The sequence below is a fragment of the Carcharodon carcharias genome, chromosome 16, assembly GCF_017639515.1.
Source record: "Carcharodon carcharias isolate sCarCar2 chromosome 16, sCarCar2.pri, whole genome shotgun sequence".
Classification (NCBI taxonomy): Eukaryota; Metazoa; Chordata; class Chondrichthyes; order Lamniformes; family Lamnidae; genus Carcharodon; species Carcharodon carcharias.
In genome coordinates, this window is record NC_054482.1 from 35516246 (window position 1) to 35588334 (window position 72089).

Here is a 72089-nt window from a genome sequence, read left to right on the forward strand (position 1 = left end):
GGAGCGCCATCCGACTGATACAGAGAGTGCTACATGACTGATATAGAGAGTGCCTCACGACTGATAAGAAGAGTGCTACATGACTGATACAGAGATTGATACACGACTGATGCAGAGAGTGCCACATGACTGATGCAGACAATGCCACATGACTGATACCGAAAGAGACACAAGACTGACCCAGGTACTGCAAAGGACTAATGCAAAGAGAGCCATGCAACTGATAAGCAGAGTGCAACACGACTGATACAGAGAGTGCTACACAACTGATACAGAGAGTGCTACATGACTGATACATAGAGTGCTACCGGACTAATGCAGAGAGTGCTACACGACTGATACAGACAGTGCTACACAACTGATACAGAGAGTGCTACACAACTGATACAGAGAGTGCTACATGACTGATACATGGAGTGCCATATGACTGATACAGAGATTGCTACAGGACTAATGCAGAGAGTGCCACACGACTGATACAGAGAGTGCTACACGACAGATACAGAGATTGATACACGACTGATGCAGAGATTGCCTCACGACTGATATAGAGAGTGCCACATGACTGATACAGAGACTGCTACAGGACAAATGCAGAGAGCGCCTCACGACTGATATAGAGAGTGTCACATGACTGATACAGAGACTGCTACAGGACTAATGCAGAGACTGCCACATGCCTGATAAGCAGAGTGCTACACGACTGATACAGAGATTGATACACGACTGATGCAGAGAGTGCCACACGACTGATACAGACAATGCCATATGACTGATACCGAGAGAGTCACACGACTGAGCCAGATACTGCAAAGGACTAATGCAGAGAGAGCCATGCAACTGATAAGCAGAGTGCAACACGACTGATACAGAGAGTGCTACACAACTGATAAAGAGAGTGCAACATGACTGATACAGACAGTGCTACAGGACTAATGCAGAGAGTGCTACACGACTGATACAGAGAGTGCTACACAACTGATAAAGAGAGTGCTACTTGACTGATACAGAGAGTAATACATGATTGAATAAGAGTGCAACACGACTGATACAGAGAGTGCTACATGACTGATAAAGAGAGTGCTACGCCAAGGATGCTACATGACTGACACAGAGAGTGCTACGTGACCAATGCAGAGACTGCTCACCGACTGATACAGAGAGTGCCACACAATTGTTATGGAGAGCGCCACGCGACTGATATAGAGAGTGCTACATGCCTGATATAGAGAGTGCTACATGCCTGAAAGAGACAGTGCTACACTACTGATACAGAGAGTGCCTCAACACAGGTATAGAGAGTGCCACATGACTGATACAGAGACTGCTACAGGACTAATGCAGAGAGAGTCTCACGACTGATACAGAGAGTGAAACACGACTGATATAGAGAGTGTTACATGCCTGATATAGAGAGTGCTAAATGCCTGATAGAGAGAGTGCTACACGACTGATACAGAGATTGATACACGGCTGATGCAGAGAGTGCTACACAACTGAAACAGAGAGTGCTACATGACTGATACAGGGAGTGCCACACGACTGATACAGAGAGTGCTACAGGACTAATGTAGAGAGTGCCATACGACTGATACAGAGATTGCTGCAGGACTAATGCAGAGATTGCCACACGACTGATACAGAGAGTGCCACATGACTGATGCAGAGAGTGCTACACAACTGATACCGAGAGTGCTACATGACTGATACAGAAAGTACTACAGGACTAATGCAGAGAGTGTCACACAACTGATACAGAGAGTAATACATGATTGACAAAGAAAGTGCAACACAACTGATACAGAGAGTGCTACATGACTGATACAGAGAGTGCTACACCGAGAATCCTACATGACTGACACAGAGAGTGCTACATGCCCAATGCAGAGACTGCTACACGAATGATGCAGAGACTGCCACACGATTGAAACAGAGAGCGCCACACGAGTGATACAGAGAGTGCTACATGACTGATAGAGAGAGTGCCTCACGACTGATATAGAGAGTGCCACATGACTGATACAGAGAATGCTACATGACAAATATAGAGACTGCCACGCGACTGATAAACAGAGTGCTACACGACTGATCCAGAGATTGATACACGACTGATGCAGAGAGTGCCTCACGACTGATATAGAGAGTGCCACATGACTGATACAGAGACTGCTACAGGACAAATGCAGAGACTGCCACATGACTGATAAGCAGACTGCTACACAACTGATACAGAGATTGATACACGACTGATGCAGAGAGTGCCACACGACTGATACAGACAATGCCATATGACTGATACCGAGAGAGTCACACGACTGACCCAGATACTGCAAAGGACTAATGCAGAGAGAGCCACGCAACTGATAAGCAGAGTGCAACACGACTAATAGAGAGTGCTACACAACTGATAAAGAGAGTGCTACATGACTGATACAGACAGTGCTACAGGACTAATGCAGAGAGTGCTACACGACTGATACAGAGAGTGCTACACAACTGATACAGAGAGTGCTACTTGACTGATACAGAGAGTAATACATGATTGAACAAGAGTGCAACACGACTGATACAGAGAGAGCCACATGACTGATACAGAGAGTGCTACAGGGCTGATAAAGAGAGTGCCTCATGACTGATACAGAGAGTGCTACACGACTGATATAGAGAATGCTACAGAACTATTGCAGAGAGTGCCACACGACTGATACAGTCAGTAATACATGATTGATACAGAGAGTGCAAGACGACTGATACAGAGATTGCTACACTACTGATACATAGAGTGCTACACCGAGAATGCTACACGACTGACACAGAGAGTGCTAATTGACTAATGCGGAGAATGCTACACGACTTATACAGAGAGTGCTACATGACTGATCGAGAGAGTGTACACGACCGATTCAGAGAGGGACATACGACTGAAAAGGAGAGTGCCACATGACAGATATAGCAGATAAAGTGAGTGCTACACGACTGATACAAAGAATGCTACACGACTGATACAGAGAGTGACACATGACTGACACAGAGAGTGCCACACGACTGATACAGAGAGTGCTGCAGGGCTGATACAGAGAGTGCTACATGACTGATACAGAGAGTGCTACATGACTGATAAAGAAGGTGCCACACGACTGATTCAGAGAGGGATATACGACTGATACAGAGAGAGCCACATGACTGATACAGAGAGTGCCACACGACTGATACAGAGAGTGCTACATGCCTGATATAGAGAGTGCTACAGGACTGAAACAGAGAGTGCTACTTGACTAAAGCAGAGTGTGCCACACGACTGTTGGCGAGAGTGCAACTCCAATGATACAGAGAGTCCCTCACGATTGTTATAGAGATTGCTATGTGATTGATACAGAGACTGCGACATGACTCATACAGAGAGTGCTACATGACTGATATAGAGAGTGCTGCACGACTGATAGAGAGAGTGCTACAGGGCTGATACCGAGAGTTCTACATGACTGATAAAGAGAGTGCCACATGACTGATTCAGAGAGGGATATATGACTGATACAGAGATTGTCACATGACAGATACAGTGAGTGCCACATGACAGATACATATAATGCTACATGACTGATACAGAGAGTGCCACATGACAGATACAGAGAGTGCCACACGACTGAAACAGGGAGTGCTACATGACTGATATAGGGAGTGCTACATGACTGATACAGAGAGTGCCTCATGACTGATCTAGAGAGTGCCACATGACTGATACATGGACACCTACAGGACTAACGCAGAGACTGCAACGCGACTGATAAGCAGAGTGCTGCACGACTGATACAGAGAGTGATACATGACTGATGCAGAGAGTGCCACACGACTGATATCGACAATGCCACATGACTGATGCAGAGAGTGATAGATGACTGATAGAGAGAGTGCCACACAACTGATTCAGAGAGGGATATACGACTGCTACAGAGCGTGCCACATGACAGATACAGTGACTACCACACGATTGATACGGAGAGTGCTACAGGGCTGATAGAGAGAGTGCCACACGACTGATTCAGAGAGGGATATGCGACTGATACAGAGAATGCTACATGACTGATACAGAGAGTGCCACATGACTGGTACAGAGAGTGCCACATGACTGATACAGAGATTGCTGCACAACTGATTTAGAGAGTGCTACAGAACTGAAACAGAGAGTGCTACATGACTGATACAGAAAGTGCTACAGGACTAATGCAGAGAGTGTCACACAACTGATACAGAGAGTAATACATGATTGATAAAGAAAGTGCAACACAACTGATACAGAGAGTGCTACATGACTGATACAGAGAGTGCTACACCGAGAATCCTACATGACTGACACAGAGAGTGCTACATGCCCAATGCAGAGACTGCTACACGAATGATGCAGAGACTGCCACACAATTGAAACAGAGAGCGCCACACGAGTGATACAGAGAGTGCTACAGGGCTGATAGAGAGAGTGCCACACGACTGATTCAGAGAGGGATATGCGACTGATACAGAGAATGCTACATGACTGATACAGAGAGTGCCACATGACTGGTACAGAGAGTGCCACATGACTGATACAGAGATTGCTGCACAACTGATTTAGAGAGTGCTACAGAACTGAAACAGAGAGTGCTAATGACTGATACAGAAATTGCTACATGACTAATGCAGAGAGTGTCACACAACTGATACAGAGAGTAATACATGATTGATAAAGAAAGTGCAACACAACTGATACAGAGAGTGCCACATGACTGATGCAGAGAGTGCTACACAACTGATACAGAGAGTGCTACATGACTGATACAGAAAGTGCTACAGGACTAATGCAGAGAGTGTCACACAACTGATACAGAGAGTAATACATGATTGATAAAGAAAGTGCAACACAACTGATACAGAGAGTGCTACATGACTGATACAGAGAGTGCTACACCGAGAATCCTACATGACTGACACAGAGAGTGCTACATGCCCAATGCAGAGACTGCTACACGAATGATGCAGAGACTGCCACACAATTGAAACAGAGAGCGCCACACGAGTGATACAGAGAGTGCTACATGACTGATAGAGAGAGTGCCTCACGACTGATATAGAGAGTGCCACATGACTGATACAGAGAATGCTACATGACAAATATAGAGACTGCCACGCGACTGATAAACAGAGTGCTACACGACTGATCCAGAGATTGATACACGACTGATGCAGAGAGTGCCTCACGACTGATATAGAGAGTGCCACATGACTGATACAGAGACTGCTACAGAACTAATGCAGAGACTGCCACATGACTGATAAGCAGACTGCTACACAACTGATACAGAGATTGATACACGACTGATGCAGAGAGTGCCACACGACTGATACAGACAATGCCATATGACTGATACCGAGAGAGTCACACGACTGACCCAGATACTGCAAAGGACTAATGCAGAGAGAGCCACGCAACTGATAAGCAGAGTGCAACACGACTGATACAGAGAGTGCTACAGAACTGATAAAGAGAGTGCTACTTGACTGATACAGAGAGTAATACGTGATTGAATAAGAGTGCAACACGACTGATACAGAGAGTGCTACATGACTGATAAAGAGAGTGCTACACCAAGGATGCTACATGACTGACACAGAGAGTGCGATGTGACCAATGCAGAGACTGCTCACCGACTGATACAGAGCGTGCCACACAATTGATATGGAGAGCGCCACGCGACTGATATAGAGAGTGCTACATGCCTGATATAGAGAGTGCTACATGCCTGAAAGAGACAGTGCTACACTACTGATACAGAGAGTGCCTCAGCACAGATATAGAGAGTGCCACATGACTGATACAGAGACTGCTACAGGACTAATGCAGAGAGAGTCTCACGACTGATACAGAGAGTGAAACACGACTGATATAGAGAGTGCTACATGCCTGATATAGAGGGTGCTAAATGCCTGATAGAGAGAGTGCTACACGACTGATACAGAGATTGATACACGGCTGATGCAGAGAGTGCTACACAACTGAAACAGAGAGTGCTACATGACTGATACAGGGAGTGCCACACGACTGATACAGAGAGTGCTACAGGACTAATGTAGAGAGTGCCATACGACTGATACAGAGATTGCTGCAGGACTAATGCAGAGATTGCCACACGACTGATACAGAGAGTGCCACATGACTGATACAGAGAGTGCTACACAACTGATACCGAGAGTGCTACATGACTGATACAGAAAGTGCTACAGGACTAATGCAGAGAGTGTCACACAACTGATATAGAGAGTGCTACATGATTGATAAAGAAAGTGCAACACAACTGATACAGAGAGTGCTACATGACTGATACAGAGAGTGCTACACCGAGAATCCTACATGACTGACACAGAGAGTGCTACATGCCCAATGCAGAGACTGCTACACGAATGATGCAGAGACTGCCACACGATTGAAACAGAGAGCGCCACACGAGTGATACAGAGAGTGCTACATGACTGATAGAGAGAGTGCCTCACGACTGATATAGAGAGTGCCACATGACTGATACAGAGAATGCTACATGACAAATATAGAGACTGCCACGCGACTGATAAACAGAGTGCTACACGACTGATCCAGAGATTGATACACGACTGATGCAGAGAGTGCCTCACGACCGATATAGAGAGTGCCACATGACTGATACAGAGACTGCTACAGGACTAATGCAGAGAGAGTCTCACGACTGATACAGAGAGTGAAACACGACTGATATAGAGAGTGCTACATGCCTGATATAGAGTGCTACATGCCTGATAGAGAGAGTGCTACACTACTGATACAGAGAGTGCCTCAAGACTGATACAGAAAGTGCTACAGGACTAATGCAGAGAGTGTCACACAACTGATACAGAGAGTAATACATGATTGATAAAGAAAGTGCAACACAACTGATACAGAGAGTGCTACATGACTGATACAGAGAGTGCTACACCGAGAATCCTACATGACTGACACAGAGAGTGCTACATGCCCAATGCAGAGACTGCTACACGAATGATGCAGAGACTGCCACACGATTGAAACAGAGAGCGCCACACGAGTGATACAGAGAGTGCTACATGACTGATAGAGAGAGTGCCTCACGACTGATATAGAGAGTGCCACATGACTGATACAGAGAATGCTACATGACAAATATAGAGACTGCCACGCGACTGATAAACAGAGTGCTACACGACTGATTCAGAGATTGATACACGACTGATGCAGAGAGTGCCTCATGACTGATATAGAGAGTGCCACATGACTGATACAGAGACTGCTACAGAACTAATGCAGAGACTGCCACATGACTGATAAGCAGACTGCTACACAACTGATACAGAGATTGATACACGACTGATGCAGAGAGTGCCACACGACTGATACAGACAATGCCATATGACTGATACCGAGAGAGTCACACGACTGACCCAGATACTGCAAAGGATTAATGCAGAGAGAGCCACGCAACTGATAAGCAGAGTGCAACACTACTAATAGAGAGTGCTACACAACTGATAAAGAGAGTGCTACATGACTGATACAGAGAGTGCTACAGGACTAATGCAGAGAGTGCTACACGACTGATACAGAGAGTGCTACACAACTGATACAGAGAGTGCTACTTGACTGATACAGAGAGTAATACATGATTGAACAAGAGTGCAACACAACTGATACAGAGAGTGCCACATGACTGATACAGAGACTGCTACAGGACTAATGCAGAGAGAGTCTCACAACTGATACAGAGAGTGAAACACGACTGATATAGAGAGTGCTACATGCCTGATATAGAGAGTGCTACATGCCTGATAGAGAGAGTGCTACACTACTGATACAGAGAGTGCCTCAAGACTGATATAGAGAGTGCCACATGACTGATAAAGAGACTGCTACAGGACTAATGCAGAGACTGCCACACGACTGACAAGCAGAGTGCTACACGACTGATACAGAGATTGATACACGACTGATAACGAGAGAGCCACACGACTGAACCAGATACTGCAAAGGACTAATACAGAGAGAGCCACGCAACTGATAAGCAGAGTGCAACATGACTGATACAAAGAGAGCTACACAACTGATGCAGAGAGTGCTACATGACTGATAGAGAGAGTGCCTCACGACTGATATAGAGAGTGCCACATGACTGATACAGAGAATGCTACATGACAAATATAGAGACTGCCACGCGACTGATAAACAGAGTGCGACACGACTGATCCAGAGATTGATACACGACTGATGCAGAAAGTGCCTCACGACTGATATAGAGAGTGCCACATGACTGATACAGAGACTGCTACAGGACTAATGCAGAGAGTGCGTCACGACTGATATAGAAAGTGACACATGACTGATACAGAGACTGCTACAGGACTAATGCAGAGACTGCCACATGACTGATAAGCAGAGTGCTACACGACTGATACAGAGAGTGATACACGACTGATGCAGAGAGTGCCACACGACTGATACAGACAATGCCATATGACTGATACCGAGAGAGTCACACGACTGACCCAGATACTGCAAAGGACTAATGCAGAGAGAGCCACGCAACTGATAAGCAGAGTGCAACACGACTGATAGAGAGTGCTACACAACTGATAAAGAGAGTGCTACATGACTGATACAGAGAGTGCGACAGGACTAATGCAGAGAGTGCTACACGACTGATACAGAGAGTGCTACACAACTGATACAGAGAGTGCTACTTGACTGATACAGAGAGTAATACATGATTGAATAAGAGTGCAACACGACTGATACAGAGAGTGCTACATTAATGATAAAGAGAGTGCTCAACCAAGGATGCTACATGACTGACACAGAGAGTGCGACGTGACCAATGCAGAGACTGCTACACGACTGATAGAGAGAGTGCCACACAATTGATACGGAGAGCGCCACGCGACTGATATAGAGAGTGCTACATGCCTGTTATAGAGAGTGCTACATGCCTGATAGAGAGAGTGCTACACTACTGATATAGAGAGTGTCTCAAGACTGATATAGAGAGTGCCACATGATTGATACAGAGACTGCTACAGGACTAATGCAGAGAGAGTCTCACGACTGATACAGAGAGTGAAACACGACTGATATAGAGAGTGCTACATGCCTGATATAGAGAGTGCTACATGCCTGATAGAGAGAGGGCTACACTACTGATACAGAGAGTATCTCAAGACTGATATAGAGAGTGCCACCTGACTGATAAAGAGACTGCTACAGGACTAATGCAGAGACTGCCACGCGACTGATAAGCAGAGTGCTACACGACTGATACAGAGATTGATACACGACTGATGCAGAGAGTGCCACACGACTGATACAGACAATGCCATATGACTGATACCGAGAGCGCCACACGACTGAACCAGATACTGCAAAGGACTAATACAGAGAGAGCCACGCAACTGATAAGCAGAGTGCAACATGACTGATACAAAGAGAGCTACACAACTGATGCAGAGAGTGCTACATGACTGATACAGAGAGTGCTACATGACTAATGTAGAGAGTGCTACACAACTGATACAGAGAGTGCTACACAACTGATACAGAGAGTACTACACAACTGATACAGAGAGTGCTACTCGCCTGATACAGGGAGTGCCACATGACTGATACAGAGAGTGCTACAGGACTAATGCAAAGAGTGCCACACGACTGATACGTAGAGGGCTATACGACTGATGCAGAGAGTGCAACACGATTGATACGGAGATGGCCACGCGACTGATATAGAGAGTGCTACTTGCCTGATAGTGAGTCCTACATGTCTGATAGAGAGAGTGCTACACTACTGATACAGAGAGTATCTCAAGACTGATATAGAGAGTGCCACCTGACTGATAAAGAGACTGCTACAGGACTAATGCAGAGACTGCCACGCGACTGATAAGCAGAGTGCTACACGACTGATACAGAGATTGATACACGACTGATGCAGAGAGTGCCACACGACTGATACAGACAATGCCATATGACTGATACCGAGAGCGCCACACGACTGAACCAGATACTGCAAAGGACTAATACAGAGAGAGCCACGCAACTGATAAGCAGAGTGCAACATGACTGATACAAAGAGAGCTACACAACTGATACAGAGAGTGCTACATGACTAATGTAGAGAGTGCTACACAACTGATACAGAGAGTGCTACACAACTGATACAGAGAGTACTACACAACTGATACAGAGAGTGCTACTCGCCTGATACAGGGAGTGCCACATGACTGATACAGAGAGTGCTACAGGACTAATGCAAAGAGTGCCACACGACTGATACGTAGAGGGCTATATGACTGATGCAGAGAGTGCAACACGATTGATACGGAGATGGCCACGCGACTGATACAGAGAGTGCTACACAAGTGATACAGAGAATACTACACAACTGATACAGAGAGTGCTACATGACTGATATAGAGAGTGCCTCACGACTGAAATAGAGAGTGCCACATGACTGATACAGAGACTGGTACATGACTAATGCAGAGACTGCCACGCGACTGATAAGAAGAGTGCTACACGACTGATACAGAGATTGATACACGACTGATGCAGAGAGTGCCACACGACTGATGCAGACAATGCCACCTGAATGATACCGAAAGAGACACAAGACTGACCAAGGTACTGCAAAGGACTAATGCAGAGAGAGCCATGCAACTGATAAGCAGAGTGCAACACGACTGATACAGAGAGTGCTACACAACTGATACAGAGACTGCTACAGGACTAATGCAGAGACTGCCACGTGACTGATAAGCAGAGTGCTACACGACTGATACAGAGATTGATACACGACTGATGCAGAGAGTGCCCTATGAATGATACAGACAATGCCATATGACTGATACCGAGAGAGTCACACAACTGACCCAGATACTGCAAAGGACGAATGCAGAGAGAGCCACGCAACTGATAAGCAGAGTGCAACACGACTAATAGAGAGTGCTACACAACTGATAAAGAGAGTGCTACATGACTGATACAGAGAGTGCTACAGGACTGAAACAGAGAGTTATACATGATTGAATAAGAGTGCAACACGACTGATACAGAGAGTGCTACATGACTGATAAAGAGAGTGCTACACCAAGGATGCTACATGACTGACACAGAGAGTGCGACGTGACCAATGCAGAGACTGCTACACGACTGATACAGAGAGTGCCACACGATTGATACAGAGAGCGCCATGCGACTGATATAGAGAGTGCTACATGCCTGATATAGAGAGTCCTACATGCCTGATAGAGAGAGTGCTACACTACTGATACAGAGAGTGCCTCAGGACTGATATAGAGAGTGCCACATGACTGATACAGAGACTGCTACAGGACTAATGCAGAGAGAGTCTCACGACTGATACAGAGAGTGAAACACGACTGATATAGAGTGTGCTACATGCCTGATATAGAGGGTGCTACATGCCTGATAGAGAGAGTGCTACACTACTGATAAAGAGAGTGCCTCAAGACTGATATAGAGAGTGCCACATGACTGATAAAGAGACTGCTACAGGACTAATGCAGAGACTGCCACGCGACTGATAAGCAGAGTGCTACAGGACTGATACAGAGATTGATACACGACTGATAACGAGAGGGCCACCCGACTGAACCAGATACTGCAAAGGACTAATACAGAGAGAGCCACGGAACTGATAAGCAGAGTGCAACATGACTGATACAAAGAGAGCTACACAACTGATGCAGAGAGTGCTACATGACTGATACAGAGAGTGCTACAGGACTAATGCAGAGAGTGCTACACGACTGATACAGAGAGTGCTACACAACTGATACAGAGAGTACTACACAACTGATACAGAGAGTGCTACATGACTGATACAGGGAGTGCCACACGACTGATACAGAGAGTGCTACAGGACTAATGCAGAGAGTGCCACACGAATGATACAGAGAGTGCTACACAAGTGATACAGAGAGTACTACACAACTGATACAGAGAGTGCTACATGACTGATATAGAGAGTGCCTCACGACTGAAATAGAGAGTGCCACACGCCTGATACAGAGAGTGCTACATGACTGATACAGAGAGTGCTACATGACTGATATAGAGAGTGCCTCACGACTGAAATAGAGAGTGCCACATGACTAATACAGAGACTGGTACATGACTAATGCAGAGAATGCCACGCGACTGATAAGAAGAGTGCTACACGACTGATACTGAGATTGATACACGACTGATGCAGAGAGTGCCACACGACTGATGCAGACAATGCCACCTGACTGATACCGAAAGAGACATAAGACTGACCCAGGTACTGCAAAGGACTAATGCAGAGAGAGCCATGCAACTGATAAGCAGAGTGCAACACGACTGATACAGAGAGTGCTACACAACTGATACAGAGAGTGCTACCTGACTGATACATAGAGTGCTACCGGTCTAATGCAGAGAGTGCTACACGACTGATACAGACAGTGCTACACAACTAATACAGACAGTGATACACAACTGATACAGAGAGTGCTACATGACTGATACATGGAGTGCCATATGACTGATACAGAGATTGCTACAGGACTAATGCAGAGAGTGCCACACGACTGATACAGAGAGTGCTACACAACTGATGCAGAGAGTGCAACACGACTGATGCAGACATTGCCACATGACTGATGCGGATAGTGCTACATAACTGATTTAGACAGTGCTACACAACTGATACAGAGAGTGCTACATGACTGATACAGAGGACACTACAGGACGAATGCAGAGTGTGCCACACAACTGATACAGAGAGTAATACTTGATTGATAAAGAGAGTTCAACACGACTGATACAGAGAGTGCTACATGACTGATACAGAGAGTGCTACACCGAGAATGCTACACGACTGACTCAGAGAGTGCTACGTGACCAATGCAGAGACTGCTACACGACAGATACAGAGAATGCCACACGATTGATATGGAGAGCCCCACGTGACTGATAAAGAGAGTGCTACATGACTGATACAGAGAGTGCTACACCGAGAATGCTAAACGACTGACACAGAGAGTGCTATGTGACCAATGCAGAGACTGCTACACGACTGATACAGAGACTGCCACACGATTGATATGGAGAGCCCCACGTGACTGATACAGAGAGTGCTACATGACTGATACAGAGAGTGCTACACCGAGAATGCTAAACGACTGACACAGAGAGTGCTATGTGACCAATGCAGAGACTGCTACACGACTGATACAGAGACTGCCACACGATTGAAACAGAGAGTGCCACACGACTGATACAGAGACTGCTACAGGACTATTGCAGAGAGTGTCTCACGACTGATACAGAGAGGGCAACACGACTGATATAGAGAGTGCTACATGACTGATAGAGAGTGTGCTACATGACTGATCCAGAGAGTGCCTCACGACTGATATAGAGAGTGCCACATGACTGATACAGAGACTGCTACAGGACTAATGCAGAGACTGCCACATGACTGATAAGCAGAGTGCTACACAACTGATACAGAGATTGATACATGACTGATGCAGAGAGTGCCACACGACTGATACAGACAATGCCATATGACTGATACTGAGAGAGCCACACGACTGACCCTGATACTGTAAAGGACTAATGCAGAGAGAGCCACGCAACTGATAAGCAGAGTGCAACACGACTTTTACAGAGACGGCCTCACGACTGATATAGAGAGTGCCACATGACTGATAAAGAAACTGCTACAGGACTAATGCAGAGAATGTCTCACGACTGGTACAGAGAGTGAAACACGATTAATATAGAGAGTGCTACATCAGTAATAGAGAGAGTGCTACATGACTGATACAGAGAGTGCCTCACGACTGATGTAGAGAGTGCCACATGACTGATACAGAGACTGCTGCATGACTAATGTAGAGAAAGCCACGCGACTGATAAGCAGAGTGCTACACGACTGATACAGAGATTGATTCACGACTGATGCAGAGAGTGCCTCACGACTGATATAGAGAGTGCCACATGACTGATACAGAGACTGCTGCAGTACTAATGCAGAGACTGCCATGCGACTGATAAGCAGAGTGCTACACGAGTGATATAGAGATTGATTCATGACTGATGCAGAGAGTACCACAGGACTGATACAGACAATGCCACATGACTGATACAGATAATGCTACATGACTGATACAGAGAGTGCCTAACGACTGATATAGAGAGTGCCACATGACTGATACAGAGACTGCTACAGGACTAATGCAGAGAGTGTCTCATGACTGATACAGAGAGTGAAACACGACTGATATAGAGAGGTTACGTGACTGATAGAGAGAGTGCTACACGACTGATACAGAGATTGATACACGACTGATGCAGAGAGTGCCCCATGACTGATACAGACAATGCCATATGACTGATACCGAGAGAGCCACGAAACTGACCATGATACTGCTAAGGACTAATGCAGAGAGAGCCACGCAACTAATAAGTAGAGTGCAACACGACTGATACAGAGAGTGCTACACAACTGATGAAGAGAGTACTACATGACTGATATATAGAGTGCTACAGGACTAATGCAGAGAGTGCCACACGACTGATACAGAGAGTGCTACACAACTGATACAGAGAGTGCTACACAACTGATACAGAGAGTGCTACATGACTGATACAGGGAGTGCCATACGACTGATACAGAGATTGCTGCAGGACTAATGCAGAGAGTGCCACACGACTGATACAGAGAGTGCCACATGACTGATGCAGAGAGTGCTACACAACTGATTTAGAGAGTGCTACACAACTGATACAGAGAGTGCTACATGACTGATACCGAAAGTGCTACAGGACTAATGCAGAGAGTGTCACACAACTGATACAGAGAGTAATACATGATTGATAAAGAAAGTGCAACACAACTGATACAGAGAGTGCTACATGACTGATACAGAGAGTGCTACACCGAGAATGCTACACGACTGACACAGAGAGTGCTACGTGACCAATGCATAGACTGCTACATGACAGATACAGAGACTGCCACACTATTGATACAGAGAGCGCCACGCGACTGATACAGAGAGTGCTACATGACTGTTACAGAGAGTGCTACACCGAGAATGCTTCACGACTGACACAGAGAGTGCTACGTGACCAATGCAGAGACTGCTACACGAATGATGTAGAGACTGCCACACGATTGAAACAGAGAGCGCCACACGAGTGATACAGAGAGTGCTACATGACTGATAGAGAGAGTGCCTCACGACTGATATAGAGAGTGCCACATGACTGATACAGAAACTTCTGCAGGACTATTGCAGAGAGTGTCTCACGACTGATACAGAGAGTGAAACATGACTGATATAGAGAGTGCTACATGCCTGATAGAGAGAGTGCTACATGACTAATGCAGACACTGCCGCGCGACTGATAAGCAGAGTGTTACATGACTGATCCAGAGATTGATACACGACTGATGCAGCCATTGCCACACGACTGATACAGACAATGCCATATGACTGATACCGAGAGAGCCACACGATTGACCCAGACACTGCAAGGGACTAATGCAGAGAGAGCCACGCAACTGATAAGCAGAGTGTAACATGACTGATACAGAATGTGCTACACAACTGATACAGAGATTGCTACAGGACTAATGCAGAGAGTGCTACACGACTGATACATAGAAAGCTACACAACTGATACAGAGAGTGCTACACAACTGATAAAGAGAGTGCCACATGACTGATACAGAGAGTGCTACATGACTGATACAGAGAGTGCTACAGGACTAATGCAGAGAGTGCTACATGACTGATACAAAGAGTGCTACACAACTGATACAGAGAGTGCTAGACAACTGATACAGAGAGTGCTACATGACTGATACAGGGGGTGCCACATAACTGATACAGAGATTGCTACACGACTAAGGCAGAAAGTGCCACAAGACTGATACAGATAGTGCTACATGACTGATGCAGAGAGTGCAACACGAGTGATGCAGAGAGTGCCACATGACTGATACAGAGAGTGCTACACCGAGAAAGGTACACGACTGACACAGAGAGTGCTACATGACCAATGCAGAGACTGCTACACGACTGATAGAGAGACTGCCACATGATTGATACGGAGTGCGCCACGCGACTGCTACAGTGAGTGCTACATGACTGATACAGAGAGTGCTACACCGAGAGTACAGTCAATGCCATATGACTGATACCGAGAGAGTTACACGACTGACACAGAGAGTGCTACGTGACCAATGCAGAGACTGCTACACGACTGATACAGAGACTGCCACACGATTGAAATAGAGAGCGCCACACGACTGATACAGAGTGCTACAGGACTAATGCAGAGAGTGCCACACGACTGATACAGAGAGTAATACATGATTGAATAAGAGAGTGCAACACGACTGATACAGATAGTGCTACATGACTGATACAGAGAGTGCTACACCAAGGATGCTACACGACTGACACAGATAGTGCTACGTGACCAATGCAGACACTGCTACACAACTGATACAGAGACTGCCACATGATTGATACGGAGAGCGCCACACAACTGATACAGAGAGTGCTACATGACTGATATAGAGAGTGCCTCACGACTGATATGGAGAGTGCCAAAAGACTGATACAGAGACTGCTACATGACTAAGGTAGAGACTGCCAGGCGACTGATAAGCAGAGTGCTACACGACTGATACAGAGATTGATACTCGACTGATGCAGAGAGTGCCACACGTCTGATACAAACAATGACACATGAGTGATACCGAGAGAGCCACACGACTGACCCAGATACTGCAAAGGACTAATGCAGAGATTGCCATGCAACTGATAAGCAGAGTGCAACACGACTGATACAGAGAGTGCTACACAACTGATAAAGAGAGTGCTACGTGACTGATCCATAGAGTGCTACAGGACTAATGCAGAGAGTGCAACACGACTGATGCAGAGAGTGCTACACAACTGATACCGAGAGTGCTACACAACTGATACAGAGAGTGCTACACGACTGATGCAGAGAGTGCAACATGACTGATGCAGAGAGTGCTACACAACTGATTTAGAAAGTGCTAGACAACTGATTCAGAGAGTGCTACATGACTGATACAGAGAGTGCTAAAGGACTAATGTTGAGAGTGCCACACGACTGTTACAGAGAGTATTACACGAATGAATAAGAGAGTGTAACACGACTAATACAGAGGGTGCTAAATGACTGATACAGAGAGAGCTACAGCGAGAATGCTATACGACTGACACAAAGAGTGTTACGTGACCAATGCAGAGACTGCTACACGACTGATACAGAGAGTGACTCACGACTGATATAGAGAGTGCCACATGACTGATACAGAGACTGCCGCAGGACTAATGCAGAGAGTGTCTCACGACTGATACAGAGAGTGAAACACGACTGATATAGAGAATGCTACATGACTGATATAGAGAGTCCCACATGACTGATACAGAGACTGCTACAGGACTAATGCAGAGACTGCCACGCGACTGATAAGCAGAGTGCTACACGACTGATACGGAGATTGATACACGACTGATGCAGAGAGAGCCACACGACTGACCCAGATACTGCAAAGGATTAATGCAGAGAGAGCCACGCAACTGATAAGCAGAGTGCAACACGACTGATACAGAGAGTGCTACACAACTGATACAGAGAGTGCTACACAACTGATACAGAGTGCTACATGACTGATACATAGAGTGCTACAGGACTAATGCAGAGAGTGCTACATGACTGATACAGAGAGTGCTACACAACTGATACAGAGAGTGCTACATGACTGATGCAGAGATTGCAAGACGACTGATGCAGAGAGTGCCACATGACTGATGCAGAGAGTGCTACACAACTGATTTAGAAAGTGCTAGACAACTGATACAGAGAGTGCTACATGACTGATACAGAGAGTGCTAAAGGACTAATGTTGAGAGTGCCACACGACTGATACAGAGAGTATTACATGTTTGAATAAGAGAGTGTAACATGACTGATACAGAGAGTGCTAAATGACTGATACAGAGAGTGCTACACAACTGATTTAGAGAGTGCTACACAACTGATACAGAGAGTGCTACATGACTGATAAGGAAAGTGCTACAGGACTAATTCAGAGAGTGTCACACAACTGATACAGGGAGTAATACATGATTGATAAAGAAAGTGCAACACAACTGATACAGAGAGTGCTACATGACTGATACAGAGAGTGCTACACCGAGAATGCTACACGACTGACACAGAGAGTGCTACGTGACCAATGCAGAGACTGCTACATGACAGATACAGAGACTGCCACACTATTGATACAGAGAGCGCCACGCGACTGATACAGAGAGTGCTACATGACTGTTACAGGGAGTGCTACACCGAGAATGCTACACGACTGGCACAGAGAGTGCTACGTGACCAATGCAGAGACTGCTACACGAATGATGTAGAGACTGCCACACGATTGAAACAGAGAGTGCCACACGAGTGATACAGAGAGTGCTACATGACTGATAGAGAGAGTGCCTCACGACTGATATAGAGAGTGCCACATGACTGATACAGAAACTTCTGCAGGACTATTGCAGAGAGTGTCTCACGACTGATACAGAGAGTGAAACATGACTGATATAGAGAGTGCTACATGCCTGATAGAGAGAGTGCTACATGACTAATGCAGACACTGCCGCGCGACTGATAAGCAGAGTGTTACATGACTGATACAGAGATTGATACACGACTGATGCAGCCATTGCCACACGACTGATACAGACAATGCCATATGACTGATACCGAGAGAGCCACACGATTGACCCAGACACTGCAAGGGACTAATGCAGAGAGAGCCACGCAACTGATAAGCAGAGTGTAACATGACTGATACAGAATGTGCTACACAACTGATACAGAGATTGCTACAGGACTAATGGAGAGAGTGCTACACGACTGATAAATAGAAAGCTACACAACTGATACAGAGAGTGCTACACAACTGATAAAGAGAGTGCCACATGACTGATACAGAGAGTGCTACATGACTGATACAGAGAGTGCTACAGGACTAATGCAGAGAGTGCTACATGACTGATACAAAGAGTGCTACACAACTGATACAGAGAGTGCTAGACAACTGATACAGAGAGTGCTACATGACTGATACAGGGGGTGCCACATAACTGATACAGAGATTGCTACACGACTAAGGCAGAAAGTGCCACAAGACTGATACAGATAGTGCTACATGACTGATGCAGAGAGTGCAACACGAGTGATGCAGAGAGTGCCACATGACTGATACAGAGAGTGCTACACCGAGAAAGGTACACGACTGACACAGAGAGTGCTACATGACCAATGCAGAGACTGCTACACGACTGATAGAGAGACTGCCACATGATTGATACGGAGTGCGCCACGCGACTGCTACAGTGAGTGCTACATGACTGATACAGAGAGTGCTACACCGAGAATACAGACAATGCCATATGACTGATACCGAGAGAGCTACATGACTGACACAGAGAGTGCTACGTGACCAATGCAGAGACTGCTACACGACTGATACAGAGACTGCCACACGATTGAAATAGAGAGCGCCACACGACTGATACAGAGTGCTACAGGACTAATGCTGAGAGTGCCACACGACTGATACAGAGAGTAATACATGATTGAATAAGAGAGTGCAACACGACTGATACAGATAGTGCTACATGACTGATACAGAGAGTGCTACACCAAGGATGCTACACGACTGACACAGATAGTGCTACGTGACCAATGCAGACACTGCTACACAACTGATACAGAGACTGCCACATGATTGATACGGAGAGCGCCACACGACTGATACAGAGAGTGCTACATGACTGATATAGAGAGTGCCTCACGACTGATATGGAGAGTGCCAAAAGACTGATACAGAGACTGCTACATGACTAAGGTAGAGACTGCCAGGCGACTGATAAGCAGAGTGCTACACGACTGATACAGAGATTGATACTCGACTGATGCAGAGAGTGCCACACGTCTGATACAAACAATGACACATGACTGATACCGAGAGAGCCACACGACTGACCCAGATACTGCAAAGGACTAATGCAGAGAGTGCCATGCAACTGATAAGCAGAGTGCAACACGACTGATACAGAGAGTGCTACACAACTGATAAAGAGAGTGCTACATGACTGATCCATAGAGTGCTACAGGACTAAAGCAGAGAGTGCAACACGACTGATGCAGAGAGTGCTACACAACTGATACCGAGAGTGCTACACAACTGATACAGAGAGTGCTACACGACTGATGCAGAGAGTGCAACACGACTGATGCAGAGAGTGCCACATGACTGATGCAGAGAGTGCTACACAACTGATTTAGAAAGTGCTAGACAACTGATTCAGAGAGTGCTACATGACTGATACAGAGAGTGCTAAAGGACTAATGTTGAGAGTGCCACACGACTGTTACAGAGAGTATTACACGAATGAATAAGAGAGTGTAACACGACTAATACAGAGAGTGCTAAATGACTGATACAGAGAGAGCTACAGCGAGAATGCTATACGACTGACACAAAGAGTGTTACGTGACCAATGCAGAGACTGCTACACGACTGATACAGAGAGTGACTCACGACTGATATAGAGAGTGCCACATGACTGATACAGAGACTGCCGCAGGAATAATGCAGAGAGTGTCTCACGACTGATACAGAGAGTGAAACACGACTGATATAGAGAATGCTACATGACTGATATAGAGAGTCCCACATGACTGATACAGAGACTGCTACAGGACTAATGCAGAGACTGCCACACGACTGATAAGCAGAGTGCTACACGACTGATACGGAGATTGATACACGACTGATGCAGAGAGAGCCACACGACTGACCCAGATACTGCAAAGGATTAATGCAGAGAGAGCCACGCAACTGATAAGCAGAGTGCAACACGACTGATGCAGAGAGTGCTACACAACTGATACAGAGAGTGCTACATGACTGATGCAGAGATTGCTACACAACTGATACAGAGAGTGCTACATGACTGATGCAGAGATTGCAAGACGACTGATGCAGAGAGTGCCACATGACTGATGCAGAGAGTGCTACACAACTGATTTAGAAACTGCTAGACAACTGATACAGAGAGTGCTACATGACTGATACAGAGAGTGCTAAAGGACTAATGTTGAGAGTGCCACACGACTGATACAGAGAGTATTACACGATTGAATAAGAGAGTGTAACATGACTGATACAGAGAGTGCTAAATGACTGATACAGAGAGTGCTACACAACTGATACAGAGAGTGCTACGTCACTAATACAGAGAGTGCTACAGGACTAATGCAGAGAGTGCTACACGACTGATACAGAGAGTGCTACACAACTGATACAGAGAATGCTACGTGACTGAAACAGAGAGTGCTACAGGAAAAATGCAGAGAGTGCTACACGACTGATACAGAGAGTGCTACACAACTGATACAGAGAGTGCTACGCAACTGATACAGAGAGTGCTACATGACTGATACAGATAGTGCGACAGGACTAATGCAGAGAGTTCCACACGACGGATACAGAGAGTGCTACACGACTGATGCAGAGAGTGCAACACGACTGATGCAGAGAGTGCCAAATGACTGATGCAGAGAGTGCTACACAACTGATGTAGAGACTGCTACATGACTGATACAGAGAGTGCCTCACGACTGATATAGAGAGTGCCACATGACTGATACAGAGAATGCTACATGACAAATATAGAGACTGCCACGCGACTGATAAGCAGAGTGCTACACGACTGATCCAGAGATTGATACACGACTGATGCAGAAAGTGCCTCACGACTGATATAGAGAGTGCCACATGACTGATACAGAGACTGCTACAGGACTAATGCAGAGAGTGCCTCACGACTGATATAGAAAGTGACACATGACTGATACAGAGACTGCTACAGGATTAATGCAGAGACTGCCACATGACTGATAAGCAGAGTGCTACACGACTGATACAGAGATAGATACACGACTGATGCAGAGAGTGCCACACGACTGATACAGACAATGCCATATGACTGATACCGAGAGAGTCACACGACTGACCCAGATACTGCAAAGGACTAATGCAGAGAGAGCCACGCAACTGATAAGCAGAGTGCAACACGACTGATAGAGAGTGCTACACAACTGATAAAGAGAGTGCTACATGACTGATACAGAGAGTGCTACAGGACTAATGCAGAGAGTGCTACACGACTGATACAGAGAGTGCTACACAACTGATACAGAGAGTGCTACTTGACTGATACAGAGAGTAATACATGATTGAATAAGAGTGCAACACGACTGATACAGAGAGTGCTACATGACTGATAAAGAGAGTGCTACACCAAGGATGCTACATGACTGACACAGAGAGTGTGACGTGACCAATGCAGAGACTGCTACACGACTGATACAGAGAGTGCCACACGATTGATACAGAGAGCGCCACGCGACTGATATAGAGAGTGCTACATGCCTGATAAAGAGAGTGCTACATGCCTAATAGAGAGAGTGCTACACTACTGATACAGAGAGTGTCTCAAGACTGATATAGAGAGTGCCACATGACCGATACAGAGACTGCTACAGGACTAATGCAGAGAGAGTCTCACGACTGATACAGAGAGTGAAACACGACTGATATAGAGAGTGCTACATGCCTGATATAGAGAGTGCTACATGCCTGATAGAGAGAGTGCTACACTACTGATACAGAGAGTGCCTCAAGACTGATATAGAGAGTGCCACATGACTGATAAAGAGACTGCTACAGGACTAATGCAGAGACTGCCACGCGACTGATAAACAGAGTGCTACACGACTGATACAGAGATTGATACACGACTGATAACGAGAGAGCCACACGACTGAACCAGATACTGCAAAGGACTAATACAGAGAGAGCCACGCAACTGATAAGCAGAGTGCAACATGACTGATACAAAGAGAGCTACACAACTGATGTAGAGACTGCTACATGACTGATACAGAGAGTGCCTCACGACTGATATAGAGAGTGCCACATGACTGATACAGAGAATGCTACATGACAAATATAGAGACTGCCACGCGACTGATAAGCAGAGTGCTACACGACTGATCCAGAGATTGATACACGACTGATGCAGAAAGTGCCTCACGTCTGATATAGAGAGTGCCACATGACTGATACAGAGACTGCTACAGGACTAATGCAGAGAGTGCCTCACGACTGATATAGAAAGTGACACATGACTGATACAGAGACTGCTACAGGATTAATGCAGAGACTGCCACATGACTGATAAGCAGAGTGCTACACGACTGATACAGAGATAGATACACGACTGATGCAGAGAGTGCCACACGACTGATACAGACAATGCCATATGACTGATACCGAGAGAGTCACACGACTGACCCAGATACTGCAAAGGACTAATGCAGAGAGAGCCACGCAACTGATAAGCAGAGTGCAACACGACTGATAGAGAGTGCTACACAACTGATAAAGAGAGTGCTACATGACTGATACAGAGAGTGCTACAGGACTAATGCAGAGAGTGCTACACGACTGATACAGAGAGTGCTACACAACTGATACAGAGAGTGCTACTTGACTGATACAGAGAGTAATACATGATTGAATAAGAGTGCAACACGACTGATACAGAGAGTGCTACATGACTGATAAAGAGAGTGCTACACCAAGGATGCTACATGACTGACACAGAGAGTGTGACGTGACCAATGCAGAGACTGCTACACGACTGATACAGAGAGTGCCACACGATTGATACAGAGAGCGCCACGCGACTGATATAGAGAGTGCTACATGCCTGATATAGAGAGTGCTACATGCCTGATAGAGAGAGTGCTACACTACTGATACAGAGAGTGTCTCAAGACTGATATAGAGAGTGCCACATGACCGATACAGAGACTGCTACAGGACTAATGCAGAGAGAGTCTCACGACTGATACAGAGAGTGAAACACGACTGATATAGAGAGTGCTACATGCCTGATATAGAGAGTGCTACATGCCTGATAGAGAGAGTGCTACACTACTGATACAGAGAGTGCCTCAAGACTGATATAGAGAGTGCCACATGACTGATAAAGAGACTGCTACAGGACTAAGGCAGAGACTGCCACGCGACTGATAAGCAGAGTGCTACACGACTGATACAGAGATTGATACACGACTGATAACGAGAGAGCCACACGACTGAACCAGATACTGCAAAGGACTAATACAGAGAGAGCCACGCAACTGATAAGCAGAGTGCAACATGACTGATACAAAGAGAGCTACACAACTGATGCAGAGAGTGCTACATGACTGATACAGAGAGTGCTACACAACTGATACAGAGAACACTACACAACTGATACAGAGAATGCTACATGACTGATACAGGGAGTGCCACACGACTGATACAGAGAGTGCTACAGGACTAATGCAGAGAGTGCCACACAACTGATACATAGAGGGCTATACGACTGCTGCAGAGAGTGCCACACGACTGATACAGAGAGTGCTACACGACTGATGCAGAGAGTGCCACACGACTGATACAGAGAGTGCTACACGACTGATGCAGAGAGTGCACACGACTGATACAGAGAGTAATACATGATTGAATAAGAGAATTCAACACGACTGATACAGAGAGTGCTACACGACTGACACAGAGAGTGCTACGTGACCAATGCAGAGACTGCTACACGACTGATACAGAGACTCCCACACGATTGGTACAGGGAGCGCCATGCGACTGATACAGAGAGTGCTACATGACTGATACAGAGAGTGCTACATGACTGATATAGAGAGTGCCTCACGACTGAAATAGAGAGTGCCACACGCCTGATACAGAGAGTACTACATGACTGATACAGAGAGTGCTACATGACTGATATAGAGAGTGCTACATGCCTGATAGAGAGAGTGCTACACTACTGATACAGAGAGTGTCTCAAGACTGATATAGAGAGTGCCACATGACCGATACAGAGACTGCTACAGGACTAATGCAGAGAGAGTCTCACGACTGATACAGAGAGTGAAACACGACTGATATAGAGAGTGCTACATGCCTGATATAGAGAGTGCTACATGCCTGATAGAGAGAGTGCTACACTACTGATACAGAGAGTGCCTCAAGACTGATATAGAGAGTGCCACATGACTGATAAAGAGACTGCTACAGGACTAAGGCAGAGACTGCCACGCGACTGATAAGCAGAGTGCTACACGACTGATACAGAGATTGATACACGACTGATAACGAGAGAGCCACACGACTGAACCAGATACTGCAAAGGACTAATACAGAGAGAGCCACGCAACTGATAAGCAGAGTGCAACATGACTGATACAAAGAGAGCTACACAACTGATGCAGAGAGTGCTACATGACTGATACAGAGAGTGCTACACAACTGATACAGAGAACACTACACAACTGATACAGAGAATGCTACATGACTGATACAGGGAGTGCCACACGACTGATACAGAGAGTGCTACAGGACTAATGCAGAGAGTGCCACACAACTGATACATAGAGGGCTATACGACTGCTGCAGAGAGTGCCACACGACTGATACAGAGAGTGCTACACGACTGATGCAGAGAGTGCCACACGACTGATACAGAGAGTGCTACACGACTGATGCAGAGAGTGCACACGACTGATACAGAGAGTAATACATGATTGAATAAGAGAATTCAACACGACTGATACAGAGAGTGCTACACGACTGACACAGAGAGTGCTACGTGACCAATGCAGAGACTGCTACACGACTGATACAGAGACTCCCACACGATTGGTACAGGGAGCGCCATGCGACTGATACAGAGAGTGCTACATGACTGATACAGAGAGTGCTACATGACTGATATAGAGAGTGCCTCACGACTGAAATAGAGAGTGCCACACGCCTGATACAGAGAGTACTACATGACTGATACAGAGAGTGCTACATGACTGATATAGAGAGTGCCTCACGACTGAAATAGAGAGTGCCACATGACTGATACAGAGGCTGCTACATGAGTAGTGCAGAGACTGCCACGCGACTGATAAGAAGAGTGCTACACGACTGATACAGAGATTGATACTCGACTGATGCAGAGAGTGCTACACCAAGGATGCTACACGACTGACACAGATAGTGCTACGTGACCAATGCAGACACTGCTACACAACTGATACAGAGACTGCCACATGATTGATACGGAGAGCGCCACACGACTGATACAGAGAGTGCTACATGACTGATATAGAGAGTGCCTCACGACTGATATGGAGAGTGCCAAAAGACTGATACAGAGACTGCTACATGACTAAGGTAGAGACTGCCAGGCGACTGATAAGCAGAGTGCTACACGACTGATACAGAGATTGATACTCGACTGATGCAGAGAGTGCCACACGTCTGATACAAACAATGACACATGACTGATACCGAGAGAGCCACACGACTGACCCAGATACTGCAAAGGACTAATGCAGAGAGTGCCATGCAACTGATAAGCAGAGTGCAACACGACTGATACAGAGAGTGCTACACAACTGATAAAGAGAGTGCTACATGACTGATCCATAGAGTGCTACAGGACTAAAGCAGAGAGTGCAACACGACTGATGCAGAGAGTGCTACACAACTGATACCGAGAGTGCTACACAACTGATACAGAGAGTGCTACACGACTGATGCAGAGAGTGCAACACGACTGATGCAGAGAGTGCCACATGACTGATGCAGAGAGTGCTACACAACTGATTTAGAAAGTGCTAGACAACTGATTCAGAGAGTGCTACATGACTGATACAGAGAGTGCTAAAGGACTAATGTTGAGAGTGCCACACGACTGTTACAGAGAGTATTACACGAATGAATAAGAGAGTGTAACACGACTAATACAGAGAGTGCTAAATGACTGATACAGAGAGAGCTACAGCGAGAATGCTATACGACTGACACAAAGAGTGTTACGTGACCAATGCAGAGACTGCTACACGACTGATACAGAGAGTGACTCACGACTGATATAGAGAGTGCCACATGACTGATACAGAGACTGCCGCAGGAATAATGCAGAGAGTGTCTCACGACTGATACAGAGAGTGAAACACGACTGATATAGAGAATGCTACATGACTGATATAGAGAGTCCCACATGACTGATACAGAGACTGCTACAGGACTAATGCAGAGACTGCCACACGACTGATAAGCAGAGTGCTACACGACTGATACGGAGATTGATACACGACTGATGCAGAGAGAGCCACACGACTGACCCAGATACTGCAAAGGATTAATGCAGAGAGAGCCACGCAACTGATAAGCAGAGTGCAACACGACTGATGCAGAGAGTGCTACACAACTGATACAGAGAGTGCTACATGACTGATGCAGAGATTGCTACACAACTGATACAGAGAGTGCTACATGACTGATGCAGAGATTGCAAGACGACTGATGCAGAGAGTGCCACATGACTGATGCAGAGAGTGCTACACAACTGATTTAGAAACTGCTAGACAACTGATACAGAGAGTGCTACATGACTGATACAGAGAGTGCTAAAGGACTAATGTTGAGAGTGCCACACGACTGATACAGAGAGTATTACACGATTGAATAAGAGAGTGTAACATGACTGATACAGAGAGTGCTAAATGACTGATACAGAGAGTGCTACACAACTGATACAGAGAGTGCTACGTCACTAATACAGAGAGTGCTACAGGACTAATGCAGAGAGTGCTACACGACTGATACAGAGAGTGCTACACAACTGATACAGAGAATGCTACGTGACTGAAACAGAGAGTGCTACAGGAAAAATGCAGAGAGTGCTACACGACTGATACAGAGAGTGCTACACAACTGATACAGAGAGTGCTACGCAACTGATACAGAGAGTGCTACATGACTGATACAGATAGTGCGACAGGACTAATGCAGAGAGTTCCACACGACGGATACAGAGAGTGCTACACGACTGATGCAGAGAGTGCAACACGACTGATGCAGAGAGTGCCAAATGACTGATGCAGAGAGTGCTACACAACTGATGTAGAGACTGCTACATGACTGATACAGAGAGTGCCTCACGACTGATATAGAGAGTGCCACATGACTGATACAGAGAATGCTACATGACAAATATAGAGACTGCCACGCGACTGATAAGCAGAGTGCTACACGACTGATCCAGAGATTGATACACGACTGATGCAGAAAGTGCCTCACGACTGATATAGAGAGTGCCACATGACTGATACAGAGACTGCTACAGGACTAATGCAGAGAGTGCCTCACGACTGATATAGAAAGTGACACATGACTGATACAGAGACTGCTACAGGATTAATGCAGAGACTGCCACATGACTGATAAGCAGAGTGCTACACGACTGATACAGAGATAGATACACGACTGATGCAGAGAGTGCCACACGACTGATACAGACAATGCCATATGACTGATACCGAGAGAGTCACACGACTGACCCAGATACTGCAAAGGACTAATGCAGAGAGAGCCACGCAACTGATAAGCAGAGTGCAACACGACTGATAGAGAGTGCTACACAACTGATAAAGAGAGTGCTACATGACTGATACAGAGAGTGCTACAGGACTAATGCAGAGAGTGCTACACGACTGATACAGAGAGTGCTACACAACTGATACAGAGAGTGCTACTTGACTGATACAGAGAGTAATACATGATTGAATAAGAGTGCAACACGACTGATACAGAGAGTGCTACATGACTGATAAAGAGAGTGCTACACCAAGGATGCTACATGACTGACACAGAGAGTGTGACGTGACCAATGCAGAGACTGCTACACGACTGATACAGAGAGTGCCACACGATTGATACAGAGAGCGCCACGCGACTGATATAGAGAGTGCTACATGCCTGATAAAGAGAGTGCTACATGCCTAATAGAGAGAGTGCTACACTACTGATACAGAGAGTGTCTCAAGACTGATATAGAGAGTGCCACATGACCGATACAGAGACTGCTACAGGACTAATGCAGAGAGAGTCTCACGACTGATACAGAGAGTGAAACACGACTGATATAGAGAGTGCTACATGCCTGATATAGAGAGTGCTACATGCCTGATAGAGAGAGTGCTACACTACTGATACAGAGAGTGCCTCAAGACTGATATAGAGAGTGCCACATGACTGATAAAGAGACTGCTACAGGACTAATGCAGAGACTGCCACGCGACTGATAAACAGAGTGCTACACGACTGATACAGAGATTGATACACGACTGATAACGAGAGAGCCACACGACTGAACCAGATACTGCAAAGGACTAATACAGAGAGAGCCACGCAACTGATAAGCAGAGTGCAACATGACTGATACAAAGAGAGCTACACAACTGATGTAGAGACTGCTACATGACTGATACAGAGAGTGCCTCACGACTGATATAGAGAGTGCCACATGACTGATACAGAGAATGCTACATGACAAATATAGAGACTGCCACGCGACTGATAAGCAGAGTGCTACACGACTGATCCAGAGATTGATACACGACTGATGCAGAAAGTGCCTCACGTCTGATATAGAGAGTGCCACATGACTGATACAGAGACTGCTACAGGACTAATGCAGAGAGTGCCTCACGACTGATATAGAAAGTGACACATGACTGATACAGAGACTGCTACAGGATTAATGCAGAGACTGCCACATGACTGATAAGCAGAGTGCTACACGACTGATACAGAGATAGATACACGACTGATGCAGAGAGTGCCACACGACTGATACAGACAATGCCATATGACTGATACCGAGAGAGTCACACGACTGACCCAGATACTGCAAAGGACTAATGCAGAGAGAGCCACGCAACTGATAAGCAGAGTGCAACACGACTGATAGAGAGTGCTACACAACTGATAAAGAGAGTGCTACATGACTGATACAGAGAGTGCTACAGGACTAATGCAGAGAGTGCTACACGACTGATACAGAGAGTGCTACACAACTGATACAGAGAGTGCTACTTGACTGATACAGAGAGTAATACATGATTGAATAAGAGTGCAACACGACTGATACAGAGAGTGCTACATGACTGATAAAGAGAGTGCTACACCAAGGATGCTACATGACTGACACAGAGAGTGTGACGTGACCAATGCAGAGACTGCTACACGACTGATACAGAGAGTGCCACACGATTGATACAGAGAGCGCCACGCGACTGATATAGAGAGTGCTACATGCCTGATATAGAGAGTGCTACATGCCTGATAGAGAGAGTGCTACACTACTGATACAGAGAGTGTCTCAAGACTGATATAGAGAGTGCCACATGACCGATACAGAGACTGCTACAGGACTAATGCAGAGAGAGTCTCACGACTGATACAGAGAGTGAAACACGACTGATATAGAGAGTGCTACATGCCTGATATAGAGAGTGCTACATGCCTGATAGAGAGAGTGCTACACTACTGATACAGAGAGTGCCTCAAGACTGATATAGAGAGTGCCACATGACTGATAAAGAGACTGCTACAGGACTAATGCAGAGACTGCCACGCGACTGATAAACAGAGTGCTACACGACTGATACAGAGATTGATACACGACTGATAACGAGAGAGCCACACGACTGAACCAGATACTGCAAAGGACTAATACAGAGAGAGCCACGCAACTGATAAGCAGAGTGCAACATGACTGATACAAAGAGAGCTACACAACTGATGTAGAGACTGCTACATGACTGATACAGAGAGTGCCTCACGACTGATATAGAGAGTGCCACATGACTGATACAGAGAATGCTACATGACAAATATAGAGACTGCCACGCGACTGATAAGCAGAGTGCTACACGACTGATCCAGAGATTGATACACGACTGATGCAGAAAGTGCCTCACGTCTGATATAGAGAGTGCCACATGACTGATACAGAGACTGCTACAGGACTAATGCAGAGAGTGCCTCACGACTGATATAGAAAGTGACACATGACTGATACAGAGACTGCTACAGGATTAATGCAGAGACTGCCACATGACTGATAAGCAGAGTGCTACACGACTGATACAGAGATAGATACACGACTGATGCAGAGAGTGCCACACGACTGATACAGACAATGCCATATGACTGATACCGAGAGAGTCACACGACTGACCCAGATACTGCAAAGGACTAATGCAGAGAGAGCCACGCAACTGATAAGCAGAGTGCAACACGACTGATAGAGAGTGCTACACAACTGATAAAGAGAGTGCTACATGACTGATACAGAGAGTGCTACAGGACTAATGCAGAGAGTGCTACACGACTGATACAGAGAGTGCTACACAACTGATACAGAGAGTGCTACTTGACTGATACAGAGAGTAATACATGATTGAATAAGAGTGCAACACGACTGATACAGAGAGTGCTACATGACTGATAAAGAGAGTGCTACACCAAGGATGCTACATGACTGACACAGAGAGTGTGACGTGACCAATGCAGAGACTGCTACACGACTGATACAGAGAGTGCCACACGATTGATACAGAGAGCGCCACGCGACTGATATAGAGAGTGCTACATGCCTGATAAAGAGAGTGCTACATGCCTAATAGAGAGAGTGCTACACTACTGATACAGAGAGTGTCTCAAGACTGATATAGAGAGTGCCACATGACCGATACAGAGACTGCTACAGGACTAATGCAGAGAGAGTCTCACGACTGATACAGAGAGTGAAACACGACTGATATAGAGAGTGCTACATGCCTGATATAGAGAGTGCTACATGCCTGATAGAGAGAGTGCTACACTACTGATACAGAGAGTGCCTCAAGACTGATATAGAGAGTGCCACATGACTGATAAAGAGACTGCTACAGGACTAATGCAGAGACTGCCACGCGACTGATAAACAGAGTGCTACACGACTGATACAGAGATTGATACACGACTGATAACGAGAGAGCCACACGACTGAACCAGATACTGCAAAGGACTAATACAGAGAGAGCCACGCAACTGATAAGCAGAGTGCAACATGACTGATACAAAGAGAGCTACACAACTGATGTAGAGACTGCTACATGACTGATACAGAGAGTGCCTCACGACTGATATAGAGAGTGCCACATGACTGATACAGAGAATGCTACATGACAAATATAGAGACTGCCACGCGACTGATAAGCAGAGTGCTACACGACTGATCCAGAGATTGATACACGACTGATGCAGAAAGTGCCTCACGTCTGATATAGAGAGTGCCACATGACTGATACAGAGACTGCTACAGGACTAATGCAGAGAGTGCCTCACGACTGATATAGAAAGTGACACATGACTGATACAGAGACTGCTACAGGATTAATGCAGAGACTGCCACATGACTGATAAGCAGAGTGCTACACGACTGATACAGAGATAGATACACGACTGATGCAGAGAGTGCCACACGACTGATACAGACAATGCCATATGACTGATACCGAGAGAGTCACACGACTGACCCAGATACTGCAAAGGACTAATGCAGAGAGAGCCACGCAACTGATAAGCAGAGTGCAACACGACTGATAGAGAGTGCTACACAACTGATAAAGAGAGTGCTACATGACTGATACAGAGAGTGCTACAGGACTAATGCAGAGAGTGCTACACGACTGATACAGAGAGTGCTACACAACTGATACAGAGAGTGCTACTTGACTGATACAGAGAGTAATACATGATTGAATAAGAGTGCAACACGACTGATACAGAGAGTGCTACATGACTGATAAAGAGAGTGCTACACCAAGGATGCTACATGACTGACACAGAGAGTGTGACGTGACCAATGCAGAGACTGCTACACGACTGATACAGAGAGTGCCACACGATTGATACAGAGAGCGCCACGCGACTGATATAGAGAGTGCTACATGCCTGATATAGAGAGTGCTACATGCCTGATAGAGAGAGTGCTACACTACTGATACAGAGAGTGTCTCAAGACTGATATAGAGAGTGCCACATGACCGATACAGAGACTGCTACAGGACTAATGCAGAGAGAGTCTCACGACTGATACAGAGAGTGAAACACGACTGATATAGAGAGTGCTACATGCCTGATATAGAGAGTGCTACATGCCTGATAGAGAGAGTGCTACACTACTGATACAGAGAGTGCCTCAAGACTGATATAGAGAGTGCCACATGACTGATAAAGAGACTGCTACAGGACTAAGGCAGAGACTGCCACGCGACTGATAAGCAGAGTGCTACACGACTGATACAGAGATTGATACACGACTGATAACGAGAGAGCCACACGACTGAACCAGATACTGCAAAGGACTAATACAGAGAGAGCCACGCAACTGATAAGCAGAGTGCAACATGACTGATACAAAGAGAGCTACACAACTGATGCAGAGAGTGCTACATGACTGATACAGAGAGTGCTACACAACTGATACAGAGAACACTACACAACTGATACAGAGAATGCTACATGACTGATACAGGGAGTGCCACACGACTGATACAGAGAGTGCTACAGGACTAATGCAGAGAGTGCCACACAACTGATACATAGAGGGCTATACGACTGCTGCAGAGAGTGCTACACAACTGATAAAGAGAGTGCCACATGACTGATACAGAGAGTGCTACATGACTGATACAGAGAGTGCTACAGGACTAATGCAGAGAGTGCTACATGACTGATACAAAGAGTGCTACACAACTGATACAGAGAGTGCTAGACAACTGATACAGAGAGTGCTACATGACTGATACAGGGGGTGCCACATAACTGTTACAGAGATTGCTACACGACTAAGGCAGAGAGTGCCACAAGACTGATACAGAGAGTGCTACACCGAGAACGGTACACGACTGACACAGAGAGTGCTACATGACTGATGCAGAGAGTTCAACACGAGTGATGCAGACAGTGCCACATGACTGATACAGAGAGTGCTACACCGAGAAAGGTACACGACTGACACAGAGAGTGCTACATGACTAATGCAGAGACTGCTACACTACTGATACAGAGACTGCCACACGATTGAAATAGAGAGCGCCACACGACTGATACAGAGTGCTACATGACTGATACAGAGTGTGCCTCACCACTGATATGGAGAGGGCCACATGACTGATACAGAGAGAGAAACACGACTGATATAGAGAGTGCTACATGCCTGATAGAGAGAGTGCTACATGACTGATACAGAGAGTGCCTCATGACTGATATAGAGAGTGCCACATGACTGATGCAGAGACTGCTACAGGACTAATGCAGAGACTGCCACGCGATTGATAAGTAGAGTGCTACACGACTGATACAGAGATTGATACACGACTGATGCAGAGAGTGCTACACAACTGAAACAGAGAGTGCTACATGACTGATACAGGGAGTGCCACACGACTGATACAGAGAGTGCTACAGGACTAATGTAGAGAGTGCCACACGACTGATACTGAGAGTGCTACCCGACTGATGCAGAGAGTGCAACACGACTGATGCAGAGAGTGCCACATGACTGATGCAGAGAATGCTACACAACTGATTTAGAGAGTGCTACATAACTGATACAGGGAGTGCTACATGACTGATACAGAGAGTGCTACAGGACTAATGCAGAGAGTGCCACACGACTGATACAGAGAGTAATAGATGATTGAATAAGAGAGTGCAACACGACTGACACAGATAGTGCTACATGACCAATGCAGACACTGCTACACAACTGATACAGAGACTGCCACATGATTGATACGGAGAGCGCCACACGACTGATACAGAGAGTGCTACATGACTGATATAGAGAGTGCCTCACGACTGATATGGAGAGTGCCAAAAGACTGATACAGAGACTGCTACATGACTAAGGTAGAGACTGCCAGGCGACTGATAAGCAGAGTGCTACACGACTGATACAGAGATTGATACTCGACTGATGCAGAGAGTGCCACATGTCTGATACAGACAATGACACATGACTGATACCGAGAGAGCCACACGACTGACCCAGATACTGCAAAGGACTAATTCAGAGAGAGCCATGCAACTGATAAGCAGAGTGCAACACGACTGATACAGAGAGTGCTACACAACTGATAAAGAGAGTGCTGCATGACTGATCCATAGAGTGCTACAGGACTAATGCAGAGAGTGCTACATGACTGATACAGAGAGCGCTACACAACTGATACCGAGAGAGCTACACAACTGATACAGAGAGTGCTACATGAGTGACAGATAGAGTGCTACAGGACTAATGCAGAGAGTGCAACATGACTGATACAGAGAGTGCTACACAACTGATACCGAGAGTGCTACACAACTGATACAGAGAGTGCTACACGACTGATGCAGAGAGTGCAACACGACTGATGCAGAGAGTGCCACATGACTGATGCAGAGAGTGCTACACAACTGATTTAGAAAGTGCTAGACAACTGATTCAGAGAGTGCTACATGACTGATACAGAGAGTGCTAAAGGACTAATGTTGAGAGTGCCACAAGACTGATACAGAGAGTATTACACGAATGAATAAGAGAGTGTAACACGACTGATACAGAGAGTGCTAAATGACTGATACAGAGAGAGCTACACCGAGAATGCTATACGACTGACACAGAGAGTGTTACGTGACCAATGCAGAGACTGCTACACGACTGATACAGAGAGTGCCTCACGACTGATATAGAGAGTGCCACATGACTGATACAGAGACTGCCACAGGACTAATGCAGAGAGTGTCTCACGACTGATACAGAGAGTGAAACACGACTGATATAGAGAGTGCTACATGACTGATATAGAGAGTCCCACATGACTGATACAGAGACTGCTACAGGACTAATGCAGAGACTGCCACGCGACTGATAAGCAGAGTGCTACACGACTGATACGGAGATTGATACACGACTGATGCAGAGAGTGACACACGACTGATACAGACAATGCCATATGACTGATACCGAGAGAGCCACACAACTGACCCAGATACTGCAAAGGATTAATGCAGAGAGAGCCACGCAACTGAAAAGCAGGGTGCAACACGACTGATACAGAGAGTGCTACATGACTGATACATAGAGTGCTACAGGACTAATGCAGAGAGCGCTACATGACTGATACAGAGAGTGCTACACAACTGATAAAGAGAGTGCTACACAACTGATACAGAGAGTGCTACATGACTGATACATAGAGTGCTACAGGACTAATGCAGAGAGTGCTACATGACTGATACAGAGAGTGCTACACAACTGATACAGAGAGTGCTACACAACTGATACAGAGAGTGCTACAAAACTGATGCAGAGATTGCAAGACGACTGATGCAGAGAGTGCCACATGACTGATACAGAGAGTGCTACACGACTGATGCAGAGATTGCAAGACGACTGATGCAGAGAGTGCCACATGACTGATGCAGAGAGTGCTACACAACTGATTTAGAAAGTGCTAGACAACTGATTCAGAGAGTGCTACATGACTGATACAGAGAGTGCTAAAGGACTAATGTTGAGAATGCCACACGACTGATACAGAGAGTATTACACGATTGAATAAGAGAGTGTAACATGACTGATACAGAGAGTGCTAAATGACTGATAAAGAGAGTGCTACACAACTGATACAGAGACTGCTACGTGACTGATACAGAGAGTGCTACAGGACTAATGCAGAGAGTGCTACACGACTGATACGGAGAGTGCTACACAACTGATACAGAGAGTGTGACACAACTGATACAGAGAGTGCTACGTGACTGATACAGAGAGTGCTACAGGACTAATGCAGAGGGTGCTACACGACTGATACGGAGAGTGCTACACAACTGATACAGAGAGTGCTACACAACTGATACAGAGAGTGCTACATGACTGATACATGGAGTGCAACAGGACTAATGCAGAGAGTTCCACACGACGGATACAGAGAGTGCTACACGACTGATTCAGAGAATGAAACACGACTGATGCAGAGAGTGCCAAATGACTGATGCAGAGAGTGCTACACAACTGATTTAGACACTGCTACATGACTGATACAGAGAGTGTCTCAAGACCTATATAGAGAGTGCCACATGACTGATACAGAGACTGCTACAGGACTAATGCAGAGAGAGTCTCACGACTGATACAGAGAGTGAACACGACTGATATAGAGAGTGCTACATGCCTGATATAGAGAGTGCTACATGCCTGATAGAGAGAGTGCTACACTACTGATAAAGAGAGTGCCTCAAGACTGATATAGAGAGTGCCACATGACTGATAAAGAGACTGCTACAGGACTAATGCAGAGACTGCCATGCGACTGATAAGCAGAGTGCTACACGACTGATACAGAGATTGATACACGACTGATGCAGAGAGTACCACACGACTGATACAGACAATGCCATATGACTGATACCGAGAGAGCCACATGACTGAACCAGATACTGCAAAGGACTAATGCAGAGAGAGCCACGCAACTGATAAGCAGAGTGCAACATGACTGATACAAAGAGAGCTACACAACTGATGCATAGAGTGCCACATGACTGATACAGAGAGTGCTACAGGACTAATGAAGAGAGTGCTACATGACTGATACAGTGAGTGCTACACAACTGATACAGAGAGTACTACACAACTGATACAGAGAGTGCTACATGACTGATACAGGGATTGCCACACGACTGATACAAAGAGTGCTACAGGACTAATGCAGAGAGTGCCACACGACTGATACATAGAGGGCTATACGACTGATGCAGAGAGTGCAACACGACTGATGCAGAGAGTGCCACACGACTGATACAGTGAGTGCTACACGACTAATGCAGAGAGTGCACACGACTGATACAGAGAGTAATACATGATTGAATAAGAGAGTTCAACACGACTGATACAGAGAGTGCTACACGACTGACACAGAGAGTGCTACGTGACCAATGCAGAGACTGCTACACGACTGATACAGAGACTGCCACACGATTGGTACAGGGAGCGCCATGCGACTGATACAGAGAGTGCTACATGACTGATACAGAGAGTGCTACATGACTGATATAGAGAGTGCCTCACGACTACAATAGAGAGTGCCACACGACTGATACAGAGAGTGCTACTTGACTGATACAGAGAGTGCTACATGACTGATATATAGAGAGTGTCTCACGACTGAAATAGAGAGTGCAACATGACCGATACAGAGACTGCTACATGACTAATGCAGAGAGTGCCACGCGACTGATAAGAAGAGTGCTACATGACTGATACAGAGATTGATACACGACTGATGCAGAGAGTGTCACACGACTGATGCAGACAATGCCACATGACTGATACCGAAAGAGACACAAGACTGACCCAGGTACTGCAAAGGACTAATGCAGAGAGAGCCATGCAACTGATAAGCAGAGTGCAACACGACTGATACAGAGAGTGCTACATGACTGATACATGGAGTGCCATATGACTGATACAGAGATTGCTACCGGACTAATGCAGAGAGTGCCACACGACTGATACAGAGAGTGCTACACGACTGATGCAGAGAGTGCAACACGACTGATGCAGAGATTGCCACATGACTGATGCAGATAGTGCTACACAACTGATTTAGAGAGTGCTACAAAACTGATACAGAGAGTGCTACATGACTGATACAGAGAGTGCTACAGGACGAATGCAGAGTGTGCCACACAACTGATACAGAGAGTAATACATGATTGATAAAGAGAGTTCAACACGACTGATACAGAGAGTGCTACACCGAGAATGCTACACGACTGACACAGAGAGTGCTACGTGACCAATGCAGAGACTGCTACACGACAGATACAGAGACTGCCACACGATTGATATGGAGAGCCCCACGTGACTGATACAGAGAGTGCTACATGACTGATACAGAGAGTGCTACACCGAGAATGCTAAACGACTGACACAGAGAGTGCTACATGACCAATGCAGAGACTGCTACACGACTGATACAGAGACTGCCACACGATTGGTACAGGGAGCTCCATGCGACTGATACAGAGAGTGCTACATGACTGATACAGAGAGTGCTACATGACTGATATAGAGAGTGCCTCACGACTGAAATAGAGAGTGCCACACAACTGATACAGAGAGTGCTACATGACTGATACAGAGAGTGCTACACCGAGAATGCTAAACGACTGACACAGAGAGTGCTACGTGACCAATGCAGAGACTGCTACACGACTGATACAGAGACTGCCACACGATTGGTACAGGGAGCGCCATGCGACTGATACAGAGAGTGCTACATGACAGATACAGAGAGTGCTACATGACTGATATAGAGAGTGCCTCACGACTGAAATAGAGAGTGCCACACGACTGATACAGAGAGTGCTACTTGACTGATACAGAGAGTGCTACATGACTGATATAGAGAGTGTCTCACGACTGAAATAGAGAGTGCAACATGACCGATACAGAGACTGCTACATGACTAATGCAGAGAGTGCCACGTGACTGTTAAAAAGAGTGCTACACGACTGATACAGAGATTGATACACGACTGATGCAGAGAGTGTCACACGACTGATGCAGACAATGCCACATGACTGATACCGAAAGAGACACAAGACTGACCCAGGTACTGCAAAGGACTAATGCAGAGAGAGCCATGCAACTGATAAGCAGAGTGCAACACGACTGATACAGAGAGTGCTACATGACTGATACATGGAATGCCATATGACTGATACAGAGATTGCTACCGGACTAATGCAGAGAGTGCCACACGACTGATACAGAGAGTGCTACACGACTGATGCAGAGAGTGCAACACGACTGATGGAGAGATTGCCACATGACTGATGCGGATAGTGCTACACAACTGATTTAGAGAGTGCTACAAAACTGATACAGAGAGTGCTACATGACTGATACAGAGAGTGCTACAGGACGAATGCAGAGTGTGCCACACAACTGATACAGAGAGTAATACATGATTGATAAAGAGAGTTCAACACGACTGATACAGAGAGTGCTACACCGAGAATGCTACACGACTGACACAGAGAGTGCTACGTGACCAATGCAGAGACTGCTACACGACAGATACAGAGACTGCCACACGATTGATATGGAGAGCCCCACGTGACTGATACAGAGAGTGCTACATGACTGATACAGAGAGTGCTACACCGAGAATGCTAAACGACTGACACAGAGAGTGCTACATGACCAATGCAGAGACTGCTACACGACTGATACAGAGACTGCCACACGATTGGTACAGGGAGCTCCATGCGACTGATACAGAGAGTGCTACATGACTGATACAGAGAGTGCTACATGACTGATATAGAGAGTGCCTCACGACTGAAATAGAGAGTGCCACACAACTGATACAGAGAGTGCTACATGACTGATACAGAGAGTGCTACACCGAGAATGCTAAACGACTGACACAGAGAGTGCTACGTGACCAATGCAGAGACTGCTACACGACTGATACAGAGACTGCCACACGATTGGTACAGGGAGCGCCATGCGACTGATACAGAGAGTGCTACATGACAGATACAGAGAGTGCTACATGACTGATATAGAGAGTGCCTCACGACTGAAATAGAGAGTGCCACACGACTGATACAGAGAGTGCTACATGACTGATACAGAGAGTGCTACACCGAGAATGCTAAACGACTGACACAGAGAGTGCTACGTGACCAATGCAGAGACTGCTACACGACTGATACAGAGACTGCCACACGATTGGTACAGGGAGCGCCATGCGACTGATACAGAGAGTGCTACATGACAGATACAGAGAGTGCTACATGACTGATATAGAGAGTGCCTCACGACTGAAATAGAGAGTGCCACACGACTGATACAGAGAGTGCTACTTGACTGATACAGAGAGTGCTACATGACTGATATAGAGAGTGTCTCACGACTGAAATAGAGAGTGCAACATGACCGATACAGAGACTGCTACATGACTAATGCAGAGAGTGCCACGTGACTGTTAAAAAGAGTGCTACACGACTGATACAGAGATTGATACACGACTGATGCAGAGAGTGTCACACGACTGATGCAGACAATGCCACATGACTGATACCGAAAGAGACACAAGACTGACCCAGGTACTGCAAAAGACTAATGCAGAGAGAGCCATGCAACTGATAAGCAGAGTGCAACACGACTGATACAGAGAGTGCTACATGACTGATACATGGAATGCCATATGACTGATACAGAGATTGCTACCGGACTAATGCAGAGAGTGCCACACGACTGATACAGAGAGTGCTACACGACTGATGCAGAGAGTGCAACACAACTGATGCAGAGATTGCCACATGACTGATGCGGATAGTGCTACACAACTGATACAGAGAGTGCTACATGACTGATACAGAGAGTGCTACAGGACGAATGCAGAGTGTGCCACACAACTGATACAGAGAGTAATACATGATTGATAAAGAGAGTTCAACACGACTGATACAGAGAGTGCTACACCGAGAATGCTACACGACTGACACAGAGAGTGCTACGTGACCAATGCAGAGACTGCTACACGACAGATACAGAGACTGCCACACGATTGATATGGAGAGCCCCACGTGACTGATACAGAGAGTGCTACATGACTGATACAGAGAGTACTACACCGAGAATGCTAAATGACTGACACAGAGAGTGCTACGTGACCAATGCAGAGACTGCTACACGACTGATACAGAGACTGCCACACGATTGAAACTGAGAGTGCTACATGACTGATATAGAGACTGCTACAGGACTATTGCAGAGAGTGTCTCACGACTGATACAGAGAGGGCAACACGACTGATATAGAGAATGCTACATGACTGATAGAGAGAGTGCTACATGACTGATACAGAGAGTGCCTCACGACTGATATAGGGAGTGCCACATGACTGATACAGAGACTGCTACAGGACTAATGCAGAGACTGACACATGACTGATAAGCAGAGTGCTACATGTCTGATACAGAGATTGATACACGACTGATGCAGAGAGTGCCACACGACTGATACAGACAATGCCATATGACTGATACTGAGAGAGCCACACGACTGACCCTGATACTGTAAAGGACTAATGCAGAGAGAGCCACGCAACTGATAAGCAGAGTACAACACGACTTTTACAGAGAGGGCCTCACGACTGATATAAGAGAGTGCCACATGACTGATAAAGAGACTGCTACAGGACTAATGCAGAGAAAGTCTCACGACTGATACAGAGAGTGAAATACGACTAATATAGAGAGTGCTACATCAGTGATAGAGAGAGTGCTACATGACTGATACAGAGAGTGCCTCACGACTGATGTAGAGAGTGCCACATGACTGATACAGAGACTGCTACATGACTAATGTAGAGAAAGCCACGCGACTGATAAGCAGAGTGCTACACGACTGACAGAGAGAGTGCTATGTGACCAATGCAGAGACTGCTACACGACTGATACAGAGACTGCCACACGATTGGTACAGGGAGCGTAATGCGACTGATACAGAGAGTGCTACATGACTGATACAGAGAGTGCTACATGACAGATACAGAGAGTGCCTCACCACTAATTTAGAGAGGGCCACATGACTGATGCAGAGACTGCTACAGGACTAATGCAGAGATTGTCTCACGACTGATACAGAGAGTGAAACATGACTGATATAGAGAGTGCTACATGCCTGATAGAGAGAATGCTACATGACTGATACAGAGAGTGCCTCATGACTGATATAGTGAGTGCCACATGACTGAAACAGATACTGCTACAGGACTAATGCAGAGAATGTCACGCGACTGATAAGTAGAGTGCTACACGACTGATACAGAGATTGACACACGACTGATGCAGAGAGTGCCACACAACTGATACAGCCAATGCCACATGACTGATACAGAGAGTGCTACATGACTGATACAGAGATTGCCTCACGACTGATGTAGAGACTGCCACATGACTGATACAGAGACTGCTACAGGACTAATGCAGAGAGTGTCTCACGACTGATACAGAGAGTGAAACACGACTGATATATAGAGGCTAATTGACTGTTAGAGAGAGTGCTACATGACTGATACAGAGAGTGACTCCCGACTGTCATAGAGAGTGCCACATGACTGATACAGAGACTGCTACAGGACTAATGCAGAGACTGCCACGCGACTGATAAGCAGAGTGCTACACGACTGATAAAGAGATTGATACACGACTGATGCAGAGAGTGCCATATGACTGATACAGAGAGAGCCACATGACTCACCCAGTTACTGCAAAGGACTAATGCAGAGAGAGCCACGCAACTGATAAGAAGAGTGCAACATGACTGATACAGAGACAGCTACACAACTGATACAGAGAGTGCTACAGGACTGATATATCGAGTGCTACAGGACAAATGCAGAGAGTGCTACACGACTGATACAGAGAGTGCTACTCAACTGATACAGAGAGTGCTACAGAACTGATACAGAGAGTGCTACATGACTGATACAGATAGTGCTACACGACTGATGCAGAGTGCAACACGTCTGATGCAGAGAGTGCCACATGACTGATGCAGAGAGTGCTACACAACTGATTTAGAGAGTGCTACACAACTGATATAGAAAGTGCTACATGACTGATACAATGAGTGCTACAGGACTAATGCAGAGAGTGCTACACGACTGATACAGAGAGTGCTACACAACTGATACAGAGAGTGCTACACAACTGATACAGAGAGTGCTACATGACTGATACAGGGAGTGCCACACGACTGATACAGAGATTGCTACAGGACTAATGCAGAGAGTGCCACACGACTGATACAGATAGTGCTACACGACTGATGCAGAGAGTTCAACACGAGTGATGCAGACAGTGCCACATGACTGATACAGAGACTGTCACACGATTGATACGGAGAGCTCCACGCGACTGATACAGAGAGTGCTACATGACTGATACAGAGAGTGCTACACCGAGAATGCTACACGACTGACACAGAGAGTGCTACGTGACCAATGCAGAGACTGCTACACGACTGATACAGATACTGCCACATGATTGAAACAGAGAGCGCCACACGACTGATACAGAGAGTGCTCCATGACAGATACAGAGAGTGCCTAACCACTAATATAGAGAGGGCCACTTGACTGATACAGAGACTGCTACAGGACTAATGCAGAGAGTGTCTCACGACTGATACAGAGAGTGAAACACGACTGATATAGAGAGTGCTACATGCCTGATAGAGAGAGTGCTACATGACTGATACAGAGAGCGCCTCATGACTGATATAGTGTGTGCCACATGACTGATACAGATACGGCTACAGGACTAATGCAGAGAATGCCACGCGACTGATAAGTAGAGTGCTACACGACTGATACAGAGCTTGACACACGACTGATGCAGAGAGTGCCACACGACTGATACAGACAATGCCACATGACCGATACAGAGAGTGCTACATGACTGATACAGAGAGTGCCTCACGACTGATATAGAGACTGCCACATGACTGATACAGAGACTGCTACAGGACAAATGCAGAGAGTGTCTTAAGACTGATACAGAGAGTGAAACACGACTAATATAGAGAGGCTAATTGACTGATAGAGAGAGTGCTACATGACTGATACAGAGAGTGACTCGCCACTGATATATAGAGTGCCACATGACTGATACAGAGACTGCTACAGGACTAATGCAGAGACTGCCACGTGACTGATAAGCAGAGTGCTACACGACTGATACAGAGATTGATACATGACTGATGCAGAGAGTACCACATGACTGATACAGACAATGCCATATGACTGATGCAGAGAAAGCCACACGACTCACTCAGATACTGCAAAGGACTAATGCAGAGAGAGCCACGCAACTGATAAGCAGAGTGCAACACGACTGATACAGAGAGAGATACACAACTGATACAGAGAGTGCTACATGACTGATATATCGAGTGCTACAGGACAAATGCAGAGAGTGCTACACAACTGATATAGAGAGTGCTACACAACTGATACAGAGAGTGCTACACATCTGATACGGAGAGTGCTACATGACTGATACAGGGAGTGCCACACGACTGTTACAGAGAGTGCTACAGGACTAATGCAGAGAGTGCCACACGACTGATACAGATAGTACTACACGACTGATGCAGAGTGCAACACGACTGATGCAGAGAGTGCCCCATGACTGATGCAGAGAGTGCTACGCAACTGATTTAGAGAGTGCTACACAACTGATATAGAAAGTGCTACATGACTGATACAAAGAGTGCTACAGGACTAATGCAGAGAGTGCTACACAACTGATCCAGAGTGTGCTACACAAATGATACAGAGAGTGCTACACAACTGATACAGAGAGTGCTACATGACTGATACAGGGAGTGCCACACGACTGATACAGAGATTGCTACAGGACTAATGCAGAGAGTGCCACACGACTGATACAGATAGTGCTACACGACTGATGCAGAGAGTTCAACACGAGTGATGCAGAGAGTGCCACATGACTGATACAGAGACTGTCACACGATTGAGACGGAGAGCGCCATGCGACTGATACAGAGAGTGCTACATGACTGATAGAGAGAGTGCTACACCGAGAATGCTACACAACTGACACAGTGAGTGCTACGTGACCAATGCAGAGACTGCTACACGACTGATACAGATACTGCCACACGATTGAAACAGAGAGCGCCACAGGACTGATACAGAGGGTGCTACATGACTGATATATCGAGTGCTACAGGACAAATGCAGAGAATGCTACACGACTGACACGGAGATTGCTACATGACTGATACAGGGAGTGCCACACGACTGATACAGAGATTGCTACAGGACTAATGCAGAGAGTGCCACACGACTGATACAGATAGTGCTACACGACTGATGCAGAGAGTTCAACACGAGTGATGCAGAGAGTGCCACATGACTGATACAGAGACTGTCACACGATTGAGACGGAGAGCGCCATGCGACTGATACAGAGAGTGCTACATGACTGATAGAGAGAGTGCTACACCGAGAATGCTACACAACTGACACAGTGAGTGCTACGTGACCAATGCAGAGACTGCTACACGACTGATACAGATACTGCCACACGATTGAAACAGAGAGCGCCACAGGACTGATACAGAGGGTGCTACATGACTGATATATCGAGTGCTACAGGACAAATGCAGAGAATGCTACACGACTGACACGGAGATTGCTACATGACTGATACAGGGAGTGTCACACGACTGATACAGAGAGTGCTACAGGACTAATGCAGAGAGTCCCACACGACTGATAGAGAGAGTGCTACACGACTGATGCAGAGAGTGCCACATGACTGATGCACAGAGTGCTACACAACTGATTTAGAGAGTGCTACACAACTGATATAGAAAGTGCTATATGACTGATACAGAGAGTGCTACACAACTGATACAGAGAGTGCTACATCTCTGATAACGAGAGTGCTACATGACTGATACAGGGCGTGCCACACGACTGATACAGAGAGTGCTACAGGACTAATGTAGAGAGTGCCACACGACAGATACTGAGAGTGCTACATGACTGATGCAGAGAGTGCAACACGTCTGATGCATAGAGTGCCACACGACTGATGCAGAGAGTGCTACACAACTGATTTAGAGAGTGCTACACAACTGATACAGGGAGCGCTACATGACTGATACAGAGAGTGCTACAGGACTAATGCAGAGAGTGCCACACGACTAATACAGAGAGTAATACATGATTGAATAAGAGAGTGCAACATGACTGATACAGATAGTGCTACATGACTGATACAGCGAGTGCTACACCAAGGATGCTACACGACTGACACAGAGAGTGCTAGGTGACCAATGCAGAGACTGCTACACGACTGATACAGAGACTGCCACACGATTGATACGGAGAGCGCCACACGACTGATACAGAGAGTGCTACATGACTGATATAGAGAGAGCCTCACAACTGATATAGAGAGTGCCACATGACTGATACAGAGACTGCTACATGACTAATGTAGAGAAAGCCACGCGACTGATAAGCAGAGTGCTACACGACTGATACAGAGATTGATACATGACTGATGCAGAGAGTGCCACAAGTCTGATACAGACAATGCCACATGACTGATACCGAGAGAGGCACACGACTGACCCAGATACTGCAAAGGACTAATGCAGAGAGAGCCATGCAACTGATAAGCAGAGTGCAACATGACTGATACAGAGAGTGCTACACAACTGATACAGAGAGTGCTACATGACTGACACATAGAGTGCTACAGGACTAATGCAGAGAGTGCTACATGAATTATACAGAGAGTGCTACACAACTGATAAAGAGAGTGCTACACAACTGATACAGAGAGTGCTACATGACTGATACATAGAGTGCTACAGGACTAATGCAGAGAGTGCTACATGACTGATACAGAGAGTGCTACACAACTGATAAAGAGAGTGCTACACAACTGATACAGAGAGTGCTACACTACTGATACAGAGAGTGCTATACGACTGATGCAGAGAGTGTAACACGACTGATGCAGAGATTGCTACATGACTGATGCAGAGAGTGCCTCACCACTAATATAGAGAGGGCCACATGTCTGATACAGAGACTGCTACAGGACTAATGCAGAGAGTGTTTCACGACTGATACAGAGAGTGAAACATGACAGTTATAGAGAGTGCTACATGCCTGATAGAGACTGTGCTACATGACTGATACAGAGAGTGCCTGATGACTGATATAGTGAGTGCCACATGAATGATACAGAGACTGCTACAGGACTAATGCAGAGACTGCCACGTGCCTGATAAGTAGAGTGCTACATGACTGATACAGAGATTGATACATGACTGATGCAGCCAGTGCCTCACGACTGATACAGACAATGCAACATGACTGATATAGAGAGTGCCACATGACTGATACAGAGACTGCTACAGGACTAATGCAGAGAGTGTCTCACGACTGATACAGAGAGGGAAACACGACTGATATAGAGAGGCTACATGACTGATAGAGAGAGTGCTACATGACTGATACAGAGACTGCTACAGGGCTAATGCAGAGACTGCCACGCGACTGATAAGCAGAGAGCTACACGACTGATACAGAGATTGATACACGACTGATGCAGAGAGTGCCACACGACTGATACAGACAATGCCATATGACTGATACAGGGAGAGACACATGACTCACCCAGATACTGCAAAGGACTAATGCAGAGAGAGCCATGCAACTGATAAGCAGAGTGCAACACGACTGATACAGAGAGAGTTACACAACTGATACAGGGAGTGCTACATGACTGATACAGAGAGTTCTACAGGACTAATGCAGAGAGTGCCACACGACTGATACAGAGAGTAATACATGATTGAATAAGAGAGTGCAACACGACTGATACAGATAGTGCTACATGACTGATACAGATAGTGCTACACCAAGGATGCTAAACAACTGACACAGAGAGTGCTACGTGACCAATGCAGAGACTGCTACACGACTGATACAGAGATTGCCACATGATTGATACAGAGAGCGCCACACGACTGATACAGAGAGTGCTACATGACTGATATAGAGAGTGCCTCACGACTGATATAGAGAGTGCCACATGACTGATACAGAGACTGCTACATGACTAATGTAGAGACTGCCAGGCGACTGATAAGCAGAGTGCTACACGACTGATACAGAGATTGTTACACGGCTGATGCAGAGAGTGCCACACGTCTGATACAGACAATGCCACAGGACTGATACCGAGAGAGCCACACGACTGACACAGATATTGCAAAGGACTAATTCAGAGAGAGCCATGCAACTGATAAGCAGAGTGCAACACGACTGCTACAGAGAGTGCTACACAACTGATAAAGAGAGTGCTACATGACTGATCCATAGAGTGCTACAGGACTAATGCAGAGAGTGCTACATGACTGATACAGAGAGTGCTACACAACTGATAAAGAGAGTGCTACACAACTGATACAGAGAGTGCTATATGACTGATACAGAGAGTACTACACAACTGATACAGAGAGTGCTACACGACTGATGCAAAGAGTGCAACACGACTGATGCAGAGGGTGCCACATGACTGATGCAGAGAGTGCTACACAACTGATTTAGAAAGTGCTAGACAACTGATTTAGAGAGTGCTACATGACTGATACAGAGAGTGCTAAAGGACTAATGTTGAGAGTGCCACACGACTGATACAGAGAGTATTACACGATTGAATAAGAGAGTGTAACACGACTGATATAGAGAGTGCTAAATGACTGATACAGAGAGAGCTACACCAAGAATGCTATACGACTGACACCGAGAGTGTTACGTGACCAATGCAGAGACTGCTACACGACTGCTACAGAGAGTGCTACATGACTGAGACAGAGTGCCTCACGACTGATTTAGAGAGTGCCACATGACTGATACAGAGACTGCCACAAGTCTAATGCAGAGATTGTCTCAACACTGATACAGAGAGTGAAACACGACTGATATAGAGAGTGCTACATGACTGATATAGAGAGTCCCACATGACTGATACAGAGACTGCTACAGGACTAATGCAGAGACTGCCACGCGACTGATAAGCAGAGTGCTACACGACTGATACGGAGATTGATACACGACTGATGCAGAGAGTGCCACACGATTGATACAGACATTGCCATATGACTAATGCCGAGAGAGCCACACGACTGACCCAGATACTGCAGAGGATTAATGCAGAGACAGCCACGCAACTGATAAGCAGAGTGCAACACGACTGATACAGAGAGTGCTACATGACTGATACATAGAGTGCTACAGGACTAATGCAGAGAGCGCTACATGACTGATACAGAGGGTGCTACACAACTGATACAGAGAGTGCTACACAACTGATACAGAGATTGCTGCACGACTGATGCAGAGAGTGCAACTCGACTGATGCAGAGAGTGCCACATGACTGATGCAGAGAGTGCTACACAATTGATTTACAAAGTGCTAGACAACTGATACAGAGAGTGTTACATGACTGATACAGAGAGTCCTAAAGAACTAATGTTGAGACTGCCACATGACTGATACAGAGAGTATTACACGATTGAATAAGAGAGTGTAACACGACTGATACAGAGAGTGCTAAATGACTGATACAGAGAGAGCTACACCGAGAATGCTACACGACTGACACAGAGAGTGTTACGTGACCAATGCAGAGACTGCCACACGATTGATACAGAGAGCGCTACACGACTGATACAGGGAGTGCTACATGACTGAGACAGAGAGTCCCTCACGACTGATATAGAGAGTGCCACATGACTGATACAGAGACTGCCACAGGACTAATGCAGAGAGTGTCTCATGACTGATACAGAGAGTGAAACACGACTGTTATAGAGAGTGCTACATGACTGATATAGAGAGTCCCACATGACCGATACAGAGACAGATACAGGACTAATGCAGAGACTGCCTCGCGACTGATAAGCAGAGTGCTACACGACTGATACGGAGATTGATACACGACTGATGCAGAGAGTGCCACACGACTGATACAGACAATGCCATATGACTGATACCGAGAGAGCCACACGACTGACCCAGATACTGCAAAGGACTAATGCAGAGAGAGTCACGCAACTGATAAGCAGAGTGCAACACGACTGATACAGAGAGTGCTACACAACTGATGAAGAGAGTGCTACATGACTGATATATCGAGTGCTACAGGACAAATGCTGAGAGTGCTACACGACTGATACATAGATTGCTACACAACTGATACAGAGAGTGCTACATGACTGATACAGAGAGTGCTACATGACGGATACAGAGAGTGCTACAGGACTAATGCAGAGAGTGCTACACGAATGGTATAGAGAGTCCTACACGCCTGATACCGAGAGTGCTACACAACTGATACAGAGAATGCCACATGACTGAAACAGAGAGTGCTACACGATTGATACAGAGAGTGTTACATGACTGATACAGAGAGTGCCACATGACTGATACAGAGAGTGCCACACGTCGGACTTAGAGAGTGCTACACGACTGATATAGAGAATGCTATACGACTGATACAGAGTACCTCATGACTGATATGGAGAGTGCCACATGACTGATACAGAGTCTGCTACAGGGCTAATGAGGAGACTTCCACGTGACTGATATCCAGAGTGCTACACAACTGATGCAGGGAGTGCTACATGACTGATAGAGAGAGTGCCACACTGATTCTGAGAGGGATATAAAACTGATACAGAGAGTGCCACATGACTGATGCAGAGAGTGCCACACGACTGATACAGAGAGTACTACATGATTGATACAGAGTGTGGTACCCAATTGTTAGAGAGAGTGCTACATGACTGTTACAGAGAGTTTCACATGACTGATACAGAGAGTGCCACATGACTGATACAGAGAGTGGTACACAATTGATAGAGAGCGTGCTACACGACTTTTACAGAGAGTTCCACATGACTGATACACAGAATGCCACATGACTGATACAGAGGGTGCTACAGGGCTGATACAGAGCTTGCCACACGACTGATACAGAGAGTGCTACATGACTGATATAGAGAATGCTACACGACTGATGCAGAGAGTGCCAACGACTGATACAGAGAGTGCTAAAGGGCTGATACAGAGAATGATACAGGACTGATGCAGGGAGTGCTACATGACTGATATAGAGAATGCTACACGACTGATGCAGAGAGTGCCAACGACTGATACAGAGAGTGCTAAAGGGTTGATACAGAGAATGATACAGGACTGATGCAGGGAGTGCTACATGACTGATAGAGAGAGTGCCACACGACTGATTCTGAGAGGGATAGATGACTGATAATGAGAGTGCCACATGACTGATACAGAGAGTGCCACACGACTGATACAGAGGGTACTAAATGACTGATACAAAGTGTGGTACACAATTGATAGAGAGAGTGCTACACGATTGATACAGAGAGTGCAACACGACTGATACAGAGAATGCTACATGCCTAATGCTGAGATTACCACACGACTGATACAGAGTGCCACAGATATAATACAGATAGTGTTAGACGACTGATACAGAGAGTGATACACAATTGATAGAGAGTGTGCTACACGACTGTTACAGAGTTCCACATGACTGAAACAGAGAGTGCCACATGACTGATACAGAGTGTACTACATGACTGATATAGAGAGTGCCACATGACTGATACAGAGAGTGCCACACGTCGGACTTAGAGAGTGCTACACGACTGGTATAGAGAATGCTACATGACTGATACAGAGTACCTCACGACTGATATGGAGAGTGCCACATGACTGATACAGAGTCTGCTACAGGGCTAATTAAGAGACTTCCACGTGACTGATATCCAGAGTGCTACACGACTGATACAGAGAGTGATACACGACTGATGCAGGGAGTGCTACATGACTGATAGAGAGAGTGCCACACTGATTCTGAGAGGGATATAAAACTGATATAGAGAGTGCCACATGACTGATACAGAGAGTGCCACATGTCGGACTTAGAGAGTGCTACACGACTGATATAGAGAATGCTACACGACTGATACAGAGTACCTCACGACTGATATGGAGAGTGCCACATGACTGATACAGAGTCTGCTACAGGGCTAATGAAGAGACTTCTATGTGACTGATATCCAGAGTGCTACATGACTGATACAGATAGTGATACACGACTGATGCAGGGAGTGCTACATGACTGAAAGAGAGAGTGCCACACTGATTCTGAGAGGGATATAAAACTGATACAGAGAGTGCCACATGACTGATACAGAGAGTGCCACACGACTGATACAGAGAGTACTACATGATTGATACAGAGTGTGGTACACAATTGATAGAGAGAGTGCTACACGACTGTTACAGAGAGTGCCACATGACTGACACAGAGAGTGCCACACGACTGATACAGAGAGTGGTACACAATTGATAGAGAGCGTGCTACACGACTGTTACAGAGAGTTCCACATGACTGATACAGAGAATGCCACATGACTGATACAGCGAGTGCTACAGGGCTGATACAGAGCTTGCCACACGACTGATACAGAGAGTGCTACACGACTGATATAGAGAATGCTACACGACTGATGCAGAGAGTGCCAACGACTGATACAGAGAGTGCTAAAGGACTGATACAGAGAATGATACAGGACTGATGCAGGGAGTGCTACATGACTGATAGAGAAAGTGCCACACGACTGATTCTGAGAGGGATAGACGACTGATAACAAGAGTGCCACATGAGTTGATACAGAGAGTACCACACGACTGATACAGAGGGTACTACATGACTGATACAGAGTGTGGTACACAATTGATAGAGAGAGTGCTACACGACTGATACAGAGAATGCAACACGACTGATACAGAGAATGCTACATGCCTAATGCTGAGAGTACCACACGACTGATACAGAGTGCCACAGATATAATACAGATAGTGTTACACGACTGATACAGAGAGTGGTACACAATTGAAAGAGAGAGTGCTACATGACTGTTACAGAGTTCCACATGACTGATACAGAGAGTGCCACATGACTGATACAAAGAGTGCTACACGACTGATACAGAGAGTGCTACACGAATGGTGTAGAGAGTGCTACAAGACTGATACCGAGAGTGCTACACAACTGATACAGAGAGTGCTATATGACTGATACAGAGAGTACTACACAACTGATACAGAGAGTGCTACACGACTGATGCAAAGAGTGCAACACGACTGATGCAGAGGGTGCCACATGACTGATGCAGAGAGTGCTACACAACTGATTTAGAAAGTGCTAGACAACTGATTTAGAGAGTGCTACATGACTGATACAGAGAGTGCTAAAGGACTAATGTTGAGAGTGCCACACGACTGATACAGAGAGTATTACACGATTGAATAAGAGAGTGTAACACGACTGATATAGAGAGTGCTAAATGACTGATACAGAGAGAGCTACACCAAGAATGCTATACGACTGACACCGAGAGTGTTACGTGACCAATGCAGAGACTGCTACACGACTGCTACAGAGAGTGCTACATGACTGAGACAGAGTGCCTCACGACTGATTTAGAGAGTGCCACATGACTGATACAGAGACTGCCACAAGTCTAATGCAGAGATTGTCTCAACACTGATACAGAGAGTGAAACACGACTGATATAGAGAGTGCTACATGACTGATATAGAGAGTCCCACATGACTGATACAGAGACTGCTACAGGACTAATGCAGAGACTGCCACGCGACTGATAAGCAGAGTGCTACACGACTGATACGGAGATTGATACACGACTGATGCAGAGAGTGCCACACGATTGATACAGACATTGCCATATGACTAATGCCGAGAGAGCCACACGACTGACCCAGATACTGCAGAGGATTAATGCAGAGACAGCCACGCAACTGATAAGCAGAGTGCAACACGACTGATACAGAGAGTGCTACATGACTGATACATAGAGTGCTACAGGACTAATGCAGAGAGCGCTACATGACTGATACAGAGGGTGCTACACAACTGATACAGAGAGTGCTACACAACTGATACAGAGATTGCTGCACGACTGATGCAGAGAGTGCAACTCGACTGATGCAGAGAGTGCCACATGACTGATGCAGAGAGTGCTACACAATTGATTTACAAAGTGCTAGACAACTGATACAGAGAGTGTTACATGACTGATACAGAGAGTCCTAAAGAACTAATGTTGAGACTGCCACATGACTGATACAGAGAGTATTACACGATTGAATAAGAGAGTGTAACACGACTGATACAGAGAGTGCTAAATGACTGATACAGAGAGAGCTACACCGAGAATGCTACACGACTGACACAGAGAGTGTTACGTGACCAATGCAGAGACTGCCACACGATTGATACAGAGAGCGCTACACGACTGATACAGGGAGTGCTACATGACTGAGACAGAGAGTCCCTCACGACTGATATAGAGAGTGCCACATGACTGATACAGAGACTGCCACAGGACTAATGCAGAGAGTGTCTCATGACTGATACAGAGAGTGAAACACGACTGTTATAGAGAGTGCTACATGACTGATATAGAGAGTCCCACATGACCGATACAGAGACAGATACAGGACTAATGCAGAGACTGCCTCGCGACTGATAAGCAGAGTGCTACACGACTGATACGGAGATTGATACACGACTGATGCAGAGAGTGCCACACGACTGATACAGACAATGCCATATGACTGATACCGAGAGAGCCACACGACTGACCCAGATACTGCAAAGGACTAATGCAGAGAGAGTCACGCAACTGATAAGCAGAGTGCAACACGACTGATACAGAGAGTGCTACACAACTGATGAAGAGAGTGCTACATGACTGATATATCGAGTGCTACAGGACAAATGCTGAGAGTGCTACACGACTGATACATAGATTGCTACACAACTGATACAGAGAGTGCTACATGACTGATACAGAGAGTGCTACATGACGGATACAGAGAGTGCTACAGGACTAATGCAGAGAGTGCTACACGAATGGTATAGAGAGTCCTACACGCCTGATACCGAGAGTGCTACACAACTGATACAGAGAATGCCACATGACTGAAACAGAGAGTGCTACACGATTGATACAGAGAGTGTTACATGACTGATACAGAGAGTGCCACATGACTGATACAGAGAGTGCCACACGTCGGACTTAGAGAGTGCTACACGACTGATATAGAGAATGCTATACGACTGATACAGAGTACCTCATGACTGATATGGAGAGTGCCACATGACTGATACAGAGTCTGCTACAGGGCTAATGAGGAGACTTCCACGTGACTGATATCCAGAGTGCTACACAACTGATGCAGGGAGTGCTACATGACTGATAGAGAGAGTGCCACACTGATTCTGAGAGGGATATAAAACTGATACAGAGAGTGCCACATGACTGATGCAGAGAGTGCCACACGACTGATACAGAGAGTACTACATGATTGATACAGAGTGTGGTACCCAATTGTTAGAGAGAGTGCTACATGACTGTTACAGAGAGTTTCACATGACTGATACAGAGAGTGCCACATGACTGATACAGAGAGTGGTACACAATTGATAGAGAGCGTGCTACACGACTTTTACAGAGAGTTCCACATGACTGATACACAGAATGCCACATGACTGATACAGAGGGTGCTACAGGGCTGATACAGAGCTTGCCACACGACTGATACAGAGAGTGCTACATGACTGATATAGAGAATGCTACACGACTGATGCAGAGAGTGCCAACGACTGATACAGAGAGTGCTAAAGGGCTGATACAGAGAATGATACAGGACTGATGCAGGGAGTGCTACATGACTGATATAGAGAATGCTACACGACTGATGCAGAGAGTGCCAACGACTGATACAGAGAGTGCTAAAGGGTTGATACAGAGAATGATACAGGACTGATGCAGGGAGTGCTACATGACTGATAGAGAGAGTGCCACACGACTGATTCTGAGAGGGATAGATGACTGATAATGAGAGTGCCACATGACTGATACAGAGAGTGCCACACGACTGATACAGAGGGTACTAAATGACTGATACAAAGTGTGGTACACAATTGATAGAGAGAGTGCTACACGATTGATACAGAGAGTGCAACACGACTGATACAGAGAATGCTACATGCCTAATGCTGAGATTACCACACGACTGATACAGAGTGCCACAGATATAATACAGATAGTGTTAGACGACTGATACAGAGAGTGATACACAATTGATAGAGAGTGTGCTACACGACTGTTACAGAGTTCCACATGACTGAAACAGAGAGTGCCACATGACTGATACAGAGTGTACTACATGACTGATATAGAGAGTGCCACATGACTGATACAGAGAGTGCCACACGTCGGACTTAGAGAGTGCTACACGACTGGTATAGAGAATGCTACATGACTGATACAGAGTACCTCACGACTGATATGGAGAGTGCCACATGACTGATACAGAGTCTGCTACAGGGCTAATTAAGAGACTTCCACGTGACTGATATCCAGAGTGCTACACGACTGATACAGAGAGTGATACACGACTGATGCAGGGAGTGCTACATGACTGATAGAGAGAGTGCCACACTGATTCTGAGAGGGATATAAAACTGATATAGAGAGTGCCACATGACTGATACAGAGAGTGCCACATGTCGGACTTAGAGAGTGCTACACGACTGATATAGAGAATGCTACACGACTGATACAGAGTACCTCACGACTGATATGGAGAGTGCCACATGACTGATACAGAGTCTGCTACAGGGCTAATGAAGAGACTTCTATGTGACTGATATCCAGAGTGCTACATGACTGATACAGATAGTGATACACGACTGATGCAGGGAGTGCTACATGACTGAAAGAGAGAGTGCCACACTGATTCTGAGAGGGATATAAAACTGATACAGAGAGTGCCACATGACTGATACAGAGAGTGCCACACGACTGATACAGAGAGTACTACATGATTGATACAGAGTGTGGTACACAATTGATAGAGAGAGTGCTACACGACTGTTACAGAGAGTGCCACATGACTGACACAGAGAGTGCCACACGACTGATACAGAGAGTGGTACACAATTGATAGAGAGCGTGCTACACGACTGTTACAGAGAGTTCCACATGACTGATACAGAGAATGCCACATGACTGATACAGCGAGTGCTACAGGGCTGATACAGAGCTTGCCACACGACTGATACAGAGAGTGCTACACGACTGATATAGAGAATGCTACACGACTGATGCAGAGAGTGCCAACGACTGATACAGAGAGTGCTAAAGGACTGATACAGAGAATGATACAGGACTGATGCAGGGAGTGCTACATGACTGATAGAGAAAGTGCCACACGACTGATTCTGAGAGGGATAGACGACTGATAACAAGAGTGCCACATGAGTTGATACAGAGAGTACCACACGACTGATACAGAGGGTACTACATGACTGATACAGAGTGTGGTACACAATTGATAGAGAGAGTGCTACACGACTGATACAGAGAATGCAACACGACTGATACAGAGAATGCTACATGCCTAATGCTGAGAGTACCACACGACTGATACAGAGTGCCACAGATATAATACAGATAGTGTTACACGACTGATACAGAGAGTGGTACACAATTGAAAGAGAGAGTGCTACATGACTGTTACAGAGTTCCACATGACTGATACAGAGAGTGCCACATGACTGATACAAAGAGTGCTACACGACTGATACAGAGAGTGCTACACGAATGGTGTAGAGAGTGCTACAAGACTGATACCGAGAGTGGTACACAACTGATACAGAGAATGCCACATGACTGAAACAGGGAGTGCAACATGACTGATACAGAGAGTGCTACATGACTGATAAAGAGAGAGCTAAAGGACTGATGCAGAGACTGCCACATGATTGATACAGAGAGTACTACATGACTGATATAGAGAGTGCTACACGACTGATGCAGAGAGTGCCAAACGACTGATACAGAGAGTGCTACACGTCTGATATAGAGAATGCTACACGACTGATACAGAGAGTGCCTCACAACTGATATAGCGAGTGCCACATGACTGATACAGAGCCTGCTACTGGACTAATGCACAGAATGCCATGCGACTGATAAGCAGATTGCTACACGACTGATACAGATTGCCTCATGACTGATATGGAGAGTGCCACATGATTGATACAGAGTCTGCTACAGGACTAATGAAGAGACAGCCACGTGACTGATAACCAGAGCGCTACACAACTGATACAGAGAGTGATACACGACTGATGCAGGGAGTGCTACATGACTGATAGAGAGAGTGCCACACGACTGATTCTGAGAGGGATATACGACTGATACAGAGAGAGCCACATGACTGATACAGAGAGTGCCCCACGACTGATACAGAGAGTACTACATGATTGATACAGAGTGTGGTACACAATTGATAGAGAGAGTGCTACACGACTGTTACAGAGAGTTCCACATGACTGAAACAGAGAGTAACACACAACTGATACAGAGAGGGCTACATGACTGATATAGAGAATGCTACACGACTGATGCAGAGAGTGCCACACGACTGATAAAAAGAGTGCTAAAGGGCTGACACAGAGAGTGATACACAACTGATGCAGGGAGTGCTACATGACTGATAGACAGAGTGCCACACGACTGATTCTGAGAGGGATATACGACTGATACAGAGAGTGCCACATGACTGATACAGAGAGTGCCACACGACTGATACAGAGAGTACTACATGACTGATATAGAGAGTGCTACAGGGCTGATACAGAGAGTGCCACATGACTGATACAGAGAGTGCCACACGACGGACATAGAGAGTGCTACACGACTGATATAGAGAGTGCTACATGAATGATACCGAGAGTGCTACAGGGCTGATACAGAGAGTGCCACACGACTGATACAGAGAGTGCTACACGAATGGTATAGAAGATGCTACACGACTGATACAGAGATTGATAAATGACTGATGCAGAGAGTGCCACACGACTGATACAGACAATGCCATATGACTGATACCGAGAGAGCCACACGATTGACCCAGATACAGCAAAGGACTAATGCAGAGAGAGCCACGCAACTGTTAAGCAGAGTGCAACACGACTGATACAGACAATGCCACATGACTAATAAAGAGAGAGCCACACGACTGATACAGAAATTGCTACACAACTGATATAGAGAAAGCTACATGACTGATACAGAGAGTGCCTTACGACTGATATAGCGAGTGCCACATGACTGATACAGAGACTGCTACTGGACTAATACAGAGACTGCCATGCGACTGATAAGCTGATTGCTACACGACTGATAGACAGAGTTATACACGACTGATTAAGGGAGTGCTACATGACTGATAGAATGAGTGCCACATGACTAATTCAGAGAGGGAAATACGACCGATACAGAGAGGGCCACATGACAGACACAGTGAGTGCCACAAGACTGATACAGAGAATGCTACATGACTAATACAGAGAGTGCCACATGACTGCTACAGAGAGTGCTACAGGGCTGATACAGAGAGTGCCACAAGACTGATACAGAAATTGCTACACAACTGATATATAGAATGCTACATGACTGATAGAGAGAGTGCAACACGACTGATTCAGTGAGGGATATATGACTGATACAGAGAGTGCCACATGTCAGATACAGTGAGTGCCACAGGACTGATACAGATAATGCTACATGACTGATACACAGAGTGCCTCACGACTGATATAGCGAGGGCCACATGACTGATACAGAGTCTGCTACTGGACTAATGCAGAGGGTGCCATGCGACTGATAAGCAGATTGCTACACGACTGATAGAGAGAGTGATACACGACTGATGAAGTGAGTGCTACATGACTGATACAGAGAGAGCTACATGACTGATAGAGAGAGTGCAACACGACTGATTCAGTGAGGGATATATGACTGATACAGAGAGTGCCACATGTCAGATACAGTGAGTGCCACAGGACTGATACAGATAATGCTACATGACTGATACAGAGAGTGCCACATGACTGATACAGAGAGTGCCACATGACTGATACAGAGAGTGCTACAGGGCTGATACAGAGAGTGCTACATGACTGATACAGAGAGAGCTACATGACTGATAGAGAGAGTGCTACACGCTTAATACAGAGAGTGCTACATTAATGATACAGAGATGCCACACGAATAATACAGTGAATGCTACATGACGGATACAGAGTGCTACACGACTAATACAAAGAGTAATAACTGACTAATGCAGAGAGTGCCACATGACTGATATAGAGAGTGCGACATGATTGATACAGAGAGTGCAACATGACGAACGCAGAGAGTGCTACACGACTGACACAGAGAGTGCCACATGACTGATACAGAAATTGCTACACAACTGATATAGAGAAAGCTACATGACTGATACAGAAAGTGCCTTACGACTGATATAGCGAGTGCCACATGACTGATACAGAGACTGCTACTGGACTAATACAGAGACTGCCATGCGACTGATAAGCTGATTGCTACACGACTGATAGACAGAGTTATACACGACTGATTAAGGGAGTGCTACATGACTGATAGAATGAGTGCCACATGACTGATTCAGAGAGGGAAATACGACCGATACAGAGAGGGCCACATGACAGACACAGTGAGTGCCACAAGACTGATACAGAGAATGCTACATGACTAATACAGAGAGTGCCACATGACTGCTACAGAGAGTGCTACAGGGCTGATACAGAGAGTGCCACAAGACTGATACAGAAATTGCTACACAACTGATATATAGAATGCTACATGACTGATACACAGAGTGCCTCGTGACTGATTTAGCGAGGGCCACATGACTGATACAGAGTCTGCTACTGGACTAATGCAGAGGGTGCCATGCGACTGATAAGCAGATTGCTACACGACTGATAGAGAGAGTGATACACGACTGATGAAGTGAGTGCTACATGACTGATACAGAGAGAGCTACATGACTGATAGAGAGAGTGCAACACGACTGATTCAGTGAGGGATATATGACTGATACAGAGAGTGCCACATGTCAGATACAGTGAGTGCCACAGGACTGATACAGATAATGCTACATGACTGATACAGAGAGTGCCACATGACTGATACAGAGAGTGCCACATGACTGATACAGAGAGTGCTACAGGGCTGATACAGAGAGTGCTACATGACTGATACAGAGAGAGCTACATGACTGATAGAGAGAGTGCATCACGTCTGATTCAGTGAGGGATATACGACTGATACAGAGAGTGCCACATGTCAGATACAGTGAGTGCGACAGGATTGATTAAATAATGCTACCTGACTGATACTGAGAATGCCACATGACTGATACAGAGACTGCCACAAGACTGATATAGACAGTGCCACATGATTGATACAGAGACTGCTACTGGACTAATGCTGAGACTGCCATGCGACTGATGAGCAGAGTGCTACACGACTGATACAGAGAGTGATACACGACTGATGCAGAGTGTGCCACATGATTGAAACAGAGAATGCCACATGACTGATACAGCGAGTGCCACACGACTTAAAAAGAGAGCGCGACACGAGTGATCCAGGGAGTGCTACATGACTGATACAGAGAGAGCCACACGACTGATACAGAGATTAATACACAACTGATACAGAAAGTGCTACACAACTGATACAGATAGTGCTACATGACTGATACTGAGAGTGCTACAGGACTAATGCAGAGAGTACTACACAACTGATACAGAGTGCGCTACACAACTGATACAGAGAGTGCTACACAACTGATACAGAGAGTGCTACAGGACTAATGCAGAGAGTGCCACACGACTAATACAGAGAGTGCTACACGACTGATGCAGAGAGTGCAACACGACTGATGCAGAGAGTGCCACATGACTGATACAGAGAGTGCTACACAACTGATTTAGAGAGTACTACACAAATGATACAGAGAGTGCTACATGACTGTTACAGAGAGTGTTTCAGGACTAATGCAGAGAGTGCCACATGACTGATACAGAGAGTAATACATGATTGAATAAGAGAGTGCAACACGACTGATACAGAGAGTGCTACATGACTGATACTGAGAGTGCTACACCGAGAATGCTACACGACTGACACAGAGAGTGCTACGTGACCAATGCAGAGACTGCTACGCGACTGATACAGAGACTGCCACATGATTGATACAGAGAGCGCCACATGACTGATACAGAGAGTGCTACATGACTGATATAGAGAGTGCCTCACGACTGATATAGAGAATGCCACATGACTGATACAGAGACTGCTACAGGACTAAAGCAGAGACTGCCACGCGACTGATAGGCAGAGTGCTACATGGCTAATACAGAGAGTGATACACGACTGATACAGGGAGTGCTACATGACTGATAGAGAGAGTGCCACATGACTGATTCTGAGAGGGATATACAACTGACACAGAGAGTGCCACACGACTGATACAGAGAGTGCTACAAGGCTGATACAGAGCATGCTACACGATTGATACAGAGACAGCCACACCACTGATACAGAGAGTACTACATGACTGATAAAGATAGTGTTAAAGATCTGATGCAGAGAGTGACACATGACTGATAAAGAGAGTGCTACACGACTGATACAGAGAGTGCTACACAACTGAAAGACAGTGCCACATGACTGATACAGACTGTGCTATACAACTGATACAGGGAGTGCCACACGACTGTAAGAGAGTGCTACATGACTGATAAAGAGAATGCCACACGACTGATACAGAGAATGCAAAATGACTGATACAGAGAGTGCTACACAATTGATAGAGAGAGTGCTACATGACTGATACAGAGAGTGCCACATGACTGATATAGAGTGTGCTACACGACTGATACAGAGAGTGCCTCACGACTGACATAGAGATTGCCAGATGAGTGATACAGAGACTGCTACAGGACTAATGCAGGGACTGCCACGTGACTGATAAGCCGAGTGCTACACGACTGATACAGGGAATGATACACGACAGATGCAGAGAGTGCTACGTGACTGATACAGAGAGTGCCACACGACTGATTCAGAGAAGGATATACGACTGATACAGAGAGTGCAACCCGCATGGTATAGAGGGTGCTATATGACTGAAAAAGAGAGTGCCACATGACTAATGCAGAGACTGCCATGCAAGTGATGAAGAGAGTGCTACATGACTGATACAGAAAGTGCTACACGACTGATACGGAGAATAGTACACGACTGATACAGAGAGTGCCACATGACTGATGCAGTGAGTGCCACACAACTAATACAGATAGTGCTACTCGAATGATATAGAGAGTGCTACATGACAGATCCAGAGAGTAATACCTGACTAATGCAGAAAGTGCTACACAACAGTTACAGAGAGTGCTACACGACTGATAAATAGAGTGCCACATGACTAATGCAGAGAGTCCTACACCACTGACACAGAGAGTGCCACATGACTGATACAGTTATTGCCACACGACTGATAAAAAGAGTGTTACTTGACTGATATTGGGAGTGCTGCACGACTGATACAGAGAGCGATATCTGACTAAAGCAGCATGTGCTTCAGGACTGATATAGAGAGTGCTAGACGACTGATACAGAGAATGCCACACGACTGATACAGCGAGTGCTACACTACTGATACAGAGAGTGCAACACGACTGATACAGAGAGTGCCACACGACTGATACAGTGAATGCCACATGACAGATACAGAGAGTGCTACACGACAGACACAGAGAGTGCTACACGCATGATACAGAGAGTGCTACATTACTGATAAAGAGAGCGCCACACGAATGATACAGAGAGTGCTACACGACGGAAACAGAGAGTGCTACACGACTGATACAGAGAGTGCCTCACGACTGATATAGACAGTGCCACATGATTGATACAGAGACTGCTACATGACTAATGCAAAGACTGCCATGCGAGTGATAAAGAGAGTGCTACACGACTGATACAGAGAGTGCTACATGACTGACAGAGAGAGTGCTACACGCTTGATACACAGAGTGCTACATTAATGATACAGAGAGTGCCACACGAATGATACAGTGAGTGCTACACGACGGATACAGAGAGTGCTACACGACTAATTCAAAGAGTAATACCTGACTAATGCAGAGAGTGCCACATGACTGACATAGAGAGTGCGACATGATTGATACAGAGAGTGCAACATGACGAACTCAGAGAGTGCTACACGACTGACACAGAGAGTGCCACATGACTGATACAGTTCGTGCCACACGACTGATACAAAGAGTGCCACATGACTGATATTGGGAGTGCTACACGACTGATACAGAGAGTGATACCAGAATAATGCAGAGTGTGCCACACGACTGATAGAGAGAGTGCAAGACGACTGATACAGAGAGTGCTACACGAATGATACAGAGAATGCCACACGACTGATACAGAGAATGCCACACGACAGATACAGAGAGAGCTAAACGACTGATACAGAGAGTGCCACACGACTGATACAGAGAATGCCACACGACAGATACAGAGAGTGCTACACGACTGATGCAGAGAGTGCTTCACGCTTGATACAGAGAGTGCTAAATTACTGATACAGAGAGTGCCACACGAATGATACAGAGAATGCTACATGACGGATAAAGAGAGTGCTACACGATTAATACAAAGAGTAATACCTGACTAATGCGGAGAGTGCCACATGACTGATATAGAGAGTGCTACACGACTGATACAGAGAGTGCCTCACGACTGACATAGAGATTGCCAGATGAGTGATACACAGACTGCTACAGGACTAATGCAGGGACTGCCACGTGACTGATAAGCCGAGTGCTACACGACTGATACAGAGAATGATACACGACTGATGCAGAGAGTGCTACGTGACTGATAGAGAGAGTGCCACACGACTGATTCAGAGAAGGATATACGACTGATACAGAGAGTGCCACATGACAGAAACAGTGAGTGCCACACGACTGATACAGAGAATGCTACACGACTGATACAGAGGGTGCCACATGACTGATACAGAGAGTGCCACGCGACTAATACAGATAGTGCTACTCGAATGATATAGAGAGTGCTACATGACAGATCCAGAGAGTAATACCTGACTAATGCAGAGAGTGCCACACAACAGTTAGAGAGAGTGCCACACAATTGATACACAGAGTGCAACATGACGAATGCAGAGAGTGCTACACGACTGACCCAGAGAGTGCCACATGACTGATACAGTTAGTGCCACACGACTGATACAAAGAATGCTACATGACTGATATTGGGAGTGCTACACGACTGAAACAGAGAGTGACACCTGACTAATGCAGAGTGTGCCACACGACTGATAGAAAGAGTGCAAGACGACTGATACAGAGAGTGCTACACGACTGATACAAAGAACGCCACATGACTGATACAGAGAGTGCTACACGACTGATACAGAGAGTGCCACATGACTGATATAGAGAATGCCACATGACAGATACAGAGAGTGCTCCACAGCTGACACAGAGAGTGCTACACGCTTGATACAGAGAGTGCTACATTACTGATACAGAAAGTGACACACGAATGATAGAGAGAGTGCTACACGATGGATAAAGAGAGTGCTACACGACTAATACAAAGAGTAATACCTGACTAATGCAGAGAGTGCCACATGACTGATATAGAGATTGCTACAAGATTGATACAGCGAGTGCAACATGACGAATGCTGAGAGTGCTACACGACTGACACGGAGAGTGCCACACGACTGATACAAAGTGTGCTACATGACTAATACAGAGAGTGCTACCCGCATGGTATAGAGGGTGCTATATGACTGAAAAAGAGAGTGCCACATGACTAATGCAGAGACTGCCATGCAAGTGATGAAGAGAGTGCTACACGATTGATACAGAGAGTGCTACATGACTGATACAAAGTGCTACATGACAGATACAGAGAGTGCCACACGACTGATACAGAAAGTGCTACAGGGCTGATACAGAGAGTGCCACATGACTGACACAGAGAGTGCCACACGACTGATACAGAGAGTGCTACACGACTGATATAGAGAATGCTACACGACTGATAGAGAGAGTGCCTCACGACTGACATAGAGATTGCCACATGAGTGATACAGAGACTGCTACAGGACTAATGCAGAGACTGCCACGCGACTGATAAGCCGAGTGCTACACGACTGATACAGATAGTGCTACATTACTGATGAAGAGAGCACCACACGAATGATACAGAGAGTGCTACACGACTGATACAGAGAGGGCTACATTACTGATGAAGAGAGCACCACACGAATGATACAGAGAGTGCTACATGACGGATACAGAGAGTGCTACACGACTAATACAAAGAGTAATACCTGACTAATGCAGAGAGTGCCACATGACTGATATGGAAAGAGCTACACGATTGATACAGAGAGTGCAACATGACGAATGCAGAGAGTGCCACATGACTGATAAAAAGAGTGCTACATGGCTAATACAGAGACTGCTACCTGCATGGTATAGAGGGTGCTATATGACTGAAAAACAGAGTGCCACATGACTAATGCAGAGACTGCCATGCAAGTGATGAAGAGAGTGCTACACGACTGATCCAGGAAGTGCTACATGACTGATACAGAGAATACCACATGACTGAAACAGAGAGTGCTACACGATTGATACAGAGAGTGCTACATGACTGATACAAAGTGCTACATGACAGATACAGAAAGTGCCACACGACTGATACAGAGAGTACTACACAACTGATATAGAGAGTGCTACATGACAGATAAAGAGAGTGCTACATGACTGATGCAGAGAGTGCCACACGACTGATACAGAGAGTGCCTCACGACTGACATAGAGATTGCCAGATGAATGATACACAGACTGCTACAGGACTAATGCAGGGACTGCCAAGCGACTGATAAGCCGAGTGCTACTTGACTGATACAGAGAATGATTCACGACTGATGCAGAGAGTGCTACGTGACTGATAGAGAGAGTGCCACACGACTGATTCAGAGAAGGATATACGACTGATACAGAGAGTGCCACATGACAGAAACAGTGAGTGCCACACGACTGATACAGAGAATGCTACACGACTGATACAGAGGGTGCCACATGACTGATACAGAGAGTGCCACGCGACTAATACAGATAGTGCTACTCGAATGATATAGAGAGTGCTACATGACAGATCCAGAGAGTAATACCTGACTAATGCAGAGAGTGCCACACAACAGTTAGAGAGAGTGCCACACAATTGATACACAGAGTGCAACATGACGAATGCAGAGAGTGCTACACGACTGACCCAGAGAGTGCCACATGACTAATACAGTTAGTGCCACACGACTGATACAATGAATGCTACATGACTGATATTGGGAGTGCTACACGACTGAAAGAGAGTGATACCTGACTAATGCAGAGTGTGCCACACCGACTGATAGAAAGAGTGCAAGACGACTGATACAGAGAGTGCTAAACGACTGATACAGAGAACGCCACATGACTGATACAGAGAATGCTACACGCTTGATACAGAGAGTGCTACATTACTGATACAGAAAGTGACACACGAATGATAGAGAGAGTGCTACACGATGGATAAAGAGAGTGCTACACGACTAATACAAAGAGTAATACCTGACTAATGCAGAGAGTGCCACATGAGTGATATAGAGATTGCTACACGATTGATACAGCGAGTGCAACATGACGAATGCTGAGAGTGCTACACGACTGACACGGAGAGTGCCACATGACTGATACAAAGTGTGCTACATGACTAATACAGAGAGTGCTACCCGCATGGTATAGAGGGTGCTATATGACTGAAAAATAGAGTGCCACATGACTAATGTAGAGACTGCCATGCAAGTGATGAAGAGAGTGCTACACGACTGATACAGGAAGTGCTACATGACTGATACAGAGTGTGATACCTGAATAATGCAGAGTGTGCCACACGACTGATAGAGAGATTGCAAGACAACTGATACAGAGAGTGCTACACGAATGATACAGAGAGTGCCACACGACAGATACAGAGAGTGCTACACGACTGATACAGAGAGTACTTCACGCTTGATACAGAGAGTGCTACATTACTGATACAGAGAGTGACACACGAATGATAAAGAGAGTGATACATGACGGATACAGAGAGTGCTACACGACTAATACAAAGAGTAATACCTGACTAATGCGGAGAGTGCCACATGACTGATATAGAGAGTGCTACACGACTGATACAGAGAGTGCCTCACGACTGACATAGAGATTGCCACATGAGTGATACAGAGACTGCTACAGGACTAATGCAGAGACTGCCACGCGACTGATAAGCCGAGTGCTACACGACTGATACAGAGACTGATACCTGACTAATGCACAGTGTGCCACACGACTGATAGAGAGAGTGCAAGACGACTGATACAGAGAGTGCTACACGACTGATACAGAGAATGCCACACGACTGATACAGAGAGTGCTACAAGACTGATACAGAGAGTGCAACACGACTGATACGGAGAGAGCCACATGAGTGATACAGAGAATTCCACATGACAGATACAGAGAGTGCTCCACAACTGACAGAGTGCTACACACTTGATACAGAGAGTGCTACATTACTGACACAGAGAGTGCCACATGAATGATAGAGAGAGTGCTACACGATGGATAAAGCAAGTGCTACATGACAAATACAAAGAGTAATACCTGACTAATGCAGAGAGTGACACATGACTGATATAGAGAGTGGTACACTATTGATACAGCGAGTGCAACATGACGAATGCTGAGAGTGCTACACGACTGACACGAGTAGTGCCACATGACAGATACAAAGAGTGCTACATGACTAATACAGAGAGTGCTACCCGCATGGTATAGAGGGTTCTATATGACTGAAAAAGAGAGTGCCACATGACTAATGCAGAGACTGCCATGCAAGTGATGAAGAGAGTGCTACATGACTGATACAGAAAGTGCTACACGACTGATACAGAGAATACCAAATGACTGAAACAGAGAGTGCTACACGATTGATACAGAGAGTGCTACATGACTGATACAAAGTGCTACATGACAGATACAGAGAGTGCCACACGACTGATACAGAGAGTACTACACAACTGATATAGAGAGTGCTACATGACTGATAAAGAGAGTGCTACATGACTGATGCAGAGAGTGCCACACGACTAATACAGAGAGTGCTACAGGGCTGATAAAGAGATTGCCACATGACAGATACAGAGAGTGCCACACGACTGATACAGAGAGTGCTACACGACTGATATAGCGAGTGCTACACGACTGATATAGAGAGTGCCTCACGACTGTTTTAGCGAGTGCCACATGAGTGATACAGAGACTGCTAGAGGACTAATGCAGAGACTGCCATGCGACTGATAGGCCGAGTGCCACACGACTGATACAAAGAGTGCTACATGACTGATATTGGGAGTGCTACATGACTGATACAGAGAGTGATACCTGAATAATGCGGAGTGTGCCACATGACTGATAGAGAGAGTGCAAGACGACTGATACAGAGAGTGCTACACGAATGATACAGAGAGTGCCACACGACTGATACAGAGAATGCCACACGACAGATACAGAGAGTGCTACACGACTGATACAGAGAGTGCTTCACGCTTGATACAGAGAGTGCTACATTACTGATACAGAGAGTGACACACGAATGATACAGAGAGTGCTACACGACGGATACAGAGAGTGCTACACGACTAATACAAAGAGTAATACCTGACTAATGCAGAGAGTGCCACATGACTGATATAGAGAGTGCGACACGATTGATACAGAGAGTGCAACATGACCGATATAGGGAGTGATACACGACTGATACAGAGAGTGATACCAGACAAATGCACAGTGTGCCACACGACTGATAGAGAGAGTGCAAGATGACTGATACAGAGACTGCTACATGACTGATACAGAGAATGCCACATGACTGATGCAGAGAGTGCTACAAGACTGATCCAGGAAGTGCTACACGACTGATACAGAGAATGCCACACGACTGATACAGAGAGTGCTACAAGACTGATACAGAGAGTGCTACATGACTGATACAGATAGTGCTTCACGCTTGAGACAGAGATTGCTACATTACTGATACAGAGAGTGCCACATGAATGATAGAGAGAGTGCTACACGATGGATAAATCGAGTGCTTCACGACTAATAAAAAGGGTAATACCTGACTAATGCAGAGAGTGCCACATGACTGATATAGAGAGTGCTACACGATTGATACAGCGAGTGCAACGTGACGAATGCTGAGAGTGCTAAATGACTGACACGAGTAGTGCCACATGACTGATACAAAGAGTGCTACATGACTAATACAGAGAGTGCTACCCGCATGGTATAGAAGGTGCTATATGACTGAAAAAGAGAGTGCCACATGACTAATGCAGAGACTGCCATGCAAGTGATGAAGAGGGTGCTACATGACCGATACAGAAAGTGCTACACGACTGATACAGAGAATACCAAATGACTGAAACAGAGAGTGCTACTCGATTGATACAGAGAGTGCTACATGACTGATACAAAGTGCTACATGACAGATACAGAGAGTGCCACACGACTGTTACAGAGAGTACTACACAACTGATAAAGAGAGTGCTACATGACTGATAAAGAGAGTGCTACATGACTGATGCAGAGAGTGCCACACGACTAATACAGAGAGTGCTATAGGGCTGATAAAGAGATTGCCACATGACAGATACAGAGAGTGCCACACGACTGATACAGAGAGTGCTACACGACTGATATAGAGAGTGCTACACGACTGATACAGAGAGTGCCTCACGACTGATTTAGAGAGTGCCAAATGAGTGATACAGAGACTGCTACAGGACTAATGCAGAGACTGCCACGCGACTGATAAGCCGAGTGCCACACGACTGATACAAAGAGTGCTACATGACTGATATTGGGAGTACTACACGACTGATACAGAGAGTGATACATGAATAATGCAGAATGTGCCACATGACTGATAGAGAGAGTGCAAGACGATTGAAACAGAGAGTGCTAGACGACTGATACAGAGAATACCAAATGACTGAAACAGAGAGTGCTACACGATTGATACAGAGAGTGCTACATGACTGATACAAGGTGCTACATGACAGATACAGGGAGTTCCACACGACTGATACAGAGAGTAT